Consider the following 72,089-nt stretch of genomic DNA (forward strand, 5'->3'; position numbering starts at 1 on the left):
GATGAAACATTTGCTCTTGTGGCTAGACTTGAAGCCATACGCATACTGCTGGCCTATGCAAATCATCATAACATTCTTCTATATCAAATGGATGTGAAGAGCGCTTTTCTCAATGGCAAGATTGAAGAAGAAGTGTATGTTGCACAACCGCCTGGCTTTGAAGATCCAAAACATCCTGACATGGTGTACAAGCTCAACAAGGCACTGTATGGCCTCAAACAAGCCCCTCGGGCTTGGTATTACACACTCAAAGACTTCCTGAAGAGCAAAGGCTTCAAACCTGGTTCCCTCGACCCCACTCTCTTCACGAAGACATATGATGGTGAACTGTTTGTGTGCCAAATATATGTGGATGACATTATCTTCGGCTGCACCAATCAGAAATACAGTGAAGAGTTTGGATATATGATGCAAGAGCAATATCAGATGTCCATGATGGGTGAGCTGAAGTTCTTCCTTGGTCTTCAAATACGTCAGCAACGCAACGGCATCTTCATATCTCAAGAGAAGTACCTCAAAGATTGCCTGAAGAAATTTGGGATGCAAGACTGCAAAGGCTTCACGACGCCAATGCCAGCCAAACATCATCTGGGTCCCGACGACAATGGTAAAGAGTTCGATCAAAAGGTATACCGCTCCATGATTGGTTCTTTACTTTATCTATGTGCATCTAGGCCAGATATTATGCTTAGTGTTTGCATGTGTGCTCGATTCCAAGCGGCACCAAAGGAATCGCATCACTTAGCTGTGAAGCGAATTCTTCGATATTTGGCTTACACCCCAACATTAGGATTATGGTATCCAAAGGGCTCAGAGTTTGATCTGGTTGGATTCTCGGATGCTGATTATGCTGGTGACAAGGTGGATCGCAAGTCTACATCAGGCACATGTCATTTTCTGGGACGATCACTTGTATGTTGGTCTTCAAAGAAGCAGAACTGTGTATCTCTCTCCACTGCTAAATCTGAATACATTGCTGCTGGATCTTGCTGTGCTCAGCTTCTATGGATGAAGCAAACACTCAAAGACTATGGCATTCATCTGAAGCAAGTGCCACTCTACTACGACAACGAAAGCACCATCAAGATTGCCAACAACCCAGTTCAGCACTTGAAGACAAAGCACATTGAAATTCGTCATCACTTTCTCAGAGATCATGTTGTGAAGGAAGATATTGATATCATACACGTCAACACTGAAGAGCAATTGACAGATATCCTCACCAAGCCCTTGGATGAGAAGATGTTTTGCAAGTTACGGTGTGAGCTAAATATCTTGGAGTCCTCAAATGTCCTGTGATCAGGCACACATCCTAACACTTATGCATATTGATGACTTAGATGTGCAACACACGAAGTAAAGTATATCTTTAATCAATGAAGACTTACATTCTAAGTGTGAATATATTAATGTGGAATTTGACTTCGGAGCGCCACGATAATTGTGCGCCGTGTCTGGGTCTAATACTTCCTATACGGTGGGTAACGCCACCACCAAAATTTTCTGTTTGAAGTGTTTCACTCATGGCGTTACATTTGGTATGTCTTCACATTTGGTTTGGCTTCAAACTCAACTTGTCTTCATGATTATCTTCACTATGTTGATTTGATTGTCTTTCTCATATATATATATACTAGTGTTCTGTCATCTACATCATTCACTTATAGCTATATCTTCTTGTTGAATCTTTTGAACTAAGTGAATGTGATCGGACCCTAATCTCTCTATGCTTTCTATCTCAAACTCTATCTGTCCAAATCATATGCATTCTATTGATACTGTCGAAGTCTTCTCTGCGTCCTTGTCAGCAGAAGATACAGAGACAAACATTAAGTCCGTTTTCAATGCTAATTCCTTCACCTGAAACCCGGAGAAGTGGGAACGACCACCCGACAATCCAGGCGTGCGTGGGAACGTGGAACAACCACCGATATGTTGCATGATGGCCACGTGCCCTTCAGATGTGAATTGCCAGGGGCATCTGTGTAATAACACTGTGTCGTCCCTGTCCCTATAAATATACGCCTCACCACAGTCATTATCCTTTCTTCCACTCTCGCACAAACCCTAGCGCCATCGCTAGCCCTCGACGACGCCGGCAACGAAGCGCTTAGCTGCCGCGACCTCACCGACGCCGTCTTCACGCTGGCCGCGGACATCGTCTTCTCCGCTGTCGCCGTAGGTGTCCTCCGTCGGCAAGTTAGGGCACGGACGATCAAACTGCTCGGCCTCCTCTCCCACTCCGTCTAGCAGTTCTTCGTGTGGTAAATAGAACTTCCTTTTTATGGCCCCTTTGATCCTATAGATTCATCACTTTCTACCACAAGAAGTTTCTATTCACACAAGTTGGATCTATTTCATACTGCATCTCATAATATGCCTAGTATGTTCACTTATGCTTCACAAAGTAGTTAGATTCCTCACTTGTACTGATCCATGGATTCGTACAAATCTGGAACCAACTCTCTATCTATGAGTGAATGTCTTCGCACTATGAGGTCAATGTCTTCCAAACTGATTTATCTTCAAAATCTTCTGAGAATGCGTATGACCTTTTCCCCTTCCCTCGCACCTTAATGCTGTCACAGGTACATGTCTGTGGGAGAATCCCTTGGTTCTCATAGTCTGCATTCATTTGCAGAATTCTTACAGCATCATATAAATTCTCCCGAAGCCAGTTCCTGTTTGACCCGCAGGCGGAAGCCTTTGAAACCTTTGAACGTGTTGAAGCCATTCAGTTTGAAGTTCATGGCTACAGAGAAATCTACAAGGAAGGGAGGCAGACAGCACCGTGGAAACACTGCTAAGGACCTGCCACCAGATCTCTATGAGCTATACAAGTCAGATCCAGAAGAAACCTATGGAGAACGCAAGAACCGAATCCAATGGATTCGAAGACATTGGGCAGAGGAATGGTTCAAGTACAGATTCGTCACCGACGAATATGCTGAGAAGAGTGCCATCAAGGGCCCATGGGGAGATATCATATACAAAGGTCTTCAGCCCAAATCACAGTCCGAAGCTATTGCTCAAGGCTTTTACCCCTGCATGCTTCGTGGACCTCAGCCTGCTAATGCCGACCCATCCTCTCTGTTATGGTGTCGCGAAGACAATCTCTTCAAGCGCAACTATCAGTTTGCACAGAACTCTGCCAAGGAAAACAAGAAGTCATTGGGATTAGACTTCAACCCAGGCCCCTCTGCGCCATGTGCTGATGGCACACGAGAAGCTGAACCCAATCTTGTTGGGCCCTTCTACAACCTAGAAGGTCTCATCACTCATATTATGGTTCAAGGGGCAGTCATGGATCAACCTGTAGATGATGTTGAATCTGACAAAGCACCTGCACCACCGAAGCCAACAAAGCTGAAGAAGCCGAAAGCTTCAAAGTCTGCCTCAGCACCAAAAATCTTACGGGCGAAGCCACTGGCTACTGCACCTCCTGAAGACAGTGTGCAGTCTGAAGATCTATCACGTATCTCCAAGAAGACTGAGATGAGAAAGAATACTGATCAGGCACTGACTGCTGCTGCTATTCTGCGCAATGACGCCATTGATCTGTCCAGCGATGAAGATCTTGCAGATGACGCTCTTGAGCAACTGATCAAGAGCAAGGAAGAAGCAAAGATCTTCAATGATTTGCCTCTCTTTGATGTGGCAATCATCCATAACTTCATTGATGAGTGGTTTGACACGCCCAACCTCAGCTTTGAAGATCTGCAACTTCCAATTGGCCTCAGTGTCGCCTTCACTGGCGCCATTGCTTCTGAGCTAGCTCTAGCTCAGCGCATCATTGAACTGAAGCAAAAGATCGACTATGAGAAAGCTCAGTTCAAGAAGCACATGGCCAAGCTCAGCGTGCAAGATGTGAAAAACTTCAAGATTATGCTGCACAAGCTCAAGGAAGCCTTTCTCAAGAAGCGTGAAGAAGCTAAAGGTTCTCGTGAGCGCATGAAGAGCCTGGCTGACAAGTGTGTGCAAGCCTACAATGAGGCTGAGAAGCGCAAGGCTCTTGGGCGTCCTGGCATTGACCCCAGAATGGCTGCAAAGAAGAAGAAGCCATCGACTGACACATCTGCACCTTCAAGGCAGGAAGAACCCCGCATTGTCTTCCCAAGCAGCATGTCGGGCTCAAAGCCAAAAGTCATTTCCACCGCTTCAGACCTGAAGAAGACAAGGGCTGCCGAGGCTGAAGCCAGAAAGAGGAAAAATCCTGACGCTTCTGATGTCGCTCCCTCCAAGAAGAAGCGCAAAACCAAGAAAGATTGGGCTGCTCCCACAGAGCCCCTTGTTGTAGAACCCATCTCTGTTGCTCGCCATGATTCCTCGCATCAAGAACAACGGATAGTAGTTCATGAGCCTGCTTCCACAGAGGCTCCTGAAGCTGAAGACATTCCAGCAGTTGACCTCACCGCTGCTGAAGACATTGGTCACCATGACAATGTTGAAGATGATGAAGTCCTTCCTCAGATCGAGCACCAACTGGTATCATCGCCTGTGCTCACGCACAGCAAACTCATCAGCATTGGTCGTCCTCTGACGCCAACTGCTCAAGATGCATCGTGGGTTGATCACCCATAGAGATAAGACACTCCAAGCTCTCCCCAACCGCAAGCTACCCCAACAGTGCAAGATGATGATGACTATGAGGCCCAGCGCACTCCATCTCCACAAGCGTCACCCGTATTACGCAGGCTTCACAAAGGATCAAGGCCCCAAGTCACTCCCACAATGCACGTGTCTGAATCCGAAGCCAAAATGGCTGAAGATGTTCTGGCTGCATCAGCCGATGAAGAAGAAGCCCCTAGAGTTGCTACACCCTCGTCTCACCAAGATGTTCTTCTCGAGGAGAACGTGACCGACCCTCCAGCTTCTGAAGTGGAGGTTGAGAATCGTGAGGCTGCCACCACTAACACCACTGAAGCCAATGATGTGGTCATGGCTGAAGACACTGTGGAGCCTGCACCTAACACTGTGCCAGAGGCAAATGAAGCCAATGATGCACCTGCAACAGATGTGCAGCCTGATGCCTCTGTTGATGCCACTACTCCTGTTCCGCCACCAAGGCCACACACTATCGAGCAAGCATTCAACTATGGCCAACCTATCACTGTCAAATGGCCTTTTCTGACTCCTCCGCCTGCTGTTGGTCCTCAGTTTGACTATCACGTTGAGCACAGGCCTTAGGTTCATAAGCCAATGCCAAGGTTGCCCAGGTTTCTAGGTACTGCATCTGCACCTGGATCTTTTAACATCAATGGCTTCAAGGCACACAACACCTTCTTCAATAGCACCAAGAACCCCTACACCAAGGCAAAAATATCTTCTGATCGGTTCTGGAGCTATCAGCAGCGTAGTTATCACTCATGCATTCTGTACAATCAAGGTCGCATTTTCCCACATATGCGTCTTGACACTGAAGCCATAACTGGTCTGCCTTGTTTGGAAGAAGCTCTGGATTGCTTCAGAGAGTCTGGATTGTTGCCGTTCGTCACAGACAAGAAGCACTAGAACGAAGAATTGTTGCTCCAATTCTATGCCACTCTTCATATTCGTGGCTACAACAGAGATCCGAAGACTTGGGTCCTTGAGTGGATGACAGGAAATGTTCATCATGAAGCTAAAGCCTTTGATATCATTGAGCTCACTAGTCTGCCCACTCCAGGAGATCTTTATGAACCTGGTTGTCAGCTTCACAGTGCAGCTATGGAGAGCATTTCTCACAAGCCTGAACCAAACATGAGTCAGATGCTTAGCATGATGAAGCCTTTGCCTCCAGATGCTGCATATCCTAAGGAGTTCTTTGTTGAAGACCTTGAGTATCTGCCACGCACTATCTATCACATTATAAGGCGAACTCTGTGGCCCATCAAAGGACATTACCCACATGCAAAGCTGGAAGGTGCAATGAAGACTTTGGTCTTTCATATTCTTCACGGCAAATGCTTCAATGCACAAGACTTCTTCATCCGCCAACTTGCTGCATCAGGATCTGATCTCTTTGGCTTGAAGTTTTACGCTCCATGGATTATGCCGGTGATCAAACTACACTCAGCTGTCACCTATCAGCCCTTTGCTCGCAATCATCGGATCTTTCTGCCTGACGTCGATATGTCAGTTGAAGCCATCTATCCAAAGCCTGCCAAGGAGCCCCTTAGTCTTCAGAATGCTGATAAGCAAATTTTGTCTCAACACATTGAAGGCGACCCAGTAGTCACTCGTGTTTATCCTCTGGCTGGTACTACCCGTGCACCTCATCATGCCCTCACTGAAGCCACTGAAAGCACCATTGCACAATGGCCCAAGAGGCGATCCCGTGTTCTCAATGACCGAGAGCTTCTAGTTGCCCTTCATCAGAAACAGGATAAGCATCATGACTGGTTGAAGCGCCAAATGCAAAGCCTCTTGGTGGACGTAAACAGGATTCACAACCTTGCCACCAAGAATGCCTTTGTTGCCCATGAAACCTGTCGGCGTACATGGAAAGGGCTGACGCTTATGTGTTCTGAAGATGATCTTCAAGAGGATGGCTTCTCTGAACGCTTCAAGTTTGACTCAACACCTCCAAGAAGGACTGTGTTGCGGTGTACTCCCTCTCTTGAAGACTCTGAGTTCTCCTCCTCTGCTACAACAGTGAATGCACATGTCATCGATGATGAAGACGATGCTACTTCACCACCTTCAGCGTGAATCAACACTGCACCGAGTTCGTCTGCACCGCCAATCAACACCGAAGATCCTGCTACTTCACCAACTCCTCACGGGGACGAGTAGGTGCTCTATGTCTTCAAACCTTTTTGGTCCTTACTGACAAAAGGGGGAGAAGCATATGAGTTTGATAGTCTTCAAGCGGGTTCATATGGGCGGTAGTTTTATATTTTGCCTAGTGTTTACAACTCCCGCGTCTTCATACATTTGGTTCTTTGAGTTGTAACACTCAAACTCGATGGTCATCTGCTACTTATTTGCTATTCTGTGGTGCGACAATAAATTCCACACTTAGATCATTTTGCAGACGTTCATTTTTCATTATGCATGTCATTATCTTCACATACTTTTCATGCATGATGAATTGTCATCATAAGTTGAAGAGGTTCTCCACAAGTACAACCTGCCATGTGCATTTGCATTCCAAAAGAAAATTACTTATATGCACATCTTCAGGGGGAGCCCTTGCAACTTATGAAGACAATCCCCTATCCTTTACAATTTCACATATTATATTTCCCGTTGAAAACTTCAACTAGTTTGTCATCAATCACCAAAAAGGGGGAGATTGTAAGTGCATCTAGTGCCACCCCTAGTTGGTTTGGGAGTATTGACGACAAACCTAGTTGAGGGACTAATGTGTTTGTGAGAATTGCAGGATAACACAGGTAGAAGTCCCTCATTGATTCGGTTTTCCTACCAGAGATGACCCCTAAAATGAATGAAGACATTGAAGTCAAAGGTGGTATGTGAAGACCTTCACATTGAAGACTATGACAAGAGAAGACATCGCATGAAGACTATGGAGCGTGAAGACTTAGTTCTTCCGTCGTTCTTTTTCTTATTTGTTGAGTCATAGGAACCACCATACTGTTAAGTGGGGTCCAAGAGAACCAGTCAGAATGACTGAAGTGATGCTTAACCCAAAATCCTATGTCTTCGAGTGAAGACTATGAGAGCAAATCTTGTCCAGAGTTGGATAAGTCAGCTTTGCTTGTAGTCCAAGTAAAGTTGTCGTGTGTGTTTGAAATCTGACCGTTGGAACACGTGTCAATTCCTTAGTGACCAAGGGTCATTTCGGACAAATCAGGTCGGGTCGCCAAGGGGCTATAAATAGCCCACCCCCTACAACCATAAACGGTTGGCTGCTCAGAGTTAGAATACGGCTTTTGTCGTTTGAGAGCAACCCACCTTGAAGCCTTTGAGAGAGAATTCCTTGCGAGAATAAAGTCCTAAACACCCAGAGCCAAAGAGTGTTAGGCATCACTTAAGTCTTCTTGTCCGTGTGATCTGAAGACTTATTACACTTGAGGATTGTGAATCCTCCAGCCGGTTAGGCGTCGCGTTCTAAGCATCCAAGAGTCATTGTGGATCGCCGGTGAACGAAGTCTGTGAAGGTTTGAAAGTCTACCTTGAAGACTTACCAGAGTGATTGGGTGAGGACTGGGTGTCCTTAGCTCAAGGGGAATAAGGTGAAGACGAGGTCTTTTGAGTTGAATCTCAGCCTCCCTAACCAGACGTACAGTTGTCACAGCAACTGGAACTGGTCCAACAAATCATTGTCTTCAACGAGTCACTGGTTTCATCCTTCCCTTCCCTTTACTTACTGTTGATCCTTGTGAAGTCATTGTATGATTGCATTATCTTGTCTTCATTGAGTAACTACTTGTTCTGATTGGCTTCACAATATCTTCCTACCTGATCTTTACTGCCTAGCTGCTATTAGTCATTGTGCTTTCACTTCATTGAATACTTGACTATGGTTTGCCTAGTGTAGTCTACCTTCCGCTGCATGGTAATAGGTTTATTTCTATCGTTTGTCTTCGAAACTTCCATGTTTTGAAGACTTTCATAAAAATCGCCTATTCACCCCCCCTCTAGTCGATCACTAGCACTTTCACATAGTCTCCATCATCCTTTCCTTACTAGGACAATGCTCTAATAATGATGATCATCACACTTTTATTTTCTTACTACTCAACAATTACAACTCGATACTTAGAAAAAAATATGACTCTATATGAATGCCTCCGGCGGTGTACCGGGATATGCAATGAATCAAGAGTGACATGTATGAAATAATTATGAATGGTGGCTTTGCCACAAATACGATGTCAACTACATGATCATGCTAAGCAATATGACAATGATGGAGTGTGTCGAAATAAACGGAACGGTGGAAAGTTGCATGGCAATATATCTCGGAATGACTATGGAAATGCCATAATAGGTAGGTATGGTGGCTGTTTTGAGGAAGGTATATGGTGGGTGTATGATACGGCGAAAGGTGCGCGGTATTAGAGAGGCTAGTAATGGTGTAAGGAAGAAAAGTGTGTATAATCCATGGACTCAACATTAGTCATAAAGAACTCATATACTTATTGCAAAAATCTACAAGTTATCAAAGCAAAGTATTACGCGCATGCTTCTAGGGGATATATTGGTAGGAAAAGACCATCGCTCATCCCCGACCGCCACTCATAAGGAAGACAATCAAAAAATAAATCATGCTCCGAATTCATCACATAACGGTTCACCATACGTGCATGCTACGGGAATCACAAACCTTAACACAATTATTGCTCAAATTCACAACTACTCAACTAGCATAACTTTAATATCACCATCTTCATATCTCAAAACGATTACCAAGCATCAAACTTTTCATAGAATTCAACACACTCATAAGAAAGTTTTTACTATTCTTGAATACCAAGCATATTAGGATTATTTAAGAAAATTACTATGCTATTTAAGACTCTCACAATAATCTAAGTGAAGCATGAGAGATCAATAGTTTCTATAAAGCAAATCCACCACGGTGCTCTAAAAGATATAAGTGAAGTACTAGAGCAAAACTATATAACTCAAATGATATAAGCGAAGCACATAGAGTATTCTAACAAATTCCAAATCATGTATGGCTCTCTCAAAAGGTGTGTACAGCAAGGATGCTTGTGGTAAACTAAAAAGCAAAGACTTAAATCATACAAGAGGCTCCAAGCAAAACACATATCATGTGGTGAATAAAAATATAGCTCCAAGTAAAGTTACCGATAGAAGTAGACGAAAAGATGGGATGCTTTCCGGGGCATCCCCAAGCTTTGGCTTTTAGGTGTCCTTAGATTATCTTGGGGGTTCCATGGGCATCCCCAAGCTTAGTCTCTTGCCACTCCTTGTTCCATAATCCATCAAATCTTTACCCAAAACTTGAAAACTTCACAACACAAAACTTAAAGTAGAAAATCTCGTGAGCTCCGTTAGCGAAAGAAAACAAAAGACCACTTCAAGGTACTGTAATGAACTCATTATTTATTTATATTGGTGTTAAAACTACTGTATTCCAACTTCTCTATGGTTTATAAACTATTTTACTAGCCATAGATTCATCAAAATAAGCAAACAACACACGAAAAACAGAATCTGTCAAAAACAGAACAGTCTGTAGTAATCTGTAGCTAGCGCAAGATCTGGAACCCCAAAAATTCTAAAATAAATTGCTGGACCTGAGGAATTTATCTATTAATCATCTTAAAAAAGAATTAACTAAATATCTCTTTCAAAATAAAAATGGAAGCAGTTCTCCTGAGCGCTAAAGTTTCTGTTTTTTACAGCAAGATTAACAAGACTTTCCCCCAGTCTTCCCAACGGTTCTACTTGGCACAAACACTAATTAAACACAAAAAACACAAACTAAACATAGGGTAGATAAACTATTTATTACTAAACAGGAGCAAAAAGCAAGGAATAAAAATAAAATTGGGTTGCCTCCCAACAAGCGCTATCGTTTAACGCCCCTAGCTAGGCATAAGAAGCAAGGATAGATCTAGGTATTGCCATCTTTGGTAGGTAATTATTCAATGAGGCATCTACCATCCTTAGGAATTTCTTTCTTTTTATTGATTATAAAACATTTAGGCACAAGATCAAAAAATTCATTTGTAACAAATGGTTCCTTAATGATAGCAAAAAGATCGGGATGAATACTTATGGATTTGAGATCCGCAGTTTCCTTACTAGAAGATTCACCCTTATTTTTAGGAACATACATAAGCTTGGAAATTTTAGTGGGTGGACTTGGAGTATTCTTTACGGAAGAAAAAGCGGTTCCCAAGTTGGTAATAATACCCTCAAGTTTATCGATTCTAGTGGAATCCTGATTTATTTTCTCATTAACTATGGGTTCTTTCTCTTTAATATTTTTCAAAGTGACTCCTACTTTAGATCCATATTGAGAGATTCAGTTGGGGATCTTTTTATCCAAATTTTCAATTAACTCAACGGTAGCAACCTTATTTTCAATAATTTCGAGCCTTTGCATTACATGCTCCAAAGTTAATACAGTTCCATTAACCAAAAGAGGGGGTGAGCCAAACAAATCTATCATAGCATTATAAGAATCAAAAGTATGGCTACCCAAGAAGTTCCCTCCGATAATAGTATCAAGGACATATATGTGCCAAGGAGTAGCACCTACATAAAAATTGCGAAGAAGAACGGAAGTAGATTGCTTCATGGTAGATCTATTTTGAGCATTGCAAATTCTATACCAAGCATCTTTTAGATTTTCTCCCTCCCTTTGCTTAAAATTTAGAATTTCATTCTCGGGAGACAACAGAGAAGGTAAGGGGACTAGCCATAATGACAAGCAAACGGAAAAGGGGCGAAAGGAAAAAGAGAGGGAGGATAGAAAGAGAGAGGGCGAATAAAACAACAAGGGTGAAGTGGGGGAGAGGAAAACGAGAGGCAAATGGCAAATAATGTAATGCGGGAGATAAGGATTGTGATGGGTACTTGGTATATTAACTTTTGCGTAGACTCCCTGGCAACGGCGCTAGAAATCCTTCTTGCTACCTCTTGAGCACTGCGTTGGTTTTCCCCGAAGAGGAAGGGATGATGCAGCAGAGTAGCATAAGTATTTCCCTCAGTTTTTGAGAAACAAGGTATCAATCCAGTAGGAGGCTACGCACGAGTCCCTCGTACCTGCACAAAACAAATAAATCCATGCAACCAACGCGATAAGGGGTTGTCAATCCCTATATGGCCACTTACGAGAGTGAGATCTGATAGATATGGTAAGATAATATTTTTGGTATTTTTGTGATAAAGATGAAAAGTAAAATAAAAGCAAAGTAAAAAGCAAAGGAAATTACTAAGTATTGGAAGATTAGTATGATAAAGATAGACCCGGGGGCCGTAGGTTTCACTAGTGGCTTCTCTCCAGAGCATAGGTATTCTACGGTGGGTGAACAAATTACTATTGAGCAATTGACAGAATTGAGCATAGTTATGAGAATATCTAGGTATGATCATGTATATAGGCATCATGTTCGAGACAAGTAGACCGACTCCTACCTGCATCTACTACTATTACTCCACTCATCGACCGCTATTCAGCATGCATCTAGAGTATTAAGTTCATGAAAACAGAGTAATGCCTTAAGCAAGATGACATGATGTAGAGGGATAAACTCATGCAATATGATGAAAACCCCATCTTGCTATCCTCGATGGCAACAATACAATACGTGCCTTGCTGCCCTACTGTCACTGGGAAAGGACACCGCAAGATTGAACCCAAAGCTAAGAACTTCTCCCATTGCAAGAAAGATCAATCTAGTAGGCCAAACCAAACTGATAATTTGAAAAGACTTGCAAAGATAACCAATCATACATAAAAGATTTCAGAGAAGGTTCAAATATTGTTCATAGATAGACTTGATCATAAACCCACAATTCATCGGTCTCAACAAACACACCGAAAAAAGAAGATTACATCGAATAGATCTCCACGAGAGAGGGGGAGAACATTGTATTGAGATCCAAAAAGAGAGAAGAAGCCATCTAGCTAATAACTATGGACCCGTAGGTCTAAGGTAAACTACTCACACTTCATCGGAGGGGCTATGGTGATGATGTAGAAGCCCTCCGTGATCGATGCCCCCTCCGGCGGAGCTCCGGAACAGGCCCCAAGATGGGATCTCGTGGATACAGAAAGTTGCGGCAGTGGAATTAGGGTTTTGGCTCCGTATCTGATCGTTTGGGGGTACGTAGGTATATATAGGAGGAAGGAGCACGTCGGTGGAGCAACCGGGGGCCCACGAGGGTGGAGGGCGCGCCAGGGGGGTAGGCGCGCCCCCCTACCTCGTGGCCTCCTTCTTTAACTTGACGTAGGGTCCAAGTCTCTTGGGTCTTGTTCGTTGAGAAAATCACGTTCCCGAAGGTTTCATTCCGTCTGGACTCCGTTTGATATTCCTTTTCTTCGAAACCCTAAAATAGGCAAAAAAGCAACAATTCTGGGCTGGGTCTCCGGTTAATAGGTTAGTCCCAAAAATAATATAAAAGTGGATAATAAAGCCCAATAATGTCCAAAACAGTAGATAATATAGCATGGAGCAATCAAAAATTATAGATACGTTGGAGACGTATCAGCTACCATAGGGAGCATTCATTTTCCTTCTATACATTACTTCACTCTCTCCATAGGTAGTGCATAAATGGTAAGGATGAAGCATGTCACATGTGTGTCCCTGATCTTAGTGTTCTCAAGAGTGCCGTATTAGGAGATAGACAATACAACTTGGGGGCCATTGTTGCACGTAGGTTGCATAATAATCGTATTCATGGAGATTTCTTTGGTGGAATTTATGCAACTTGCGTAGCTAACTTTCTTGAGATACCCATACATGGATATGTTTCGTCATCAGTTTGTTGAGAGGAACGACCAGTCCCTCCAGTACCGACTAATCTTTGACAAACGACACACCTATCATGTCGCTCTCCCTGCTCCCGCTTTCTTCGATTTTCAGGCAAAGGGGAGATATTTTATAACCAGGGAGGAGGCGACCGAGTACGAAAGAAGGGCGGAGACAGCTCGCCTCCAAGCTGCAGCTCATCAGGCAATTGCCGCTGCATCTCAGTATGACCCCAGCTATAACTTTGGATATCCGCCAGGCCACCCGTGGCCATAGACCAACTCCGGCCAAAAGCCTAAGCTTGGGGGAGTACGTATCTCTCACCGACATTACATTCCTGTTCACGCACTCATGGTAGTTGTCGGTGCTCATACTTTTTCATTGTAATATCCATGCTAGTTTATTTCCCTTTTTATGCTTTCTTCTTGTGTGTTTGATAAACCTTAAGAAAAACAAAAAAATTAGTTGTAGCTTTTAGTTAGTTTACTTTCCATGCCTGTAGTAGTAGTAACTAAAAAGAAAATCCAAAAGATTTCTCGTTCTTCTTTTGCTTGTTGGGAGCTTTTCCATGTAAATAGTTTTGTTTCTTTTCTTTCCTTTGGGGGTCGAGAGGAGAAGACCATAATGAAAATGTTGAGTGGCTCTTATATGCATTATTGTTGATCTAACAAAGAGCCCATATTACCTTGTCTTCTCTCTTGAATTGAATGCTTGCAGATTCCAGCTTAGTCCAATGCACGTGCACTATTATTATTATCCACACTATTCGGTCATGCAAGTGAAAGGCAATAATGATGATTATATGATGAACTTATTGAGATGAGAAAAGCCGGTATGAACTTGACCTCTCTTGTTTTTGTAAATATGATTAGTCCATCGTTCCTGATTCAGCCTATTATGAAAGAAACATATTTGCAATGACAATTAGAGATTGTAGTTGCTTATGCCATGCTTAATTAGCTAGGAGCTTATAATGGTTTACCTTGCGTGCCAACATGCTATTAAAATGGTTGTGATGTGGTATGATAGGGTGGTATCCTGTTTTGAATGATTCGAGTGGCTTGACTTGGCACATGTTCATGCATGTAGTTGAAACAAAATCAATATAGCCTCTACGATATTTATGTTCATGGTGCATTATATCCTACTCATGCTTGTATTCGGTGTTGATTAATTTTAATGCATGTCCATGACTGTTGTCGCTCTCTAGTTGGTCGCTTTCCAGTCTTTTCTAGCCTTCACTTGTACTAAGCGGGAATACTGCTTGTGCATCCAATTCCATAAACCCCAAAGTTATTCCATATGAGTCCACCATACCTACCTATATATGGTATCTACCTGCCGTTCCAAGTAAATTTGTATGTGCCAAACTCTAAACCTTCAAATAAACATTATGTTTTGTATGATCGAATAGCTCATGTATCAACTAGGGCTATCTGTATCTTCCATGCTAGACGGGTTATTCTCAAGAGGAGTGGACTCCGCTCCCCACTCACGAGAAAATGGCTGGTCATCGGGATGCCCGGTCCCATGCTTTATGCAAATCAAATCAAAATAACTGCAAAAAAACTCCCCTGGGACTCTTGTTAGTTGGAGGCACTCGTTGTTTCGAGCAAGCCATGGATTGATGCTTGTTGGTGGAGGGGGAGTATAAACTTTACCATTCTGTTTGGGAACTGTCTATAATGTGTGTAGCATGGAAGATATCAAGATCTCTCGGTTGTTATGTTGACAATGAAAGTATACCGCTCAAAATATTATTCATATCTATTTCAAAACCGAGCTCTAGCACCTCTACAAATCCCTGCTTCCTTCTGCGAAGGGCCTATCCATTTAATTTTATGTTGAGTCATCATCCTCTTATTAAAAAGCACCAGTTGGAGAGCACCATTGTCATTTGCATCCATTACTGTTAGTTTACATTGAGTATGACTTGACTGGATCTCTTTTACCATGAATTACAATGTCTAGTCAGTCCTTGATCTTTAAAGGTGCTCTGCATTTATGTTTTGCGGTCTCAGAAAGGACTAGCGAGATACCATCTTGTCATATCATATTATGATTGTTTTGAGAAAGTGTTGTCATCCGAGATTTATTATTATTGCTCGCTAGTTGATTATGCCATTGATATGAGTAAACATGAGACCTAAATGTTATTGTGAATATGGTTAGTTCATAATCTTTGCTGAAAACTTGAATGCTGGCTTTACATATTTACAACAACAAGAGCAAACGGAGTTTGTAAAAGTATTTCTTTATCACGTTCCGTTTATCAACTGAATTGCTTGAGGACAAGCAAAGGTTTAAGCTTGGGGGAGTTGATACGTCTCCGTCGTATCTACTTTTCCAAACACTTTTACCCTTGTTTTGGACTCTAACTTGCATGATTGGAATGGAACTAACCCGAAATGAACCTGTTTTCAGCAGAATTGCCATGGTGCTATTTTTGTGCAGAAATAAAAGTTCTCGGAATGTCCTGAAAATGAACGGAGATTATTTTTGGAATATATAAAAAATACCGGAAGAAAGATCCACGTCAGGGGCCCACACCCTGTCCACGAGGGTGGGGGCGCACCCTACCCCCTGGGCGCGCCCCCTGCCTCGTGGGCCCCCTGATGCTCCATTGATCCCTAGTATCCACTATGTTCTGAGATTGATGTTGCTATGACTTTGCTATGCTTAATGCTTGTCACTAGGGCCCGAGTGCCATGATTTCAGATTTGAACCTAATATGTTTTCATGAATATATGTGAGTTCTTGATCCTATCTTGCAAGTCTATAGTCACCTACTATGTGTTATGATCCGGCAAGCCCGAAGTGACAATAACCAGGACCACTCCCGGTGATGACCGTTGTTTGAGGAGTTCATGTATTCACTATGTGTTAATGTTTTGGTTCGGTACTCTATTAAAAGGAGACCTTAATATCCCTTAGTTTCCAATAGGAGCCCACTGCCACGGGAGGGTAGGACAAAAGATGTCATGCAAGTTCTTTTCCATAAGCATGTATGAATATATTCAGAATACATGCCTACATTACATTGATGAACTGGAGCTAGTTCTGTGTCACCCTAGGTTATGACTGTTACATGATTGATCGCATCCGGCATAATTCTCCATCACCGATCCAATGCCTACGAGCTTTTCCTATATTGTTCCTCGCTTATTTACTTTTCTGTTGCTGCTGTTACAATCACTATAAAACCAAAAAAAATACTTTTGCTACCGTTACCACTACTACCATATTACTTTGCTACTAAACACTTTGCAGCAGACATTAAGTCTCCAGGTGTGGTTGAATTGACAACTCAGCTGCTAATACTTGAGAATATTCATTGGCTCCCCTTGTGTTGAATCAATAAATTTGGGTTGAATATTCTACCCTCGAAAACTGTTGCGATCCCCTATACTTGTGGGTTATCACATAACAACATACATTGTTCCCTTTGTCATCGGTATGTTACTTTCCCGAAATTCGATCGTCGGTATCATCATACCTAGTTCAGTCTCGTTACCGGCAAGTCTATTTACTCGTTTCGTAATGCATCATCCCGCAACTAAATCATTAGTCACTTTGCTTGCAAGGCTTATAGTGATGAGCATTACCGAGAGGGCCCAGAGATACCTCTCCGATACACAGAGTGATAAATCCTAATCTCGATCTATGCCAACTCAACAAACACCATTGGAGACACCTGTAGGGTATCTTTATAATCACCCCATTACGTTTGTGATGTTTGATAGCACACTAAGTGTTCCTCCAGTATTCGGGAGTTGCATAATCTCATAGTCATAGGAACATGTATAAGTCATGAAGAAAGCAATAACAATAAACTAAACGATCATAGTGCTAAGCTAACGGATGGGTCTTGTCCATCACATCATTCTCTAATGATGTGATCCCGTTCATCAAATGAAAGAACATGTCCATGGCTAGGAAACTTAACCATCTTTGATTAACGAGCTAGTCAAGTAGAGGCATACTAGGGACACTCTGTTTGTTTATGTATTCACACATGTACTAAGTTTCCGGTTAATACAATTCTAGCATGAATAATAAACATTTATCATGATATAAGGAAATATAAATAACAACTTTATTATTGCCTCTAGGGCATATTTCCTTCAGAAACTACTCCGATCACATGACAGTTTGTTAGACACTCTAGTCTTATGATAAGGGAACAAGCTGATTTCAAATACCTCGACTCTGTTGATATCATGGAAAGGCTAAACACCCACAAGGAACAAGAAGAAGAGAAGAGAGATCTCTATGGTTCAAGTCATCGTAAAAGCCATGCTCTCAAGGTTGTGGCTGATTCTTCCTTCGAAGAAAATGTCGAAGAAGATTTTGATGACCCAGAAAGGATCAGCAAAGATCTTGCATTACTTATGAAAAGATTCCAGCGCCTCCACAGAAAGAATCAGTTTCAAAAAAAGGGATCCAACAACTCTGGCGGTTCAAAATCTTCATCAAAACCCACTGGAGATTACACCTGCTTCAAGTGCAAAAAGGCAGGACATTTCATTTCGGATTGCCCTCTCCAAGAAGCTGAAATCTGCGCCAGTGGAAGATATGATTCAGGAAACCACCACAGCAAAAGCAAGAGCGAGAACCACGACTCCGACAATGAGAAGAAAACGAAGAAGTTCTTCAAAAAGAAGGACAACTCCTCCTCAAAGTCCTCATCAAGATCTTCCTCGAGGAATCCTTCAAAGACGTCCTCCAACCGCAAGAATACCTCTCGCCAGGTCAAGGCATACATCGGCAAAGAGATGGACTCCGATGAAGAAGAATCATCTGACTCCGAAGAAGCTGGTGAATCTGATGAAGATTTTGATTCTGGCATGGCTAGCATAGTGATGCGGCTTGAAACTGCGTCGATATTTCCCCAAAGAGGAAGGGATGGTGCAATACAACTACGGTAGGTATTTCCCTCAGTTATGAAACCAAGGTATCAATCAAGTAGGAGAACCAAGCAACACTATATAAACGATACCTACACACAAAGAACAAGTCCTCGCAACCCAACGTGTAAGAGGGGTTGGCAATCCCTCCTTGGTAAAAAGATAGATTAATTTGTATGAGTTTGGGCAAATAGATCTGAATAAAACATGAAATAAAATATATAAAGAAAAAGTGCAGGAAAGTATTTCTTGGGTTTTTGGAATAATAGATCTGAAAACAAATGCGAATAAAAATATATCTCAAAGCAATATGATAAAAGATAGACCCGGGGGCCGTAGATTTCACTAGTGGCTTCTCTCAAGAAAATAGCACACGATGGACAAACAATTTACTGTTGGGATAATGATAGAATATCGAATAATTATGATGATATCCAAGGCGGTGATCAATATATAGGCATCACGTCCAAGATTAGTAGACCGAAACGATTCTGCATGCATCTACTACTATTACTCCACACATCGACCACTATCCAACATGCATCTAGTGTATTAAGTTCATGGAGAAACGGAGTAATGCAATAAGAACGATGGCATGATTTAGACAAGATCTATTCATGTATGAATAGACCCCATCTTGTTATCCTTATAGCAACGATACATGCGTGCCTTGCTGCCCCTTCTGTCACTGGGAGAGGACACCGCAAGATCGAACCCATCACAAAGCACCTCTTCCCATGGCAAGAAAAATCTATCTAGTTGGCCTCACTAAACCAAAGATTCGAAGAAGAAACATGAGGCCATAAATAATCATGCATATAAGAGATTAAAGAAGACTCAAATAATATTCATGGATACAGATCTGATCATAAACTCAAAGTTCATCAGATCCCAACAAACACACCGCAAAAAGGTTTACATCCAATAAATCTCCAAGAGAGCATTGTATTGAGAATCAAAAGAGAGAAGAAGCCATCTAGCTACTCCCTATGGACCCATAGGTCTATGGTGGACTACTCACGCATCATCAGACATGCACCAATGAGGATGATGAAGCCCTCCGTGATGGTGTTAGATTGGATCTCCTGGTTCTGGAACTTGCGGTGGCTGAAATTGTGTTTCGTTGACTCCCCTAGGGTTTCTGGAATATTTAGGAATTTATAAGGCGAAGAGGCAGTGTAGGAGACCCCTATGGGCCCCACAGCCCATCAGAGCCGCGCCTGGGCCTCCTGGCGCGCCCTGGTGTCTTGTGGGCCCCACAGGGCTCCCCTCTGGTCCTTCCTTGGTCCCCAAGTTTTCTTCTGGTCCAAAAAAATCTCCAAAAAGTTTCGCTACATTTGGACTCCGTTTGATAGGGATATTCTGCGAAGTAAAAAAACAAGCAAAAAACAAACAACTGGCACCGGGCACTATGTCAATAGGTTAGTTCCAAAAAATGATATAAAGTTGCTATAAAATGATTGTAGAACATCCAAGAATGATAATATGACAGCATGGAACAATCAAAAATTGTAGATACGTTGGAGACGTATCAGGACCCCAAGCTTAATTCCTGCTCGTCCTCGAGTAGGTAAATGATAAAAATAGATTTTTTGATGTGGAATGTGATACATCTCCAACGTATCTATAATTTATGAAGTATTCATGCTATTATATTATCATTCTTGGATGTTTTACAATCATTTTATAGCGACTTTATATCGTTTTTTTGGGACTAACCTATTGACATAGTGCCCAGTGTCAGTTGCTATTTTTTGCTTGTTTTTTACTTTGCAGAAAATCAATATCAACGGAGTCCAAACACAGCCAAACTTTTTGGAGATTTTTTTGGAGCAGAAGGCATCCAGTGGGCCAAAGAAGTGCCATAGGGGAGCCCCGAGGGGGACACAACCCACTAGGGTGTGCCTAGGGGCCCAGGCGCACCCAGGTGTGTTGTCCCCACCTCGGTGGCCTCCCGCACCGCCTCTTCGCCCTATAAATTCCCAAATAATCCAGAAACCCTAGGTGAGTCGATAGATCAGAAGTTCCGCCACCGCAAGCCTGTGTAGCCACGAAAAAACAATCTAGACCCCGTTCCGGCACCCTGCCAGAGGAGGAAATCATCACCGGTAGCCATCTTCATCATCCCGACGACCACCATGATGAGGAGGGAGTAGTCCACCCTCGGGGCTGAGGGTTTGTACCAGTAGCTATGATTTAATCTCTCTCTCTCTCTCTTTCTCGTGTAGGCATGTATTCCATAAATAGTCATACTTGCTGATGGAAAAGAACTTGCATGACTTCTTTTGTCCTACCCTCCCGTGGCAGCGGGGTCCATAAGGAAACTAATGGATATTAAGGCCTCCTTTTAATAGAGAACCTGAACAAGGCATTAACGCATACTGAATACATGAACTTCTCACACTACGGTCATCACCGGAAAGTATCCCAATTGTTGTCACCTTGGGGATTACGGATCATAACACATAATAGGTGCATATAACTTGCAAGATCGAATCAAGAACATAGATATAATGGTGAAAACATAAACGGTTCAGATATGAAATCATGTCACTCAGGCCCTAGTGACAAGCATTAAGCATAGCAAAGTCATATCAACATCAATCTCAGAACATAGTGGATACTAGGGATCAAGCCCTAACAAAACTAACTCGATTACATGATGAATCTCATCCAACCCATCACCGTCCAGCAAGTCTATGAGGAATTACTCACTCCTGGCGGTGAGCATCATGAAATTGGTGATGGATGATGGTTGATGATGACGAAGACGGAAGATCCCCCTCTCTAGAGCCCCGAACGGACTTCAGATTTGGCCTCCCGATGAAGAACAGAAGGTGGCGGTGGCTCCATATTGTAAAACGCGATGAAACTTCCTCTCTTATTTTTTTCTCAAAAAATAGGACTTTATAGAGTTGGAATTAGGGTCAGCAGAGCCTCATGGGCCCCACTACCCACCAGGGCGCGCCAGAGGGGGGTGGCGCGCCCTGGTACCTAGTGGGCAGCTGCCCCCCCCATCAAGTGGTATTGGTTCCAGTAATTCTTATTTTATTCCAAAATAATTCTCCAAAAAAATTCGTTCAATTCCGAGAATTTTTATTTCTGCACAAAAAACAACACCATGATAGTTTTGCTGAAAACATCGTCAGTTCGTGTTAGTTTCATTCAAATCATGCAAATTAGAGTCGAAAACAAGAGCAAAAACTTTAGAAAAAGTAGATAGATGGAGACATATCATGAACCATGATACCAAGTTCTTCATTAGAAACATCCTTTAACTTCTCACTTGAAGTGTTTGGAGTGTCACTAGTGGCCTTGTAAGCACTATTACTCGATTGACAATCAAGTTCCTCTTTGCCCTTCAGTGTCATCTCATGTACCACGATCCTTTCAATCACTTTAGTAGCTTTAAGATCTTTGTAAATCAGGCATTATTTGGATCAATGTGCACATGGTCTACTGGCTTCCTCCGACGGTACCAGGATGGCAACAATGGTTTTTTTTTGAGGGAAACAGCAGGACTCTGCTGCGTATTTTTATTATTTTTAAAATATATATAGTACAAAGAATAAGGTCTGAAAAAATAAAAAAAATAGTATACATCGAAGATACAAACAAAACTAAGGAAAGAAAGAAGAGACAGTAAACAACAAATACAACAACAGCATAGCAAGTTATCTAAAGGATTTGATCCAAGCCTCAAATCCACTGTATTCCTTCCTCTTGACTCTGTAGATGATCCATTTGAGTTCTTCTTTTAGCTTCTTTCTGCATTTGTATATGCTTGGCTGAATGTGTTGGAATATGTGATCATTCCTAGTTGTCCAGATTGCCCAGCAGGTTAGGATGATGATCTCCATCGCATATGGTACACTCAGCAGTTGCTTTAGGTTGCTAATTTCCTCCTGAATGCCTGTATGTGCTGGCTGCCAGTTGGTGCAAATGTAGCTCCAGCATAATTGTGCAAATTGACAATGAAAGAAAAGGTGATCCCTTGTCTCCAGGGCTTGCAGGTTGCACATGACACAAGTGTAATCCTGCAAAAAGAAACCTTTTCTCTGCAAAAGGGCCCCGGTGTTAATCCTGTCATTGAGCAATAACCAAAAGAAAATCTTGTGCTTAAGTTGGCAACAGGTTTTCCATAGCCACTTGATTGCTGGTATGATTTCTGGGGCAATGGTCAAAGTGGCATAGGTTGTGGATACCTTGTATGTTACCTGTCCAGGTGTGAATTGCCAAATGTCGTGATCTGCACGCCCAGCTACCCCTGAGAGGGCGTCCCCTTGTTCAACGACTCAATGCTTATGTGAACATATATACAGTGATACAATTCTACAGAAATGGCAAAAATTTATCATCCAACAAATCGAAATACCAGAATCCACGCAGCACAGAATCAAACCATTAGTTTTATCGCAAAAAAGAAAAAAGGTTTGTTTAGGACACATCTAGATGTTCTCTAGTTATTGCACATCTAAGTGACACAATCAAAGATTAAAAAAATAAAAAATCAATGGCATAGACTTACTACCTCTGTTTCTTAATATATGACGTTTTGGCAGCTTAATTGAACTACTAAAACATCTTATATTTAGGAACGGCGGGAGTAGATGATACTTATGGCTATGGTTTAGCAAAACTGAAGAAAATAATAATCAACGAACGAATGAGTAGACCGGTGCGTCACACTCACTAAATTGGTACTCCCTCCGTAAAGAAATATAAAATGTTTAGATCATTATGATCTAAACTCTCTTATATTTCTTTAGGGCATGTACAATGCGTAGCCTCATGGTGATGCCCCATGTTCCATGTAGTTTTGGATGTCAGGGAATGTAGGTTTGGATAGGGAAGCAAGAGCCTTTGCAAGAGGCGGGTGCTTGGGGAGAAAAAATATGGTCCGGTATAAAAAGCTGAAAAAGTTAAAATGAAGAGTATGGATGCATGTGTAGTAAGGGTCTACTTTCTATTCTATGATGAGGTCCACTAGCAGTAGCTTGTGTTGAAGAGAAAAAAATCAATATAGATGCCTCAAGTTACTTTTTTTCATGAGACATCTGTATCCATATGCCACCATTGTATATGCCCTTAGAGCATCTACAACCGGACTTGGCAAATCCGGGCCCTCGAACGCCCGCGGACGCATCCGCGGATAGTGACCGAGCACTCCTCAAATCGCGTCATCCACATCCGTGTCTCTCATATCTCAACCCCTATATCCATACTATATCATGCAACGTCGATGAAAGTACGTACATCAGCTCCGGACATAGAAATAGCACAATAGTTCACCAAAAGATCCACCAAAGTTCAAATAAACGAAGAAGAATGTTATACTACATCTAAAACTTGAAATTAAAATCAACTTCACCACTTCCGAGCCGGCCCATTCCCCTTATGGTCGCCGACGTAGTTGTACCCGTCGGCGGCTGGTGGAGAATCGTCCGATTCGTCGGAGGAGGAGCCATGGTCGTCATCAGACGAGCAATCGACGATGACAAGGCCCTTGATGTGTTGGACGACCCGGTCTTGCTGGCGCCTGAGGTTGGCCAGCCGAGCCGCCTCCTTTGCCTTCTCCAATGCCTCTTGCTCGGACTGCTCAATGGCAAGTCGAAGAGCCTTGGCGTTCTTTCGGCGGAGCCGCCTAGCGTCCGTCTCCCCCGTCGTAAGCAACCGGCAGTAGACCCACGCGAGGAGTCGTTGGTCCTCGTCGAGCTCCGCCGGTAACCCACGCCGGCGGAGGACAGGGTTATCCACAGCCTCCCTCTCCCTTGCCCGATGCCTCTCGCGGTGGGCGACGCGCACCTCCGACTCCAGCGTGCGCGTTCGGGCCGGCGGGGCGGGCACAAGCACCTACCGCTGCCCACGAGGGGGAGCAGCTGCCGGCGGGGCGAGGGGACGGCGTGGGGAAGCAGCAGCCGGCAGGGCGAGGGGGCGGCGTGGGGAAGCAGCAGCCGGCGGGGCGAGGGGACGACATAGGGGAGGTGCCGATTGCGCTGACCGTTTGTCGGAGCTGCCCATGGGCCGGGAGGGGCCAGCAACGACATCCGAGATGCGCCGACGGGGAAGCTGCGGCTACGGCGAGGCTGCAGATTCGGAGCTGCTCCCGTGTCCACCTTGGACCGCTCCAAGGCGATGCGGAGGCCAAGCTCATACTCCAAATCCACCTCGTCATGGGAGCGGCTGCCGAAGCTCGACATTGCGCCGGATTCGGTTGGAATCACAAAGGGAATAGGAGAGGACGGAGCGAGAGAGGAGAGTGAGTGAGCTACGGTTTCAGACCGACGAGGCCGATGGGTTTTTTTATGGGACATCCGTGAGGCCAGTGGTAGGCTGGGCTTGTCAGGCGAACGCTCCCGACATGCCAGGGCCACCTCATATTCGCCCCATATTTGAACTGAATATGGGGGATGCCGGTCAGTTTGGGTGTTTGAGGTTCGTCTGAGGCGTTCGTCTAGATCGAAAAAAACATGACCGAACATTGACCGGACAGCTCGCCCAGACGTATGAGACGGTTTTAAGAAGTCCGGCCGTGGATGCTCTTACAAAGGAAATACTACGTATAGGAGACAACACCGAATTTCTGAGGCTCGCATCGGCATCGCAGCCTTTGACCCCCGTGACAGGTGGAAATCATTCGAGTCCGGCCTGGCTCGGCCGTTGTTGATCTCGCCGGCCGGCTGCGGTCGTGCTCGTGCCGCCCCCGCTTCGGCAGAGTAAAAATCAGCTGAGCGAGTGTAGACCGCGGTCGGTGGTGCTCGTGCCCACTTCGCCCTCCACTCTCCTCTCCCCCCTCTACAACCGCCCCACCACACCACACGGCCGCCTTTTCCTCCGCGTAGCCTTCCCACCATATTCCAGTTCGGCAAGCTCGCCAGTCACCAAGCTCCTCCTCCTCCACAGGAAAGCAACAGCGCAGCGCGGCTTCACTGGTTTCGCCCTCAATTCGAGAGCTAGTCTTGGAAGGCCTTCCATGGCTCAGCCGTCGCTGCTCCTCGGCTCTCCGGCATCGATTGTCCTCCTTATCACCTTCTTCCAAGGTATCGATCCACCCGACAGTTCATCCACTAGTGCTTGTGGAAGTGGTATTCTCGTTGGATTGGTCCTGATTTGGAGGCACGCGGTAGAGCTGCGAGCTTGGTTTTCGATTTGGTGAGCTGAGTGTTCGGATTTGTGTATTTTTTTCTGCGGCGCACAGGACCGGTAGTGAGCGCCATCACGTTCACCTTCGCCAACCGGTGCACGGACACGGTGTGGCCCGGGTTGCTCTCGGGCTCCACCTCGCCGCCGCTGGAGACCACCGGCTTCGCGCTCTCGCCGGGCCAGTCGCGCTCAATCTACGGGCCGACCGGGTGGTCGGGCCGCTTCTGGGCGCGCTCTGGCTGTAATTTCAACGGCGGCAAGGGCACCTGCGTCACGGGGGACTGCGGCTCCGGCGAGATAGAGTGCCGCGGCGCCGGGGCCACCCCGCCCGCCACGCTCGCGGAGTTCACCCTCGACGGCGACGGCGGGAAGGACTTCTATGACGTCAGCCTCGTCGACGGCTACAACTTGCCCATGCTCGTGCAGCCGTCCGTGCCTGGGTGCCCCGACACCGGGTGCCTCGTCGACCTCAACGAGCGCTGCCCCTCCGAGCTCCGCTCCGGCGGCGGCCTCGCCTGCCGCAGCGCCTGCGAGGCCTTCGGCAAGCCCGAGTTCTGCTGCAACGGCGCCTACGGGAACCCTGACACGTGCCACCCCTCCCAGTACTCGCAGCTCTTCAAGTCGGCGTGCCCCAAGTCCTACAGCTACGCCTACGACGACGCCACCTCCACCTTCACCTGCAACCACACCGATTACACCATTACCTTCTGCCCGCAGTCCAATCCTTACAGGTACTACCTTCCTCTGAATAGTTTCCGATGCTATGACAGTACGATCTAGTTGAAATCACAGTGTTGCAGATCTGAATGACTGAATCTGATTCAACTCAACAATGATATTTTCTCTGGGCTAGAAAATATAATGAGATTTTGATTCGGAATGGGGAATGGGGAAAGAAGAGAAAGTGACAAAGTTAGGCTTTGAGCAAGGAAAAGAAGCTTTGATTGATTGAGTTGTTCTTTCTTTCGCCTTTGTTCCATCCCCATCCCCACCTTGCATGTGGGGTCTTGGCGAGAAAGTTGCAATGACCTTTGAGTCTCTAATTAGATCAATCACCTTTGACGCTTCGCAGTGGCAAACCGAACAAGCACGCATTGCGGAGGCCGAGCCATGAGCAGCTTGAGGACGACGTGTGGCTGGCATCTTTGAAGAAAACCAGCGGCGCCGGTGGAAGCACCATGGCATCATGGTCGGCGTCCGGAGGTTTCCAAGCCGCCCTGGCAATTGCTGTGGCCGTCGTGCTTGCCGCGGCACAGGGGGGTCATCCCCGTTTCAGCTTGTTATGACCGGGCAAGGCAGGCGATTCTTCATCCCTAGGAGTGATCTGCAGAGGGTTTTTTTAGGATAAAAAAAGAGGATCAGAGCACTAGAGGAAGAGACGTGGATATCATGTTCTTTAGGCCTTTTTGCTTGTTGATAAAGAACATGACGCGTCCTCATGTTGGCAATTGTAGTTGTTCTAGTAGTGGCATTTCATATTGCTTTATTGCCTTTTTGAAAACATTGTTCTTCTGGTTATATTCATCTTTCTGCGCAATTTTTTTGTGGGGATCCTGATCAGTGCATCGTCACTAGGAGATCGCAAGCTTTGAAGTGGGAAGACTGTAAGATCTGAATATACTATTGCTCTGCCTTCTGAGCTCCTTTTTTTTGTAAAAATCTGAAATGCCTTCTTACAAGTGAAGCATGAAGTTGACCTGTGAGTAGCAATTATGTTCGCATAGGAAAACATAAAAAAAAGAAGCAACATTATGTGCAGATCCTGTTTGAGCTGTAAATCAATTTTCTGTTGTCACTGAAGTCTGAAGATATGATGTTCGGTGCTGAAAGAGAAAGAAAGCGAAAAGAGGAGGCAGTCAGGCGAAGATGTTGACTGCTGGCTGTTACTACAACTGATCATCTACTCGGAATACCAATTGGCGTTGCAGTATAATAAGCAGGGTTCCTTTTTTTTTTTTTTGAGGATACGCAGGGTTCCCATTTGGCATAATACTAACAAGAGTACGTGAAGAATGACATACGTAGTAGACATATTTGATAAGGTTCCTGCATTTTCGTCCATTCGATGTTATCTATGAGCAGATCAGGCATAGGAATAGTTCTAGCCATGTCACACTTTGCCTTTGGTCTCCTCACTTCAGACGTCCATTGTTCATGTACCATCAACTGACCTTCTACGTTGATGCTACCTCTGCACTAACAAGCTGAAGGCGACGTCTCATCTTGCATCTTTTTTGTTTCATCGGCTAATGCTGGCAAATCATACTTTTGGAAGATGCAGCGGTTTATCTTAAAGTTTTTTTGTCCTGTTTCGACATCTGGTGGCCAGATTGCTTCTTTGTTTGGTTGTGATCATATTTATGCTTTTGCTTAATTAAATACACAGATGGCCGATGCTAAGGCATCTGCCGGGTGAAACTTCCATCTTTTGGATTGCAACATCAAACTCCCACATATAACTATTTTGTGTGCGCAAAATTTCTGTCAAGATCTCAAAAAATCATTCTAAGGTGTTGCAGTTCAAACATGCCCATACAGTAAAACAATTTGGGCACACACTAAATCTCTATTTTGTTGCAACAAAAACAAAAGTTGAAATGGGGGTGCAACATACTATGTGACATGAAAAAACGACGCAACTAACTAGAATACCATAGGCAACAACGAAAAAAACATATTGCAACATACTTCATCGTTCCAAATTAACTAAAATTCTAGATTTATCCGAAGGCAAACTTCCTAAGTTTAACCAAGTCTAAAAAAAGGTGTTAGCATCTGTAGAATCAAACACAAGGTGTTTATCTCTCTATAATTAAATTGTTGCAATAGCTAATTCACCAGAATTTGCATTTGAATTCGAATGTAGGAACAACTCAACATATTTTTATTCTATCATACATATCAACATATGTTCAAGAATCACAACCACCAAATTAATAGTACAGTGCAACAGTGTAGGTCACAAGTTTGACATAAACACTTAGCGCGAGCAACATTGGAGACGGTTAAAAGAACGGCAAAAGATAGTCAGTTTGTTGTCGAAGGTGAAGAAAAGGAAGACCCATATTGTACCCTCCTCCATGTGCAAGGCTTTAACAACACTAGATGACCCGTTGCGCCATTGGCGCAAAGACCAACTTGAAAGCATAAGTGCTCCCTGGGTGATTTTGGTAATTAATGTCAGCATTTCCCTTGTTGGACTAATAGTTTTATCTAGTATATTTTAGATAAGTTCAACAGTGGAGTGGCAAGGACAAGAGGATGTGAAACCCCCTCAAAATGCTAAGGACAAGGATTAGCAAAAGCTTAAGAATCTACATTTTTGTTTAAGTGATCCAAGATTGCATTGAGTTCCTAGGAAAGCCAATACTATTAAAAGGCGATGAGGTGTTGCTTAACAATCTATTTGCTCAAGTGCTTAGTGATATTGCTCCAAAACCCTCAACCACTTTCTCTACCCAAATATGTCCAAACCCTAAATTCCCAACTTGGCCACACCGATATTTCCTACTCGGAGCCACCGAGTTCATCTGGACTTAGCCACTGCCAAAACCCTAACAATTCAGTTCCACCGATATGGATATCGGTCCCACCGAGATGGCCTTGCCAACTCTCTGTGACTTGTTGCAATCAATTCAGTCCCACCGAGATGTTGCAATCGGTCTCACCGAGATGGCTTGATTGATTCTCTGTTGTCCTATTGTTTCACTTCGGTCCCATCGAGATGGCCTTGCCAGCTCTCTATGACTTGTTGCAATCAATTTGGTCCCACCGAGATGTTGTAATCGGTCTTGCCGAGATGGCTTGACTGATTCTTTGTTGCCTTATTGTTTCACTTCGGTCCCACCGGGATGATGCAATCGGCACCACCGAGATGAGGTTTGCCCCAAGCCCCAGCACATCGGTCCCACCGAGTTGTTTCCTGCGGTCCCACCGAGATTCCTAACGTTCATATTTTTACACAGATTGGTGCCACCGAGTTTTCTAAGCGGTGCCACCGAGATGGGTCAAAAGTGTGTAGCGGTTGGATTTTGTGTGGAGGCTATATATACCCCTCCACCCCTCTTCCTCATGGAGAGAGCCATCAGAACATGCCTACACTTCCACCATTCATTTTCTGAGAGAGAACCACCTACTCATGTGTTGAGATCAAGAGTTTCCATTTCTACCATTTGAACCTTGATTTCTAGCCTTCCCCAAGTTGCTTTCCACTCAAATCCTTCTTCCACCATAGCCAAATCTGTGAGAGAGAGTTGAGTATTGGGGGACTATCATTTCAAGCACAAGAGCAAGGAGTTCATCATCAACACACCATCTTTTTCCTTTTGGAGAGTGATGTCTCATAGATTGGTTAGGTGTCCCTTTGGAGCCTCCGACATGATGTGGAGTTGAACCAAGAAGTCTGTAAGGGCAAGAAGATCGCCTACTTCGTGAAGATCTAACCGAGTGAGGCAGGTCCTTCGTGGACGATGGCCATGGTGGGATAGACAAGGTTGCTTCTTCATGGGCCCTTTGTGGGTGGAGCCCTCGGTCGACTCGCGCAGCCGTTACCCTTTGTGGGTTGAAGTCTCCATCAACGTGGACGTGCGATAGCACCACCTATCGAAACCACGCCAAAAATTCTCCGCGTCTCCATTGCGTTTGCACACTCCAATCCGATCCCTTTACATTCTTGCACTTGCATGCTTTACTATTTCTGCTGCTCATACTCTTGTTATGTTTGTGTAAAATGTATTGTGTGCCCTTTAACATGTGCTAAACTCAACCTTAACTTGAAGAAACTAAAAACTGCCACTTTTACTTGTTAAGGGTCTAATCTCCCCCTCTAGACCCCTCTTCTCGATCCTTTCAATTGATATCAGAGCATTGGTCTTCGTTCCTTTGGTTTAATCACCATTGGAGGGAGATGGACGAGTCTACGGTCGGATGTATTAGACATAGAGTGCCTATTCTTGATGGGGAGTTTTATGGTTCTTGGAAAAATAAGATGCTTGAGATTTTCAATTAATACAATTTGAACAAGTATATTCTTAGCCCTTATGTGTCTCCCATTGATCCTTTGCATCCTACCCCCGATGAGTATCTTGACATGGTTCACAATCTTAGGACTGTTAATCTTATCATTAGAGGATTGCCTAGAAATGTGCTTGTTTGCTTGCCAACCTTTGAATGCGCATATACTATATTGAATTATCTTGAGGAATGCTTTCAAATTACTCTTTGAAAAATCTGAATGAAATTCTTCAAAAGTCCATTGCTTTCCATAAGATGAATGATCCCAAGTTCGATGAATGTCTATTTGAGCTCCATGATCTTATGCGTGCCAAGGGTGATGATGGAGCCATTAGTAGCATCATCACGGAAACCATTAGAATTCACAAGCTTGCACATTGTCATGGTCATATGTCTAATGAATCACTTGAACTAGGTGATGACTACACACATGACGATGATGATGACATTGAGCATGGCTATTATGACGATGACGAAGAATTTGACATAGAATGTGAGAAGACTATGAGGAATCTTAGTCTCATGGCGAATCTTCGAAATTACATATATGGAGGAAAAGAGTGGATTCTTGATAGTGGATGTACTGATCACATGACCGGAGATAAAGACATGTTCTATGAGCTTGCCAAAAATGATGGTCCACGCAAGTATGTGACTTTTGGAGACAACTCCAAGGGAAAACAAGTTGGAGGAAGTCATCCCGTGAAGAACATCATGACCACGAGAAGGCCACTTGAGCTACTTCACATGGACCTCTTCGGTCCCAATGCTTACAAAAGTCTTAGTGGTAACTCTTTTGGTTTGGTCATTGTTGATGCTTTTTTCCAGATTTACGTGGGTGTTCTTTCTTGATGAAAAATCCCAGGTCCAAAATATCTTCAAGAACTTCACTAAGAAGGCCCAAAATCAATTTGAAGTGAAGATCAAGAAGGTTCGAAGTGACAATGGAACGGAGTTCAAGAACGCTAATGTGGGTACCTTTTTTGACGAAGAAGGGATTTCACATGAGTTCTCGGTTACGTACACACCTCAACAAAATGGAGTTGTTGAGAGGAAGTACCAGACTCTTATTGATATTGCGAGAACGATGCTTGATGAATAAAAGACACCAAGACACTTTTGGGCGGAAACAATTGAGACAGCTTGTCATGCTACAAATCGACTATATCTTCACAAGCTTCTTAGCAAAATGGCATACGAGCTACTCACCGGTAACAAACCCCAAGTTGGATACTTTTGATTATTTGGATCAAATTGCTACATTCTTGATAAAGCATTGTCATTCGAAATTTGCTCCTAAATCTCATGAAGGTTTTCTACTCAGTTATAGCTAAAACTCTCACACTTACCGTGTCTAAAACAATTTCACTCGAAAGGTTGAAGAGACAGTAGATGTGAAGTTTTATGAATCTAATGGTTCGCAAGTAGAGCAATAGCCAATTGATGTAGGAGATAAAGACCCCTCAAAATAAATTCAGGATTTGTCTATTGGCAAGATCTGTCCAACGGAGGTGAAGGAGAATACTTCGTCCATTCAAGTGGAAGCCTCAACTTCACATCAAGGTGAACCACAAGTTGACATGGAGGCATCCACAAGTGGAACACGACAAGACAAAGGGAATGAGGAAGTACAACAAGATGACCAACCCCGACCTCCTTCTCCACCTCCACAAGAAAACAATGACACCACCAATAATGGAGAAGATGATGAGGAGGAGGATGTTCCACCACAACCCAAGAAAAAGCTCTCACAAGTTAGAGCAAGAGTCTCAAAGAATCACCCCGTTGAACAAATCCTCGACGACATCAACACCGGGAGAACCACTCGCTGTAAAACTCATTTGGCTAACTTTTGTGAACATTACTCATTCATTTCTAGCATTGAACCTATGATGGTATAGGAAGCCCTTGAAGACCCGGATTGGATAAATTCTTTGCACGAAGAGCTACACAACTTTGAACTAAACCAAGTGTGGACATTGGTTGAGAAGTCCAACGGTGATCAAAACGTCATTGGAACAAAATGGGTGTCTCAGAATAAGCAAGATGAGGATGGACAAGTTGTACGCTGTAACATCCCAAATTTTCAATTTGGAATGTTATACATTAGATCATCAATGCATATCATATTTTTATTTGCTTCTGGCTTGATCCTAGAAATTCTACGCAACTCAAGGACCCTCGGAGAGAGTTGGGGATTTCATGATTTTCATTTTTGAGTTTTCTCAAATTTTGAAAATAGGATCATTTGATTTTATTTATTTTATCTTCAATTATTTCTATTTCAAAAATATGAGAGAGGGAATAAAATGACTTTCCCAAAATAAAGAAATATTGATGATTTAATAATAAAATCAAATAAGATTTTATTTTGGAGTTCTTTGCTATTTTATTTGAATTTAGGAAAAATGCGCGTTTTTCAAAATTTCATTTAGGCCCCAAATAAATGTTCATCCTGTTCGGCTTGATTTTAGAAGCCGGGGAAAATTTATTTCGAGATTTTTGGAGTCTGTTTAGTATTTCTTTTATTTGTTTTTCTGCGCGTAAATATAAGAAAAACAAAACCGACTTTGGGCCGTGTTCGGCCAGGACTCCTCCGGCCGGGCCTTTATATAGCGCCGACCCCGAGCCTATTAGCCCAAGCCGCGGCCCACACCGGAACCCTAACCCTAGGCCGCTGCCGCCGCCGCTGCCGCGCGCCACCACCCCGCGTCGCGCCGCGCCGCCGCCTTGCCGCACCACCGCCCCACGCCCCGCGCCGCCGCTGCCGGAGCCGCGGCCGCCGCCGCCGCCGCCGCCCGCTGCCGCCGCCATCGAGGTTGACCCCGCCGCTGCCTCCGGGTTTTCCTAGAAAACCGTTCGATTTTCGCCGGTTTTCAATCGGTTTTTTAGATCCTTTTTTAGATAGATCGGTTTTTTTTCCGGTTTAGTTTATTTAGCGAGCGTTCGCTTGTTCGTTCGTTTTAACGAACGTGTTCATCGTTTAGTTCCAGATAACGAACGTTCGTTCGTTAATCTGTTCGTCGTTTTTTTCTCGGATTTTCCGTGATTATTTCTAATCGCGATTCCTAATCCGATTTTCGTTCTAGTATAGCTTTTCGTTCGTTTATCGGAATCAGGCGATTCAAGCGCCTGGAGTTTCGTCTCGAAACCCTCTTTTTGTTTAGCCAACTCAAACAAGTTTTTGCCTCTGATAAATTTGACTTAGATCCATATTAGTAAACGAAGTTTGTTTCTTTTGTCGTTTGACTTTCGTTGCTTCGTTCGATTTTATTCTTTTTGCAAACCGGAGTTCTTAAGTTGAACTTTCTGGTTAGATCTCTTATTTGAGTTTTATCCGTGCATTAGATGAGTACTTATTGTATGCTTTTTTGTTTGCAATAGAGTACCCGGAGTGCGCCGCTTGCTACTTCGAATCGCTAGGTTTCGCGGATCATCAGCAAGGCAAGTAACATTTTGATCATACCTCCTACTACCCAGTTTTATTGCATTAGATCAATCCTCAAACATTGCATGATTAGGATCTAATTAAATTGTGGGTTGGGAAGTAGATGAGGTAGTACCTATTACCTGTTTTATTATCAAACCCTTGGGAGTTACTGCTACGTTGCTTATATTGCCATGCTATGCTAGTAGACGTGGATTGGGTGAGTGTATCCATGAAAGATGTGAGATTGTTAAATTAATGGTTTATTTAAGGTGGCAACTTAAACACACATCTGGGTGGATTGAGGCACATGGGTATTCCAACGATTTCCTATTTTTTTATGGACCGCCACCCAGGCTCAAAGGGATCATGAGATCATTCATACTAGAAACTTCCGTGTGCAGCCACAAGCTACTATGGGCTCTAGTATAGTTGATTAAGTCATGCGAACTCTTATAGTGGTAGACTAGCAGATGTAGGGGAAAGTAGGTGTAACGGTCTACCCATTCGTAAGGTGCTAGCACTTCTGAAAGACTATGTCTTGGTCATCCGTTTCTCAAACACCATGTAGTGCAAGAATCCCAATGGAGGAGATCGAGTCTTGTGGGGAAAAGTGCGCAAACCTCTACAGAGTGTATAAACTAATCATGGTTAGCCGTGTCCCCGGTTATGGACAGCTTGAGTATCTAGTACTTGGATTATCATGTGAATCTCATCATGTTACTCTAATTAATTTTGTTGGGTTTTAATGATGATGCTTAATTGGGATTGAGAGGGTGTCTACACTCTCAATGTTTAACAACTACCATGATAGTTAAATAAAGTTTATTCCTTTGCAGTAGGGAAAAATTGGCTTTATGCAAAACTGTAACCATAGAGCTTTCCACCAGCCAAATATGCATGTAGTATAGTCTTATTCTTTCATTACTCTTTATGTGTTACATTGCCAGCATATACCATGTTCTGACCCGTTTCGGGCTGCAACGTTCATGTTGCAGACTTTTCAGACGACGAGTAAAGTGCCTTTAGGTCGTGGTTCTATACTCAGTGATGCCGTTGGAGTTGATGGACTCACTTATCTTCCAAGCCTTCCGCTGTTATCGTCATTAGATGGCCTTAAGCCATATTATTTGTAATAAGTTCTCTTTTGAGACATTCGATGTAATAAGTGTGTGATTGCTACTCTGTTATAAATCCTTCAAGTACTGTGCCTGTCAGCATTACTGATCCAGGGATGATACTGAAGCACAGAGATCAGACCGTTTGAGGTCTGGTCGCTACATACGCAACAAGGCCCGTCTCGTTGCTCATGGCTACACTCAAGTCGAAGGTATGTACTATGGTGAGACATATGCCCCCGTTGCTAGACTTGAGTCCATTCGCATTTTACTTGCTTATACCAATCACCGTGATATCACCTTGTACCAAATGGATATTAAAAGTGCTTTTCGAAATGGTGAAATTGAGGAGGAAGTTTATGTTAAGCAACCTCTTGGCTTTGTTAATCCCAAGAAACCTAATCATATCTACAAACTTCACAAATCTCTTTATAGTCTTAAACAAGCCCCTAGAGCTTGGTATAAATGCTTGACTAAGTTTCTTATTGAAAAATGTTTTGAAATTGGGAAAATTGATTCTACTATTTTTACTAAAAGGGTTACTGAAGAATTATCTGTGTGCCAAATCTATGTTGACGATACCATATTTAGTTCTACTAACCCTCATTTTAGTGAAAAGTTTGGAAGGTTAATGTCAGAAAAGTTCAAGATGTCTATGATGAGTGAACTTAAATTTTTCCTCGGTTTCAAATCAAGCAAACAAAAGGACGGTATCATTGTTACACAAACAAAGTATCTTTCGAGAAGTTCAACATGCAAGAAAGCACAGGTATGAAAACTCCCATGCCTACTAGTGGACATCTTGACTCGACGAAGGATGGCAACCCGGTTGACCAAACGGTTTATCAATCTATGATTGGTTCATTATTATATCTTTATGCCTCCAGTCCCAATATTATGCTAAGTGTGCGCATGTGTGCACGATATCAAGATGCTCCTAAAGAATGTCATCTTAAGGCTGTGAAAAGGATAGTGAGATATTTGATTCATACACCAAACTTTGGCATTTGGTACCCTAAGAGGTCATCTTCTGATGTTGTTGGCTATTCCAAGTCGGACTATGCCGATGACAAGGTTGATGGAAAATCCACTTTGGGTACATGTCAATTTTTTGGTAGATCCCTTGTCTCTTGGTCTTCCAAGAAACAAAATTCGGTATCTCTATCCACCGCCGAAGCGGAATACATTGTCGTGGGATCATGTTGTGCTCAATTACTTTGGATGACCCAAACTCTTAAAGATTATGGGATACATGTGAGACATGTTCCATTGCTTTGTGACAATGAGAATGCTATTAAGATTGCACACAATCCCGTGCAACATTCCCAAACTAAGCATATTGAAGTTTGTCACCATTTCATTCGTGATCATGTTGCCAAAGGAGATATCAATCTTAAGCATGTTCGTACTGACAAGCAATTGGTGGATATCTTCACTAAATCGCTTGATAAAAGATATTTTGTCGCTTGAGGAGTGAGTTTAACATCATTGGCGCCTCAAATCTGGAATAGAGATTCCATTTGGCACTACAAAAAAAATACACTTCCATGATGATACGTGTTTGTCACAGAAGGTCACGTTTTCTGTCATGCATGTACATCCATGACAAATTTATGACAGAATCAAGATAGTCATACCTGTGCTGTCGTAGAAGTGTTCCATGACATTACCAAAATTATCATCACGGAAGTGTCCACTTCCATGACGATAAATCACGCATCACAGAAGTTCTTTCGTCAAGGGTGACCGACACGTGGCATCTACCGTAACGGAACGCCGTTAAGCTATCGGGTCCGGTTTTGGATCCGATAACCCGTTAACAACCCGGACCAATGGGGATTTTCCACGTGTAAAATCATCATTGGCCGGAGGAAACACGTGTTGCCTCACCGTTGGGACAGATGTCATCCACCCATTGGACAGGAGGCGCCTATGATAGGTCGACACGTGGCACGGCCCAACAGTGGCCCATTCCGGTGAAAAAGGCCGACCCAGTAAAAAATAGCAGGCCGGCCCATATAAGGCCTACTTGTGTCAGATCCATTTAAGCCCACGACCCACAGAAGATGTGCCAATTCGGCCCGTCAACGGCCCGTTAAAGATTTGACACCATTGTATCCCATCGTTGTTCAAGCCCGTTAACTGTCCGCTATATATTTGGGCTCAATATCGGCTCGATGAGATTTTGGCCTGTTAACGGCCCATTCAGTGGATGGGCCAATTTTCACAATGTACATCTTTCGGCCTTTTAGCGACCCATTTAAATATTGAGCTAATTTCAGGCCCGGTGTGTCTTTCAGCCTGTTGACGGCCCATAAATCAGTTGGGCCATTTGTAGTTGGACCTGAGTTTTGGCCTTTTAATGACCCATTTAAGTGCTGGGCCAATTTCCGGCCTGATGTGTCTTTCAGCCTGGTGACGGCCCATATATCTGTTGGGCCATTTGTAGTTGGACCTGAGTTTTGGCCTTTTAGCGACCCATTTAATTCTTGGGCTAATTCCCGGCCCTGTGTGCCTTTCAGCTTGTTAACGGACCATAAATGAGTTGGGCCATTTGTAGTCGGACTCGAGTTTTGGCCTTTTAACGGCCCATGCCCTTCATGGTCCAATACCAGCCCGGTTTCTCTTTCGGCCTGCTAAAGGCCCACAACACAGTTGGGCTATTTACAATACGACCTGACTTTCAGCCTATTAGCGGCCCATGCTCATCATGGTCCAGTACAAGCCCGCCGTCTCTTTCGGCCTGCTAAAGGCCCAGAGTATAGTTGGGCCATATGTAGCCCGAACTTAGTAACGGCCTGTTGACGGCCTGTGAAATCAATTTGGCCCACCTGTTGCCTGCTTTGATGTCAGCCTGTTAACGACCCGGGAGTTAAGAGGGCCGGACATTAACTTTCGGCCTGGTAACGACCCATTAACTTAATGGGCCCACTAAAGTTCGTACATGTCTTTAGGCCAAATTAGATAATTTGAGCCCATTACGACGAGCAATTATGCACAGGACCAAAACTGATCAAGCAAAGGTACGGCATACAGGGAAAAACATTGCACATCCAGCATATATTACAGGAAATTACATCCACTGGGCAATCAAAGATTGATGCCAGTGCAAATAAATGAACAGAACCTAGCGATCTACAACGTCATAATCTGCAACCTCAGCACAGATGACGCCCATAAGCATGTGGGCAAGTTCTTGTTGCTTTGCTACACTGTCTCTGAAAACATTGATCAGTTGTTGTGTCGCACGACTCTGCACCTCTGATTCCTCCACCATTTCCATCATTCCTTCAACCATTAATTGGTTCACAAACATACATTTTTTCTGTTGCATTTGAGACAGAGGATACTGAACAGATTCAGATGGCGATTTTGTTAGGCTTGTATTATTGATAGTGGAGAGTGTCTCGACCACTGCATCATAACATAAATTAGGAGGGGGACCAAACAGATTAATCACGAGTTATTGGCATATTACCTGGCCTATATTTATTGGAAAGAAACAATGGGGTTGCGTTGCTGTTTTCAGAGTTTGTCTTCTTATCTTCAGCAGCCTGCACCAAATTAAGACACTAGCATTGCTATCATTGGCCAAGTCAGATAATAGGAAAGCAACATTGGCACAACGAACGTTTGGGCAACTAGCCAACACCAAATTAATACAATATGGCACATCTATCATTAGCCAGGTAAGGTAATACAAAAGCAACATTGACACAATGAATGAATGGGCAACCAGAGCAGCAGTACAATTCAGTAATGTGCATGATATGAGATAGTACACTCATGCAGCTCGGTATGCAAAACTACCAGGCAGTTTTCGTTACAAAAATCAGCACTGGCGCCTTTAACATTTTGCTACAACTAATTTTAGATCAGACAAAGGTTGGATTCACGCCGATTAACAAAATACATGCTGATGTAAAAATATAGTGATATACAACAGGTACTTACAACATCATTGGAGCACAGAGAATTCCCGCAAGATGTTTTCCTCGAATACAATCCCAATGACGGAACTCTTCTATCATTTAACCTTATTTTCTAAAAGAGAGATGGGTAAGAAACATGTAGAAAATATGATCAGAATGCTATAAAATTTCATGATGCGAGGATATGCACACGCTTCTTAGAATGGAGTTGATATTCTTTTGCTGGACTGGAGCGGACTAGTTCTTTGGCCACTGGAATCTGCTTATTATCAATGGGAGTTGGGTTTCTCTGTGCTGGAGTAGTATCTATGAAAAATGGAGTTGGTTTATTATCTCCTGGCGTTTGGATCTTTTGCAAAGACCTAGTTTGTAACCCTTCAGATTCTAACATAGCCGTCTTCCCCTTGCATGCCTTATATAGAAGAATGGTGCTTCAATTATAAAACATGCTACATCAGATATGGAATAGGTACTGAAGAATAGAAAGGCATGACATATTGACATGTATTCCCTCCATCCGAAGATAAATGGATGGGTCTATGCATATTTCAGTTCTAGATACATCCAGTTTTATCCATTTCTACGACATGTAATCCGGACGGAGGGAGTATGATGTAAGAGCTAGGGATACGATAGGACAACACAGTAAAAAAACACTGAAAACCCACTGCAGAACCAAAGTAATCAAACCACTGATATGAGATAGTACACTCATGCAGCTCAGGATGGAAAACTACCAGGCAGTCTTCCTTACAAAAATCAACATTGTGGCCTTTAATCATACATTTTGCTACAACTAAATTTAGATCAGATAAAGGTTGGATTCACGCCAATTAACAAAATACATGCTGATGTTAAAATATATTGATATACAACAGGTACTTACATCTGCATCGGAGTACAGAGAATTCCTGCAAGAATCTTTCCTCATAGACGATACCAGTGCAAAAATTCTTCTACCTGTTAAGCTTATTTTCTAAAAGAGAGATGGGTAAGAAACATGTAGAAAATATGATCAGCATGCTATAAAATTTCATGATGCAAGGATACACACACGCTTCTTAGAATGGAGTTGACATATTTTTGCTGGACTGGAGCAGACTAGTTCTTTGGCCACTGGAATCTGCTTATTATCATTAGGAGTTGGGTTTCTGTGTGCTAGAGCAGTATCTATAAAAACTAGAGTTGGTTTATTATGTCATAGCGTTTGGATCTTTTGCAAAGATTTGGTTTGTAACCCTTCAGATTCTAACATAGTCGTCTTCCCCTTGCATGCCTTGTATAGAAGAATGGTGCTTCAGTTATAAAACATGCTACAGCAGAGAAATGGAATAGGTACTGAATAATAGAAAGGCATGACATATTGACATGTATTCCCTCCATCCGGAAAAAATGGATGGGTCTAGGCGTATTTCAGTTCTAGATACATCCTTTTTATCCATTTCGGCAACATGTAATCCGGACGGAGGGAGTATGGTGTAAGAGCTAGGGATACGACAGGACAACACAGTAAAAAAATACTAGTTGAATGTAAAACTGTATGCTAGCGAAATATGTACAGAAAAAACTAAGGCAACATGCACGTGTATGATTGGGAAACTAAGATGGCATTGCAACAGAGCACTAGAACAACACTTCAATGTAAAAAAACATGGTATGGTAGACAGATGAAGTACGTACTGATGAATAACAATGCATAAGATATTCATAAGCATGATGTCCAAATTAAGCAGATGGCATTGCGATAGAGTAGAATGACAGTACTTGAATTTGAAAACATGTTATCATGAATGGAATAGGTACTGAAAAATAGGAAGGCATGACATATTTACATGCATGATCAGCATGCTAAGCACATGGCATTGCAACAGAGTAGATACACTCCAGGACATTATATGCATGTTGTACCCATATCACGGGCCAAGTTAGAGAAAGGACCTTGTGGGGTGAATAGGATTCAACATCTTTCTGCAAGTCTTCTGAAGAACTGCCTTTACATGTTCCATCATATTGGGTATCATTGACATCAAGTTTATTGGCCTTTACATTGCTCCGTGAGGTTCTTATGGATATATTAGTGTGTGCAATTATATCTGACATGCATGGAAGACAACTAGTAGTTAGATTTATGTAATGAGTGCTTGTAGGAGACGACATAAATAGTAGGACTGGGGTTAACTAGCAGCAACAAGTCTCAAAAACTAAAGGGAGAACACAGATGAAAGCTACATAATATGTATCGTTTGTACTCAAGATTAACTAGATGGCACACAAAAGTATTAAAGAACAACATAGGTAATACTAGAAGTGGTATAATACTATAATCACCAGCCTGTGGGATAGCATTGGCTGATGGATGATAACTATGGAACAACGTTGCCTAAAGAACAAGTATCTTAGCTGAAATATGGAACATCATTAACTCCTGAACAAGACCCGTAAGAGATCAGCATGAATATACAGTGAAATGTGATAATCTATTTTCCATGCTTAGATGAATAACAAAGCCATAAATGTTGCACACAAGTAAGATGAGGGTACAACCTATCTGTCCGCCATCCATAGGAGTGAGCATCGTGTGCTAACTTGTCAATGGCCCCGCAGTTGTTGTGGCTGTCCATGTCGGGCATGTGCATTCCATGCAGGGAACTGTTGAGTGGGGACTATAGCTCCCTTCTGGTGTATGCTTCCCTTGTTGGAGCAGCTGCGGTGAGTCGGAAGACGGTGTGGCTGAAGATGCAGATAACGCATAATGTTAAGAACGACACATCTCTTTGATCTGAAGAAATACACTAAGAGATCAACAACAAGGTACGAGAGTGGTCACACGTCTGTTGACTGAGACTAAATTGGGGTCACACGATTTTATTTTATTTTGGTACTGTCCGATCTACGCCGGATGGCTTGATGGCCGTCTTGTGCCTCCCGGCTGACACTGTTAGGAATCTTCCCCGAAGAGCCAGCGGCCAACGGCAGAGCAGCTTGCCTCCTCCGCCCGGGGCCCCAGCCAAAACCCCGCTCCCCTCCCCACCGCACTGCCGTGGTTGCGCCGCCCCCGGGCCAATCCACAAAGACTCCCCGTCATCCAGATCCAGCGGCGGCAGTACCTTGAACCCACGCAACTCTAAGATAGCCATCTAAGCGCTGCTACCGCGGCAAACTTGCAGCCCCGCACTCTTACGTTAGACACCAGCCAACCGGCAGCCTAGGAGCTCCGCCGCCTCGAGGGGTGCTGCTTCCCATTGGGAATCGATTGGCCCATAATAAAAATTCATACAACTGACACCTAAATAAAGTGATTTGAGATGAGGGTGCGACCTATCTGGCGGCATGGTGAAGTAGGCAGGTCCAGCTGCCGAGTCGGTGAGGCTGGCGCGGTTGCGGTGGCCATCGGCGGCAGGGAAACAACGATGTCACGACGGTCGACGGCTACGGGGAAGCAGCGCCGGGACTCTGGACAGATCCGAAGTTGGAGCCGCTCTGGTGCCATGAACAACGACGGGGGTGAATCGGCTCCGGTACGGTTCCCACGGCCGTCGTCGGGGCAGCTCCAGCAGCACGGAGTAAGAGGCACACGGCCCAGTGCACGATGGCAAATGGACAACGTCTCCGGCATTAGGGAGGAGGGCGGCTGTGAAATTGGTGCGGTGGGGGCGCCATGGAGGAGGGGCTGAGGTCTCGCGGCTCGAGAGAAGGGAGCTTCCGGGGAGAAGGTGATTTGGCGCCCACGAGGTATGAATGGGGGGGGGGGAATTGGGAGGGGAGTGGAACCATGTTTTACGGACGCATTTGTCTGAAATGTGAGGGGGAGTTATAGTTCTACCCCTGCTTTTAGGCTTCTCGGCTTGGGTCTATGTACTGAGGGTCGGGGATAGTAGAGTAACTCTGCTTCTCCCCAAATAGTGGGCAGGAGCGATTTTGGGCGAGGAGGGCGTGTTTTGAAATATAGTGGGCGCGAGCAATTTCGGGCGAGGAGAGCGTGTTTTGAAAAAGTGGGCGCGAGCTATTTAGGGCGAGGAGAGCGTGTTTTGCCGATCATGGTTTATGAATTATTCGGCACATGTCATTTTGGCCGAGGAGAAGGCGCGCTTGGATGAAGTTACGGACCTACCCTCAATGCACAACGGGCCAATTAATGCGTCTCCCACAGGACGGTAATTTCGCGTCTCCCATTTATTTGCTTGGGCGAATTCCACCAAGCAGAGGATGTTTAACAGTTCGTTCAAAATTTGGGAGAACGAGCATCCACATCTACCTTACCATGTCGATTCGAATCAAATTTAGAAATATTAGCTTGCCACTTCTTTTTTAGATGGAGAGATGATGCTCGGGAGTAATGTGTTTTTACATGCTCGTTACTAGCGATTTACTATATGACAAATAGTTGACCCACACAAAAACGGTAATCAAACCCAAAATGAAACATCTTGATTCAATGAAATAGCTCGTTCACCCGGTCAAAATAGTGAACTAAATCCAAAATTGAACACCTCAATCGAATAGCATGTTGTACAGTATTATAGTACTCCATGAACATGTTGAAAGTCAAATTAATGAACTTGTTTGATATATGCATATATCCTTTTATGTGTGGATTGCAGACAACATGTTCTCCAATTTAAATATTTGAATGCAAGTTTATATTGAAACATGGTTTATATCAGTCTTTGATGCATAAAACGCGGCCTCCCCCTCTCTCAGACTCCTGCTCTCTCTCTTTCTCGCCGACAATCTTCAATTCTGTCGCACGCATCCAACACACAAACCTTGTTGGTCCTCTCTCTTTCTCTCCATCTATCTCTCTCTTTGTGTGTGTGCGTGGGGGGGGGGGTCTTTCTAGTTCGCATGCATATATACTCCATCTATAGGTCTCTCTCGCACACTATGTATGATTCTCTAGTCCAAGCTAGATATATTGGGTGCACTCATCGTACGCACACAAATTCCTTGGCTCGTTGCCCGTAACTCTCTCATGCACCACTCTGTCGTCTTGGTGCTCTTCCCCCTCTCTCTCAAACTCTCCATGTACCTGGGTCACACATACACATGCATATCTCACTCGCACTCGATAGACCCATCTAAAACTCTATCTCTCTCCCTCGTTCTCTCTCCATCTCACATGCACACACACACAATCTCTTGCCTAGCTAGCCAAGTATGATGGTCTCTCACTCAATTGTAGGCACACGCAGTCCCCCCTATATGTATATGACTAGCTAATCTTAGTCTCCATCACAAACATGTGCATGGTCTATCTCAATTTCTCTCGGGGCATCTTTCTATCGCGCACGCACCTCCCTCGATCTCCCATCCATATAGTCCCCTCACAATCTCGAGGGGGTCTCTCTATCACAAACACACCCTCTCGCCCTCCCCATGTGTCCTTGTTCTCCATGTGTCCCTCTCGACCTTTGTTCCTTGTTGGCCAGACCTCTACTGGATATGTGGTATAGGGGTGTCTCTCTCCGTTGCAAACAATCACACACTAGCTATCTTCGTGTATCTCCTCGCCTCACTTTTCTATCTCGGAGATGCATGCGTGATATGTTCGCCTAAGAAACGAAAAACACACACTCTCTCTAATTTATCGTTCTCTTTCACACACATACTCTTTTTGCACACTTACTCATTCTCCTTCACACGCACTTGATCTCTCTCGACTTAGGCACTCTCCTCGGTCCATAGCATATTGATTTATTGAAAAGTCAAACATCACAAAGTTTGACCATGTACGTGGAGAAAAACAATTACATCTGGAACAACAAACATATACCATTAGATTCACCATGAGATGTAGTTTTGTATGATGTATCTTTGGTATTAAAGATATAAATAACATTTGTGTAAACCTGATCAAAGTTTCCAAAGTTTGACTTCTAAAAAAATTACATGCACTGCATTATCGAGCGGATGGAATATCTCTTTCCCCCTCTCAGCTATCTGACTCACCACTCAGCCTTATCGGGGCTCCTCAATCTCTCTCAAACTTTATATCTCCTAGGTTCACACATACACATGTATCGCTCGCGCTATACATATAGACCCATCCAACACTCTCCGCCCTTGTTCTCTCTCTATGTGACACGCACCCCCTAATAAGTACCATAATCCCTCACTCCATCATAGGCGCAAGCACTCCACCCCCTAAGTATGATTATCTCTCACTAGCCATCAGGAACACATGTATTGTCTCCTTCCATCTATACGTCTATCTCGATATCTCTCGTGGTATCTTCTATCGCGCACACACCTTGTCACTCGATCTCCCACCCATGTAGTCCCATCACGATCTCCAGGGGATCTCTCTATGACAAACATACACTCTCTCCTCTCCATGTCTGCATTTTCTCCGTACGTCTCTCTCGACCTCTCTCCCTTGTTTGTCAGACCCCTCTTGGCCACGTGCTAGGGGTCTTGCTCTCTCGGTTGCAAACAACCACACACTATCTCCTCACCTTGCTTCCGTTGTCGAAGATGCCTGTGTGATATGTTTGCATAAGACACACACGTTTTTTCTCAACTTTTATCGAGTGTTTTCCATGTCTCGTTCACACACGCACACACACTTTTTTCACTCACTCTTCCTATTTCACTCTCTCACTCTCTCTCTATCTCTCTCTCTCTCTCTAGTTAGGGACTCTCTCACGTCCATAAGCATATGGATGTTTTGAAAAGTCAAACCTCAGAAAAGTTTGACCAGGTATATGTGGAGAAAAACATTTACATCTGGAAAGATCATTAGATTCATCACAACACGTACTTACTTCATACTATCATTTATCTTTGGTATTGTAGATATAAGTAATTTCTTTATAAACTTGGTCAAAGTTTCAAAAGTTTGACTTTAAAAAAATGTTGGAACTACATTATCGAACGGAGGGAGTAGCTCTCTCTCTCTCTGCTATCTCTCAAGGGCCTCCCCTCTCACATGAACACTCTATACCGACGGATTATACGCTCACTATGTCAGCGTATAGCTCCGTATATTGTTTAGTTGACCGGTCAAAAGTCCACATGCTGCTTTGTCAGCTCGTGTTCTGTATCTTCATGTGCTGGCCCATGTGGCAGTGGGTGAAAATAAGTAAACTAGAGGCCCATCTGACACGTGGCGAAGTAAACAAAGTTGAAGCCACTCGGGGTAGCACCCCACACGCTAGTAAATTGAGGGAGCATTGAGGACACACTTCTTATGCGTGGAGGACGCACTCACGCACAATTCACCACTGTGCGGCGGCATGCACAGAAGGACGCACTCGCGCACACCCAGCACACAACACACACCAGCCAACAAGCGGAGGCGGCTCGAGCCAAAACCGCATCCGGCGAGCTTGGACTTCATCAGCAGCCTCCTCGACGACATGCTGCTCGTTATCATCGGCCTCCTCCCCACCAAATATGCTGTGCAGACCGCCCTTCTCTCCCGGCGGTGGCGCCGCGTCCCCCTCAACCTCACCGTCGACAGCTGCCTCTGCGACGGGGATTGCAAACGCATGGCCGCAGTCTCCAAGATCCTTTCATCGCACCCTGGGCCAGCCAGACGCCTTGACATCCTCATGTTCAGTACCAACTGCAAGGTTCAACCCAAGTTCGACGAGTGGTTCTTATCCCTGCCCTAGATCAGCTCGAGGAGCTCAGCTTTGAAGCTGGACGATGTCGCTCTCTGCCGCCGTCCGCGGTTCGCCTCGCGCCAACGCTGCACCGCGCCAGCTTCAACTCCTGCTATCTTCCCCAGATTAATGCTGCACCCGCCCTTCTTCTCCCTCAACTCAAGCAGCTCGACCTCTTCGACGTTTTCATCTCGAAGAAGGCTATGAAGCACCTGCTCCGCAGCTGTACTGCGCTCGAGTACCTTCGTCTTGAGTAGATCCACGGGTTCATTAGCATCCACATCGCCTCGATGAATCTCCGATGGATTTATGTGTCTTGCTGGCCCCGCAACAAGACATCAATTGGGAAGAGATCACTCCAGCTTATGGTCATTGAGAATGCGTCTTTCCTTGAAAGATTGCTTGTATCGGATCTAGAAAGTCCAACAAAAATCAGGGTCATTGACGCGCCGAAATTGACAGCGTTGGTGCACTCGTCTACCAAATTCTCCGAACTCTTTATTGGATCCGTAATCGTTCAGGTACATCACTCATATTCTTCTCAGTCTTCTTGAAATTCACATTTTTAAATTTCTTCTTGATGTATTTACGACCGTCTTCTAGAAAATGACTCCCACAAGCTTGACCCAGTCTATGCGCACAGTGAAGATCTTGGCAATAAAATCTATCGGCCCCAATCTGGATCAAGTTGTTGGATTCCTTACATGCTTTTCGTGCATGGAGAAGCTACTCATCAAGGTGAAACTTCTTTCCTATTAGTAAACGGTAATCACAACGTAGCTCAAATTTTTCGTAATTTTCCCAAATTACGACGACAAGTGTAGTGTTCAAAACTACATCTACGCACTGCACCGAAAGAAATGTTTTTAGTATTTTTTCTCACGTGATCACCTGCATCGTTGTTTTGTTGTACTACTATAGTAGCCTAGGATAGTCATAGTGGAAAGTAACTTATACTACTCCAGTAACTTTATTGTTACCCTAAGAGCAAGAACTACCTCCATCCTGGTTTACTCTTCCTATTTTGTAGTATCAAAATTTGACCATAGATTTAACTGACAAAATGTTAATGCATGTCACTAAGAACTATATCGTTGGATTCGTATTTGAACATAATTTCAAATGGTGTAATTTTTGGTGACATGCATTGGCATTTTCTTACATAAATATATGGTCAAAATTTTATACTAAATAAGAGGTAGTACAAAAGTGGGCTATAATGGCCCTCCACTATATAGGCCAAAACACGTGCCAAATTCACTTCTGATGCATTTGGCATCGATGCCCCTCCATTGCTCACCTGGTGCCCCAATCTGGATCACCTACTTTGCTCCGGTGCTAAATTAACTCACGCAATGAAAAAACACTTGCGTGGGAGAGAGAGAGAGGACTGAGGCAATAAAAAACACTTGTTTGGGAGAGTGAGAGGCTGGTGTAGTTGGTTTGATTGATTTGTTTATACATGTGGGTCTGTGTGCACATCGGTGCCAACTCTCTCACATCGCGAGAGCGGTGCCAAAATCTTTTGATTTGACATCGATGTGTATTATGGCATCGGCCACATAGTGGAAGGAAACAAATGCCCAAGCTCCTCACATACTCCTAGGTAAATGAGAGGAAAGAGAAAGAGAGAGAGAGAGAGAGTGAAAAAATATCACTAGCCACCCAACCCTATCATATGAGCGAATGATATTGGTACCTCTTGATGACACGGCAATCTTATACAGCCAGCTGCTCTAATATGTTCTCTTCTTTTGCAGATAAAAAAGACCCGAAAGTGGAAAATGTGCTGCACTATAACAATCTCATCGAATGCCTCGATCTCCATCTTACAGAAATTGATTTGATCGACTACCGAGGCGGCACATCTGAGATTAAATTGGCCAGGTTCTTTGTTCTGGAGGCAAGTGTGCTCAAGGTAATGAGGTTTGGCGTTCTCTGGCACAACAATGAATGGCGTGCTGATCACCGCAAGCGTCTAAGCCTAAATGACAAAGTCTCCGCAGAAGCTGAATTTGTTTTTGAAACATCAAGTGGCTAGAGACGCGAAAACTTATTTGCGCATTAGTGACTTGTGAGGGTGGTGGATTTTAGTTTGTACAATAATGCTGCATCCACCTAAAGTAACAAAACTTCTTACGTAAACTTCCTAGTAATTCCCTCTTCGTAGGTGCAACATTGCTCCTAACATTTGTAATATCGGTTTGAAACTTGTAATATTGCCATGTACAATTCCTGCATTTTCAAAATCATGCGAATCAAACAGGTCCTGAGTTGGTGATGATGTTGTGCCTGCCATCTTTCACCAATAGCCGTCGGATCTAGATCTGACGCATACAAACCAAACTTCTCCAGTTTTGCAAAAATATGCCCACACTTGTTCCCTATTTACAAACAACTCCTTGTCTCTCACAATCAGCCTTATCTCCTCCCCACCACATCTAGAAGGCCATGGAAAAAATCTGGCGCGATGGCCGCTACCGGCGCCATCCACCCCCCAATCTTGGTGTTCCGTGCAATGCACGGGCATCTACGCATGGGAAATTATGCCGAACACGGCTAGTTGTAAGCAGGCTAGGTCTAAAGCCATGATGATAGTGACTGCAGACAGTGAGGCTGACTATGGTATGCCGAACACGGCGCCTATACTCAGGTGTCATCTCCGGCGTAGGGTCTTGTCACTTAACTGTGAGGAGCAACACGTAATAATTTGACCAACGGGTAGTACAGTGCTACTACATTGGTCGTACTACTACTACTAATACTAGCACCACTATCTGGATTTAGTAGTACTACCACGTCCATCTGGATTTAGTATTTGACTAGCAATATCTAGTAATGCATGTCACAAAAAATATACTACTCCCTCTGTAAATAAATACATGGTGTATTGTTTTATTCCTATCGGCAAGGTAACTTAATGTCTTTTTGCTACTTAATAGGATTACATGCAATGAACTAACCACTGCATGTGATGTTTGGTAGTCTCAAGTCATTGAAAGCATGCACGGGCACAGAGGGGGACGCAACTTCATTGACTTACTGCACCTGCCTTTGGGTGTATGACATGTGGGCCCAACGGGTGGCTGGCGAACCTGTTATACAGGCAAAGGCAGGTGTAGTAGAGAGGCGAGGAGTAGATGGCCAACACGCACGTGAATTCAACACAGTCTGCACTTCTCATATAAAGGCTCCCGCCAGTCCAATCTATGAAATCCTACGCACCTACGCACCCAAGGGCAAGAATGATCACTCCAATCGCAAGATCAGTTGACTAGAAGCTAGACCCATGGAGGCGATGAGCCCGAGCATCAGCCGGCTGTGCCAGATGGTCCACGACACCGACCTGCAGCCCGGCACCGAGGAACGTCTCCAGGTAGTGCTTGAGGCCGCCAGGGCGAGGGGCCGCTTGGATGATAGCTTCGTCTCCTTATTCGATGAGGTCCTTGTCGGCTTCCTCGACAAGTTCACCGTCGTCAAGAAGCTCGTGGACGACCTTGACGTATGCCTCCAGCCCACGCGCCTAGGCTCTGTGATGCCTGCCACCCTCAATGGCCTCTATGGTGACAACCTCTTCGACGCACTGGTGGCCCTGCGACTGCCCGCCGTCGCGCCGGAGAATGTCCACCTCGAGGTCACGCTTGCCGCGCAGCGCCTGGTGCAGCAAGACACCATCGACGTAATCACCCACGTCTATGCGCAAATCGTCCACAAGGACTACTACATGCAAGAGGAGGACGATAGGACGTTGGCCTTCTTGGACCGCAGGGCAACCTTGGACGACATTGTTTAGAAGCACGTTGAGCTTGCCACCAATGCCGCTGCTCCTCACACGTTGGTTGGTGACCCGGTGCACTAGGGCCTGAAGATGTCGTTGATGGATCCGTATCTATCTTTATCTTTCCGTCAAATCCATGTAGTAGTATATGGTACTACTAGTAATTATCTTACCTTTCTCATCAACTTCATAATTTTCCTACGTACTCCATGTATGAACCGTGCCAGAACCAAACTTCTCATTACTCTAGGGAAAATCGTTGTTTCTATCTATCGGTCGCCCCATGGAGCAGAACCAAATTTTACAAGTTACAAGTTCAAAAGGAAAAGCCTGCCGTGTTTGTGTCGCACCCCACACGGTTTGTCCGGCATGCCGCGCAAGGGGGAATGCGTGTTGTGTTGCATTTTAACTTACAAGTGGGACCGCAGTTGAGCAAATCAACTATCGGCAAACCCCCACCCGCCGACCGCGCGATGGCTAAGAAAACATGAGGGAGAAGAGATGGCTGTAGCTAGCACGGACTCAAAGAAAATTGGTGTCAGATGGGACTCGTGTGGGTGGCGTGTGCCATACTGCTAGACATGAATGCTAGTTATGGCCCATGCCACCCCACTATATCGAGGTGCTGGTTACGTAGAACAAATTTCCTGGAGTCCGTGCTCAGCCCTCCTCTATCTCTCTTCTCAACCAGCCAGCAGACGCGCGGAGCCCATCGTCTGTTTGCTCATATGCAGTCCCACATGTCAGTGAAAACGCAAGAGGACCCACTGAACCTGCACATCTTTCACCTCGACGTGCTGGTGATGAAAAACAAATCCAATAAAGATCTTCAATGGCTGCTTTTGGAGTTACTCAAGAGTAGTAAGATTCTATTTACAGTTTAACCCAAGATGCACATCTTGTGGCTTCACCTACCACTCTATTTTCTTGTATGACACGACCTGGATGCTGGATGTCCCACGTGTCGGCAAAAGGAGAAAGAACTCGACCAAATCTTCGGTTGTGCTCTCAGATTAGACTAGTTGTGCTAACTTAAAATTTTATTGTGTAGAATGGATGCAAGTTTTGGTATTGGGAAGAAGAGTACAACGATATATTGATAGAGCGCAATTTAGTAGGTGTTCTAGCACTTTTAGCTAGCATAGAGGCTTAGAGATGAGACTAGTGCACTTGTTGATAGAATAGAGGCTAGACACGTCTACTTCTTTACAATCAAAGAAGAAAGAAGCACCGAGAAGGCACTAATCCAACTTACAGGAGCAGTTATGGAAGTTGGATATCTTCTAAAATGTATTCTTGTGGTTCTTGTTTTTCTAGTCAAAATTTTGGTGATGTATTTCCATGTACCAAAAAATCAATGATGAAAAAACATATGTGTTTGCAAAGAAAAATGTACACGGCCAGGATGCGTCCACACATTTGGCGCACGGCCATCGCATCCGAGAAATGGCCCGGACATGACCCCATTACCCTACCCAAACGGACAGAATCCGGGAAAAATGGAGGTCCGTTTGGGGTCGTGCGTTGGAGTTGGCCTTACAAGTGGGACCGCAGTTGAGGTAACCGACTATCAGCAAACCCCCACCTCGCCCGCCGCGCGATGTCTGAGTTAGAGAAACGACGAGGTTGAAGAGATTGCTGTAGCACGAACTCCAACAAATATGGTGTCAGATGGAAGTCGTGCTGGTGGCGTGTGCCGTACTCCTGGATGTGAATGCTTGTTCTAGCCCATGCCACCCTAGTATCGAGGATTCAAGGTGCTGGTTACATACAGCAAACACATTAACATATGGCCCACCTCACACTATGGCCAAATTTCCTGGAGTCTGTGCTAGGTTAAAAAGTGTTCTTTGTGAGGATGGGTGGCTGGTCTCAAGTTTAAAACTTGTTGTATTACGTACGTAGGCGTAGAGATAGTGCAGCATGTGAATCTAGTACAAATAGTGTACTCTTGTTGATTGGCCTCATCCAATAACCTGTTGCAATGCACATACAATTATGTATTCGAAAAATATTTTTTTGCCTCGTCGCAACACCCACTCAGAGAAGCGACTCGAAAGCCATTCATAAATTTAGTAAATTTATCACAGGCATATCATTTTATTACATATAACAGGTCATCAACCCACAACGACAACGAGGATACATTATAAATACTAAAGTTTTCATCACACAACAAATAACAAGCAATGAAATGAACTTCAACTCAACCAATCCTCGGCGTTGGAAACGCTAGCTTTGAACCACAAGTGATTCTGTGGGAATGGCCAGCTACTTTCAATCTCGAGACCAACGCAAGACTGATCATCCAGGCTGAAGCGACCTACTATATCAGGACCAGGGTAGGGAACCACCGCAATGTCCGACGTATAGATACAGTTGCTTCTCATAAATGGTAGTAACATTGTGTGCTACCTCTTGAGCACTGCGTTGGTTTTCCCCGAAGAGGAAGGGATGATGCAACAAAGTAGCGTAAGTATTTCCCTCAATTTTTGAGAACCAAGGTATCAATCCAGTAGGAGGTTACACACGAGTCCCTCTTACCTGCACAAAACAAATAAATCCTCGCAACCAACGTGAATAGGGGTTGTCAATCCCTGAACGGTCACTTACGAGAGTGAGATCTGATAGATATGATAAGATAATATTTTTGGTATTTTTGTGATAAAGATGCAAAGAAAAATAAAGGTAAAGTAAAAAAGCAAAGGAAATAACTAAGTAGTAGGAGATTAATATGATAAAGATAGACCCGGGGGCTATAGGTTTCACTAGTGGCTTCTTTCGAGAGCATAAGTATTCTACGGTGGGTGAACAAATTACTGTTGAGCAATTGACAGAATTGAGCAGAGTTATGAGAATATCTAGGTATGATCATGTATATAGGCATCACGACCAAGACAAGTAGACCGACTCCTGCCCGCATCTACTACTATTACTCCACTCATCGACCGCTATCTAGCATGCATCTAGAGTATTAAGTTAAAAACAGAGTAACGCCTTAAGCAAGATGACATGATGTAGAGGGATAGCCTCATGCAATATGACGAAAACCCCATCTTGTTATCCTCGATGGCAACAATACAATACATGCATTGCTGCCCCTACTATCACTGGGCAAGGACACCGCAAGATTGAACCCAAAGCTAAGCACTTCTCCCATTGCAAGAAAGATCAATCTAGTAGGCCAAACCAAACTGAAAATTCATAGTGACTTGCAAAGATAACCAATCATACATAAAAGAATTCAGAGAAGATTCAAATATTGTTCATAGATAGACTTGATCATAAACCCACAATTCATCAGTCTCAACAAACACACTGCAAAAAGAAGATTATATCGAATAGTTCTCCAGAAGAGAGGGGGAGAACATTGTATTGAGATCCAAAAAGAGAGAAGAAGCCATCTAGCTACTAACTATGGACCCGTAGGTCTGAGGTAAACTACTCACACTTCATCGGAGAGGCTATGTTGTTGATGTAGAAGCCCTCCGTGATCGATGCCCCCTCCGGCGGAGCTTCGGAACAGCCCCCAAGATGGGATCTCATGGATACAGAAAGTTGCGGCGGTGGAATTAGGTTTTGGCTCTGTATCTGATCATTTTGGGGTACGTAGGTATATATAGGAGGAAGGAGTACGTCGGTGGAGCAACAGGGGGCCCACAAGGGTGGAGGGCACGCTTGGTGGGGGTGGGCGCGCCCCCTACCTCGTGGCCTCCTCTTTTGTGTCTTGACATAGGGTCGAAGTCTCCCGGGTCTTGTTTGTTGAGAAAATCACGTTCCCGAAGGTTTCATTCCGTTTGGACTCTGTTTGATATTCCTTTTCTTCGAAACCCTAAAACAGGCAAAAAATAGCAATTCTGGGCTGGGCCTCCGGTTAATAGGTTAGTCCCAAAAATAATATAAAAGTGGATAATAAAGCCCAATAATGTCCAAAGCAGTAGATAATATAGCATGGAACAATCAAAAATTATAGATACGTTGAAGACGTATCAAGCATCCCCAAGCTTAATTCCTGCTCGTCCTCGAGTAGGTAAATGATAAAAACAGAATTTTTGATGCGGAGTGCTACTTGGCATAATTTTAATGTAATTCTTCTTAATTGTGGTATGAATATTTAGATCTGAAAGATTCAAGACAAAAGTTTAATATGGACATAAAAATAATAATACTTCAAGCATACTAACAAAGCAATTATGTCTTCTCAAAATAACATGGCCAAATAAAGTTATCCCTACAAAATCATATAGTCTAGCTATGCTCCATCTTCACCACACAAAATATTTAAATCATGCACAACCCCGATGACAAGCCAAGCAATTGTTTCATACTTTTGACATTCTCAAAACTTTTTCAATTTTCACGCAATACATGAGCATGAGCCATGGATATAGCACTATAGATGAAATAGAATGGTGGTTGTGGAGAAGATAAAAAAGGGAGAAGATAGTCTCACATCAACTAGGCATATCAACGGGCTATGGAGATGCCCATCAATAGATATCAATGTGAGTGAGTAGGGATTGCCATGCAATGAATGCACCAGAGCTATAAGTATATGAAAGCTCGAAAGGAAACTAAGTGGGTGTGCATCCAACTTGCCTGCTCATGAAGACCTAGGGCATTTTGAGGAAGCCCATCATTGGAATATACAAGACAAGTTCTATAATGAAAAATTCCCACTAGTATATGAAAGTGATAACATGAGAGACTCCCTACTATGAATATCATGGTGCTACTTTGAAGCACAAGTGTGATAAAAGGATAGTAACATTGTCCCTTCTCTCTTTTTCTCTCATTTTTTTATTTTTTATTTGGGCCTTGTCTCTTTTTTATGGCCTCTTTTATTTCTCTTTTTTTTCGTTCGGAGTCTCATCCCGACTTGTGGGGGAATCATAGTCTCCATCATCCTTTCCTCACTGGGATAATGCTCTAATAATGATGATCAACACACTTTTATTTTTCTTACAACTCAACAATTACAACTCGATACTTAGAACAAGATATGACTCTATATGAATGCCTTCGGCGGTGTACCGGGATATGCAATGATGCATGAGTGACACGTATGAAAGAATTATGAATGGTGGCTTTGCCACAAGTACGATGTCAACTACATGGTCATGCTAAGCAATATGACAATGATGGAGTGTGTCATGATAAACAGAACGGTGGAAAGTTGCATGGCAATATATCTCAGAATGGCTATGGAAATGCCATAATAGGTAGGTATGGTGGCTGTTTTGAGGAAGGTATATGGTGGGTGTAAGGTGCGCGGTATTAGAGAGGCTAGCAAAGGTGGAAAGGTGAGAGTGCGTATAATCCATGGACTCAACATTAGTCATAAAGAACTCATATACTTATTGCAAAAATCTACAAGTTATCAAAGCAAAGTATTACACGCATGCTCCTAGGGGGATAGATTGGTAGGAAAGGACCATCGCTCGTCCCCGACCGCCACTCATAAGGAAGACAATCAAAAAATAAATCATGCTCCGACTTCATCACCTAATGGTTCACCATACGTGCATGCTACGGGAATCACAAACTTTAACACAAGTATTTCTCAAATTCACAACTACACAACTAGCACAACTTTAATATCACCATCTTCATATCTCAAAACAATTATCAAGCATCAAACTTCTCATAGTATTCAACACACTCATAAGAAAGTTTTATTATTAATCTTGTATACCAAGCATATTAGGATTTTAAGCAAATTACCATGATATTTAAGACTCTCAAAATAATCTAAGTGAAGCATGAGAGATCAATAGTTTCTATAAAACAAATCCACCACTGTGCTCTAAAATATATAAGTGAAGTACTAGAGCAAAACTACATAGCTCAAAAGATATAAGCGAAGCACATAGAGTATTCTAACAAATTCCAAATCGTGTATGGCTCTCTCAAAAGGTGTGTACAGAAAGGATGATTGTGTTAAACTAACAAATAAATACTCAAATCATACAAGATGCTCCAAGCAAAACACATATCATGTGGTGAATAAAAATATAGCTCCAAGTAAAGTTACCGATAGAAGTAGACGAAAGAGGGGATGCCTTCTGGGGCATCCCCAAGATTTGGCTTTTAGGTGTCCTTAGATTATCTTGGGGGTGCAATGGGCATCCCCAAGCTTAGTATCTTGCCACTCCTTGTTCCATGATCCATCAAATCTTTACCCAAAACTTGAAAACTTCACAACACAAAACTTAAAGTAGAAAATCTCATGAGCTCCGTTAGCGAAAGAAAACAAAAGACCACTTCAAGGTACTGTAATTAACTTATTCTTTATTTATATTGGTGTTATAACTACTGTATTCCAACTTCTCCATGGTTTATAAACTATTTTACTAGCCATAGATTCATCAAAATAAGCAAACAACACACGAAAAACAGAATCTGTCAAAAACAGAACAGTGTGTAGTAATCTGTAACTAGCGCAAGATCTGGAACCCCAAAAATTCTAAAATAAATTTCTGTAAGTGAGTAATTTATCTATTAATCATCTGCAAAAATAATTAACTAAATATCACTTTCCAAATAAAAATGACAGCAGTTCTCGTGAGCGCTAAAGTTTCTGTTTTTTACAGCAAGTGTAACAAGACTTTCCCCAAGTCTTCCCAACGGTTCTACTTGGCACAAACACTAATTAAACACAAAAAACACAACCAAAACAGAGGCTAGATAATTATTTATTATTAAACAGTAGAAAAAAGCAAGGAATAAAAATAAAATTGGGTTGCCTCCCAACAAGCGCTATCGTTTAACGCCCCTAGCTAGGCATAACAAGCAAGGATAGATCTAGGTATTGCCATCTTTGGTAGGCAATCCATAAGTGGCTCTCATAATAGATTAATAAGGTAATTTAATTTTATTTATAGGAAAGTGTTCCATGCCTTTCCTTAATGGAAATTGGAATCTAATATTTCCTTCCTTCATATTAATAATTGCACCAATCGTTCTAAGAAAAGGTCTACCAAGAATAATAGGACATGAAGGATTGCAATCTATGTCAAGAACAATAAAATCTATGGGCACATAATTCCTATTTGCAACAATAAGAACATCATTAATTCTTCCCATAGGTTTCTTAATAGTGGAATCCGCAAGGTGCAAGTTTAGAGAGCAATCATCAAAATCACGGAAACCTAACAAATCACACCAAGTCTTTGGAATCATGGAAACACTAGCACCCAAATCACATAAAGCATAGCATTAATGATCTTTAATTTTAATTTTAGTAGTTGGTTCCCACTCATCATAAAGTTTTCTAGGGATAGAACTTCCAATTCAAGTTTTTCTTCATAAGATTGCATCAAGGCACCCATGATATGTTTAGTAAACGCTTTATTTTGACTATAAGCATGAGGAGAATTTAGCACAGACTGTAACAAGGAAATACAATCAATCAAAGAGCAATTTTCATCATTAAATTCCTTGAAATCCATAATAGTGGGTTTAGCAACATCTAGGGTTTAATTTCTTCAATCCCACTTTTATCAATTTTAGCATCAACATCAACAAATCCCGAATTCTTGGAACGCCTTCTAGGTAAAGGTGGATCGTATTCAGTCCCATCATTATCAAGATCCATATTGCAAAACAAAGATTTAATAGGGGACACATCAATAACTTTTAGATCTTCATCTTTATTTTCATAGGAACTAGAAGAACACGCTCTTATAAAGGCATCTTTCTTAGCACGCATCCTAGCGGGTCTTTCTTTGCACTCATCAATGGAAATTCTCATGGCTTTGAGAGACTCATTGATATCATGCTTAGGTGGAATAGATCTAAGTTTCAAAGAATCAACATCAAGAGAAATTCTATCAACGTTCCTAGCCAACTCATCAATCTTAAGCAATTTTTCTTCAATCAAAGCATTAAAATTCTTTTGCAAAGTAATAAATTCTTTAATATTAGATTCAAAATCAGAGGGCATATTATTATAATTTCCATAAGAATTGTTGTAGGAATTACCATAATTATTAGAGGGATTACTAGGATAAGGCCTAGGGTTGAAATTTCCTCTATACGCATTGTTACCAAAATTGTTCCTACCAACAAAATTCACATCCATAGATTAATTATTATTCTCAATAAAAGTAGACAAGGGCATATCATTAGGATCAGAAGAAACACTCTTATTAGCAAATAATTTCATAAGTTCATCCATCTTTCCACTCAAAACATTAATTTCTTCTATCGCATGCACCTTTTTATTAGTCGATCTTTCAGTATGCCATTGAGAATAATTAACCATAATATTAACTAGGAGTTTAGTAGCTTCTCCTAAAGTGATTTCCATAAAAGTTCCTCACGCAACCGAATCTAAAAGATTTCTAGAAGAAAAATTCAATCCGACATAAAAAATTTGTATAATCATCCACAAATTTAAACCATGAGTAGGGCAATTACGTATAATTAGTTTCATTCTCTCCCAAGCTTGTGCAACATGTTCATGATCAAGTTGCTTAAAATTCATAATATCATTTCTAAGAGAGATGATCTTAGCGGGAGGAAAATACTTAGAGATAAAAGCATCTTTGCACTTATTCCATGAATCAATACTATTTTTAGGCAAAGACGAAAACCAAGCTTTAGCACAATCTCTAAGCAAAAAAGGAAATAGCTTCAATTTAACAATATCATTATCCACATCTTTATTCTTTTGCATATCACACAAATCAACGAAGCTATTTAGATGGGTAGCGACATCTTCACTAGGAAGGCCGGAAAACGGTTTTTCATGACAAGATTCAGCAAAGCAGTATTAATTTCACAAGATTCAACATCGGTAAGAGGAGCAATCGGAGTGCTAATAAAATCATTGTTGTTGGTATTGGTAAAGTCACACAATTTAGTGTTATCTTGAGCCATCGCGAAAAGCAAGCAAACTAACACACAAGCAAACAAAAAGCAAGTGGGCAAAAAGAGGCAAATAGAGAAAGAGAGGGAGGATAGAGAGAGAGGGCGAATAAAATGGCAAGGGTGAAGTGGGGAGAGGAAAACGAGAGGCAAATGGAAAATAATGTAATGCCAGAGATAAGGGTATGTGATGGGTACTTGGTATGTTGACTTTTGCGTAGACCTCCCCGGCAACGGCGCCAGAAATCCTTCTTGCTACCTCTTGAGCACTTCGTTGGTTTTCCCCGAAGAGGAAGGGATGATGCAGCAAAGTAGCGTAAGTATTTCCCTCCGTTTTTGAGAACCAAGGTATCAATCCAGTAGGAGGCTACGCGCAAGTCCCTCGTACCTGCACAAAACAAATAAATCCTCGCAACCAACGCGAATAAGGGTTGTCAATCCCTAAACGGCCACTTACGATAGTGAGATCTGATAGATATGATAAGATAATATTTTTGGTATTTTTTTTGATAAAGATGCAAATTAAAATAAAGGTAAAGTAAAAAGCAAATGAAATAACTAAGTAGTAGGAGATTAATATGATAAAGATAGACCCGGGGGCCATAGGTTTCACTAGTGGCTTCTCTCGAGAGCATAAGTATTTTATGGTGGGTGAACAAATTACCGTTGAGCAATTGACAGAATTGAGCATAGTTATGAGAATATCTAGGTATGATCATGTATATAGGCATCACGTCTGAGACAAGTAGACCGACACCTGCCTGCATCTACTACTATTACTCCACTCATCGACCACTATCCAGCATGCATCTAGAGTATTAAGTTAAAAACAAAGTAACGCCTTAAGCAAGATGACATGATGTAGAGGGATAGACTCATGCAATATGATGAAAACCCCATCTTGTTATTGTTGATGGCAACAATACAATACGTGCCTTGCTGCCCCTACCGTCACTGGGAAAGGACACCGCAAGATTGAACCCAAAGCTAAGCACTTCTCCCATTGCAAGAAAGATCAACCTAGTAGGCCAAACCAAACTGAAAATTCGAAGAGACTTGCAAAGATAACCAATCATACATAAAAGAATTCGGAGAAGATTTATATATTGTTCATAGATAGACTTGATCATAAACCCCCAATTCATCGGTCTCAGCAAACACACCGAAAAATAAGATTACATCGAATAGTTCTCCACAAGAGAGGGGGAGAACATTGTATTGCGATCCAAAAAGAGAGAATAAGCCATCTAGCTACTAACTATGGACCCGTAGGTCTAAGGTAAACTACTCACACTTCATCGGAGAGGCTATGGTGTTGATGTAGAAGCCCTCTGTGATCGATGCCCCCTCCGGCGGACCTCCGAAACAGGCCCCAAGATGGGATCTCGTGGATACAGAAAGTTGCGGCGGTGGAATTAGGTTTTTGGCTCCGTATCTGATCGTTTGGGGGTACGTAGGTATATATAGGAGGAAGGAGTACATCGGTGGAGCAACAGGGGGGCCACAAGGGTGGAGGGCGCGCCTGGTGGGGGTGGGCGCGCCCCCTACCTCGTGGCCTCCTCTTTTGTGTCTTGTCGTAGGGTCCAAGTCTCCCGGGTCTTGTTTGTTGAGAAAATCACGTTCCCGAAGGTTTCATTCCGTTTGGACTTCATTTGATATTCCTTTTCTTCGAAACCCTAAAATAGGCAAAAAACAACAATTCTGGGCTGGGCCTCCGGTTAATAGGTTAGTCCCAAAAATAATATAAAAGTGGATAATAAAGCCCAATAATGTCCAAAACAGTAGATAATATAGCATGGAGCAATCAAAAATTATAGACACGTTGAAGACGTATCATTGTGTCAACAACAGTTGGATCGCCTTTCACCATCATTGGATAGTTTTGTCCAAGGAAGAGCGAGTTTGCTCCAAGACTATCAATATGGCACCAGGGAGAAGGTGTTGGCACTAGCACAGTAGTATCCATCTCGAATACCATACACCAGGTGTTGGAGTAGGTCCGGAGAGTGCGACCATGGGAGACAACACCTGCTTCCTTAGTAGTAACATCAGCAGTGGGCTATATACAGACAAGAAGGGGTGATCCATCGGAAGTTGTCAGGAGCCACTAAGTATATCGGCCCTCCTCGTCCTCATCTCCCCCTTGGTTATAAAATTTTTCAAGTATAGGTGGTGGAATGTCCACAGGGCCTTGGAAACACAAGAAGAAGGTTAATTAGTAGAGAAGGGAAACTTGCTAACTCGCATGCATGTGGATGAAACAATTATAATTACGGTGGAAGACAAATGTACCGAAACTACGAGGATCCCATGCAAAAACAGTGCCACGAGTGGTGGCAGCAAACACAAGACCCTCGTATTCAATTGCATCACAATACACATCCGTGTATAAAAACTTATTTTTGAGCAATATCTATCCAGTCGAACCACGATGGACGGCAACAAACTTGTCGAAGATAGCAACAACTTGATAGTTCTTGTAATCCCAAGAGCGGTTGGGAACTCGAGAAATTGTTATCTTCTGTAGACGAAAGTCACCATGATCATATTTGAACGTACGTAGACCATCTGTGTGCTCAACCTCAGGGCACTCGGATATTTTTGGAAGTGGAATCCGCTGACGAGTGTACACATTCACAAGTTCCCACTCGCAATTGTACCCAATATAAACAACCCAATCTCCATTTGCGCCTGCCCAAGCCTTGCACTCAAGCGATGGCATCTTAACATCATACGTATCATTATCAAGCGGCATCAACTTGCACAAGGCGAGGCTTCCCTCGTCCCCGCGCCAGTCAGCAGGGTCACGACGAAGAAGATAGGGGAGATCAAACCGCTCCTGGACCCTTGGGTTCCTTGTAATGATGTTATTAGTTGAGTCGAGAATGTTCTTGAACGAACCTGCCATGCTAGCCGAGGTGATGACGCCGCACCGATCAATGAGTTCAACCCACCACGTCATCTTTCAGATCGGGGCAAGTATAACGGGGTCGTTTCTAGCTTGTTCTCTCCATGGAGAAGACGATCGAACAATGGCAGAAGGAAGGGTGAAGGCAAATGGAGGCGGGAGGAAGAGCATGCGACAGCAGTTCCAAATCGAGAGGGAAAGGCGAAGAGTCGGTGGGCGGTTGCCAGTTTGCCACGGTACACGAAGAGGCGGCCCGGCCTACACGTCTTTTCGGAAATTGTACAAAAGGACTCGCCGTCGTCTCACTGACATGTTGGAACGGGACCACATGTCAACGAAACATGGTGTGTAATTTCTCGTGCAAAAGGCAATCTGGCCGCGTTGGCCCGAGGTGCCGCATTAGTTATTGACCTTTATTTTTTTAACATACAATCTGAGTGGATAGCTCCTGTGGTCATCACACGTGAGCGGATATATAGGTGGGCTAGGTGGGCAGGCGGCAACAATCTAAGTGCTAAAAGAGTTGATCTCGAAAAAAGAGTTGATCCAATGCTTGGTTTTGTTTGGATTTTCCAACTATGACCATTGGATAGAGTGAATCAATGGCTTACGTTCAAAGTTATTCTCATAATACTATGGAATGGTATAGGAATGTGGAGAGATTTGGTTGATTTTATATTGCTGACTAATATAAAATATTATGAGTGCAGACGCTCCACCCCGAGGTTTGTAGCTCCTTCTTGGTTGTCGGGAATCTATGTTCTTCCACTCTTTCATTTAAGACATGAGCTTTGTTCACCCTGTTGGCGGCACGCGGGACATCTATATGCCTCCATTTTACAAAATCATACTATATGCCTCCATGACACGCGGGACATCTAGCATCAAGGTGGCGTGTCATGCAAGAAAATGGAGATATGCAGTGCGTAAGTGAGTCGTGCACTTCGATGGCACCTAGTACTACGCAATATTTTTTCTCCTCGATGGCACGTGAATAGTGCACGTACTCAATGACAGAGCATGGGATGGTAGCCATGGACATGGTCGGCCCTTTTTGAAGTGAGTACTAATAAATACATAACTTTGATGTGTCCTGTCAACTCGCAGAACGACGAGAAGCTTGCTTACTACGCCTTGTCCCTCGCCAACGCGTGCGCGGTGGCTCGCAGCACGAGGAGAAACTTTTGCTTACAAGCGGTGGACATGCAGCAGTTCATTTGGTGTCAGATTGCCAGAAGTAGTACCATCATTATTGTTCGACTTTCGGAAGAGGAGAAGAGCCAAGCGCATGGTCACCTACTAACCTAGTACAGTACTACTATAGCCAAAGTTGGTCCACCTTTTTAGAGCATGGTTAATTAATATAGGTGGCTCTTGCAGCCGCACATCATTTAGAGCAAGTACTCAGTTCGTAGGATCAAAGGAAGTGAAACAAAATTTGGAGTGGATGCTAGATTCCCAATTAAAACATGATTACATAGGAAAAAAAATCATATAACATTCTATCCTATGAATCAAACGACCAATGTAGGACAATTATGAGGGGGGTCTCTCCAACAGTGTTCCTCGGCTCGCACCTAGCATCACGGTGGTTGATCTTAGAGTCATTCATCTGGTACACGTGGCATCTCAGATTTTGTGCTCCAATATTAGGTTGGCTCTATGCGATGTTGCAACTTCATATACTAATTGGATGTTGGCTATACTACTACGGTACTCACACTCCAAGAAGTGACTCGAAAACCATTCATAAATTGAGTCTACGACACGCATTTGCAAATGTACCATCATTACATACAACAAGTCATCAACACACAATGACAATGATGATACATGTTGGATTATAGATTATTTCCAACAAAACATTCTAGTAAATACTGAAGTTTTCATCACACAACAAATAACAAGCAATGAAATGAACTTCAACTCAACCAATCCTTGGTGTTGGAAATGCTTGCTTTGAACCATAGGTGCTCTGGGAAGGGCCAGCTATTGTCAATATCGAGAGCAACGTAGGACTGATCATCCAGGATGAAGCAGCATATATCAGGAGCAGGGTAGGGAACCACCACAATGTCCAAGGTATAGATACAGTTGCTTCTCATAAATGGTAGTAACGTTGTGTCAACAGCAGCTGGATCGCCTTTAACCATCATTGGATAGTTTGGTCCAAGGAAGAGCGAGTTTGCTCCAAGACTATCAATACTATACCAGGGAGAAGGTGTTGGCGCTAGCACACCAGTAACCATCCCGAATACCCTGCCGCAGGTGTTGGAATAGGTCCGGAGAGGGCGACCATGGGAGACAACATGTGCTCCCTTAGTAGTAACAATCTCAGTGCACTGTATACAGACAAGAAGAGGTGATCCATCGAAATTAGTTGCCAGCCGCCACTGAGTATATAAGTTCTGCTCGTCCTCATGCTCGTGATTATCACCATCGTCATCTCCCCCTTGGTTATAAAAATTTTCAAGTATAGGTGGTGGAATGTTCACAGGACCTTGGAAACACAAGAAGGTTAATTAGTAAAGGGAAACTTGCTAACCCGCATGCATGTGGCTGAAACAATTATAATTACGGCGGAAGACAAACGTACCGAAACTACGAGGATCCCATGCAAAAACAGTGCCACGAGTGGTGGCAACAAACACAAGATCTTCGTATTCAATTGCATCACAGTACTCATCCGTGTACAAAAACTGATTTTTGAGCAATATCCATGGACGAACTGTGGAATCAGTAAGGAAGGCAACAATCTTGTCGAAGATAGCAACAACTTGATAGTTCTTGTAATTCCAAGAGTGGTTGGGAACTCGACAAATTGCTATCTTCCGTAGACGACAGTCACCATGATCGTATTTGAACGTACGTAGATCATCTTTGTGCTCAACCTCAGGGCACTCTGAGATTTTTGGAAGTGGAATGCGCTGACAAGTGTACACATTCACAAGTTCCCACTCACAATTGTACCCAATATAAACAACCCAATCTCCATTTGCGCTAGCCCGGGCCTTACCCTAAAGCGATGGCATCTTGACATCACACGTATCGTTATCAAGCGGCATCAACTTGCACAAGGCGAGGCCTCCGTCGTCCGCGCCCATGCGAACAGGCTTATAGCAAAGAAGATAAGGGAGATCAAACCACTCCTGGACCCTTGGGTTCCTTGTAATGATGTTATTAGTTGAGTCAAGAATGTTCTTGAATGAACCTGCCATGCTAGCCGAGGTGATGACATCGCACCGATCAATGAGTTCCCCCACCACGTCATCTTTCAGATAGGGGCAAGAATAACGGGGTCATTTCCGGCTTGTTCCCTCCATGGAGAAGACAATCGAACAATGGCAGAAGGAAGGGTGAAGGAAAATGGAGGAGGGAGGAAGAGCGTGCGACATCAGTTCCAAATTGAGAGGGAAAGGCAAAGAGTCGGCGGACGGTTGCCAGTTTTCCACGGTACACGAAGAGGCGCCCTGGCCTACATGTCCTTTTCGAAATTGTACAAAAGGACTCGCCATCGTCTCACTGACATGTTGGAATGGGACCACATGTCAACGAAACATGCTGTATAATTTCTCGTGCAAAATGCAATCTGGCCGCTGATGTCTACTACACAACCTTCTTCTTGTAGACGTTGTTGGGCCTCCAAGTGCAGAGGTTTGTAGGACAGTAGCAAATTTCCCTCAAGTGGATGACCTAAGGTTTATCAATCCGTAGGAGGCGTAGGATGAATATGGTCTCTCTCAAGCAACCCTGCAACCAAATAACAAAGAGTCTCTTGTGTCCCCAACACACCCAATACAATGGTAAATTGTATAGGTGCACTAGTTCGGCGAAGAGATGGTGATACAAGTGGTATATGGATGGTAGATAAAGGTTTTTGTAGTCTAAAAATATAAAAACAGCAAGGTAACTAATGATAAAAGTGAGCACAAACGGTATTGCAATGCATTGAAACAAGGCCTAGGGTTCATACTTTCACTAGTGCAAGTTCTCTCAACAATAATAACATAATTAGATCATATAACTATCCCTCAACATGCAACAAAGAGTCACTCCAAAGTCACTAATAGCGGAGAACAAACGAAGAGATTATGGTAGGGTAGAAACCACCTCAAAGTTATCCTTTCTGATCGATCTATTCAAGAGTCCGTAGTAAAATAACACGAAGCTATTCTTCCCGTTCAATCTATCATAGAGTTCGTACTAGAATAACACCTTAAGACACAAATCAACCAAAACCCTAATGTCACCTAGATACTCCAATGTCACCTCAAATATCCGTGGGTATGATTATACGATATGCATCATACAATCTCAGATTCATCTATTCAACCCAACACAAAGAACTTCAAAGAGTGCCCCAAAGTTTCTACCGGAGAGACAAGACGAAAACGTGTGCCAACCCCTATGCATAGGTTCATGGGCGGAACCCGCAAGTTGATCACCAAAACATACATCAAGTGGATCAATAGAATACCCCATTGTCACCACGAGTGTCCCACGCAAGACATACATCAAGTGTTCTCAAATCCTTAAAGACTCAATCCGATAAGATAACTTGAAAGGGAAAACTCAATCCATTACAAGAGAGTAAAAGGGAGAAACATCATAAGATCCAACTATAATAGCAAAGCTTGCGATACATCAAGATCGTACCACCTCAAGAACACGAGAGAGAGAGATCAAACACATAGCTACTGGTACATACCCTCAGCCCCGAGGGAGAACTACTCCCTCCTCGTCATGGAGAGCACCGGGATGATGAAGATGGCCACCGGAGAGAGATTCCGCCTCCGACAGGGTGCCGGAACGGGTATAGATTGATTTTCGGTGGCTACGGAGGCTTCTGGCGGCGGAACTCCCGATCTATTCTGCTCCCCAAAGTTTTTAGGGTATATGGGTATATCTGGGAGGAAGAAGTACGTCGGTCGACCTTCGGGCTGTCCACGAGGCAGGGGGCGCACCCAGGGGGGTGGGTGCGCCCCCCACCCTCGCGGGCAGCCCAGGACTCTCCTGGTCCAACTCCGATACTCCGTGGGCTTCTTTTGGTCCAAAAATAAGTTTCGTGAAGTTTCAGGTCAATTGGACTCCGTTTGAATTTCCTTTTCTGCGATACTCTAAAATAAGGAAAAAACAGAAACTGGCACTGGGCTCTAGGTTAATAGGTTAGTCCCAAAAATCATATAAAATAGCATATAAATGCATATAAAATATCCAAGGTTGATAATATAATAGCATGGAACAATAAAAAATTATAGATACGTCGGAGACGTATCAGCATCCCCAAGCTTATTTCCTTCTCATCCTCGAGTAGGTAAATGATAAAAACAGAATTTTTGATGTGGAATTCTACCTAACAAATTTATCCATGTAATCTTCTTTATTGTGGCAAGAATATTCAGATCCATAAGATTCAAGACAAAAGTTTAATATTGACATAAAAATAATAATACTTCAAGCATACTAACAAAGTAATCATGTCTTCTCAAAATAACATGGCCAAAGAAAGCTATCCCTACAAAATCATATAATCTGGCTATGCTCTATCTTCACCACACAAAATATTTAAATCATGCACAACCCCGATGACAAGCCAAGCAATTGTTTCATACTTTTGGTGTTCTCAAACTTTTTCAATCTTCACGCAATACATGAGCGTGAGCCATGGACATAGCACTATAGGTGGAATAGAATGGTGGTTGTGGAGAAGACAAAAAGGAGAAGATAGTCTCACATCAACTAGGCATATCAATGAGCTATGGAGATGCCCATCAATAGATAACAATGTGAGTGAGTAGGGATTGCCATGCAACGGATGCACTAGAGCTATAAGTGTATGACAGCTCAAAAAGAAACTAAGTGGGGGTGCATCCAACTCGCTTGCTCACGAAGACCTAGGGCATTTTGAGGAAGCCCATCATTGGAATATACAAGCCAAGTTCTATAATGAAAGATTCCCACTAGTATATGAAAGTGACAACATAGGAGACTCTCTATCATGAAGATTATGGTGCTACTTTGAAGCACAAGGTGGTAAAAGGATAGTAGCATTGTCCCTTCTCTCTTTTTCTCTCATTTTTTTATTATTTTTATTTTTTTATTTGGGCCTTCTCTTTTTTTATGGCCTCTTTTTTTATTTGGGCTTCTTTGGCCTCTTTTTTTTCCGTCTAGAGTCTCATCCCGACTTGTGGGGGGAATCATGGTCTCCATCATCCTTTCCTCACTGGGACAATGCTCTAATAATAATGATCATCACACTTATTTTTACTTACAACTCAAGAATTACAACTCAATACTTAGAACAAAATATGACTCTATGTGAATGCCTCCAGCGGTGTACCGGGATGTGCAATGACTCATGAGTGACATGTATGAAATAATTATGAACGGTGGCTTTGCCACAAATACAATGTCAACTACATGATCATGCAAAGCAATATGACAATGATGAAACGTGTCATAATAAACGGAACGGTGGAAGGTTGCATGGCAATATATCTCAGAATGGCTATGGAAATGCTATAATAGGTAGGTAAGGTGGCTGTTTTGAGGAATATATATGGTGGGTTTATGGTACCGGTGAAAGTTGCGCGGTACTAGAGAGGCTAGCAATGGTGGAAGGGTGAGAGTGCGTATAATCCATGGACTCAACATTAGTCATAAAGAACTCACATACTTATTGCAAAAATCTATTAGTTATCGGAACAAAGTACTACGCGCATGCTCCTAGGGGGATAGATTGGTAGGAAAAGACCATCGCTCGTCCCCGACCGCCACTCATAAGGAAGACAATCAATAAATAAATCATGCTCCGACTTCATCACATAACGGTTCACCATATGTGCATGCTATGGGAATCACAAACTTTAGCACAAGTATCTCTCAAATTCACAACTACTCAACTAGCATGACTCTAATATCACCATCTTCATATCTCAAAACAATCATCAAGTATCAAACTTCTCATAGTATTCAATGCACTCTATATGAAAGTTTTTATTATATCCCACTTGGATGTCCATCATATTAGGACTAATTTCGTAACCAAAGCAAATTACCATGCTGTTCTAAAAGACTCTCAAAATAATATAAGTGAAGCATGAGAGTTCATCTATTTCTATAAAATAAAACCACCACCGTGCTTTAAAAAGATGTAAGTGAAGCACTAGAGCAACAACAAACTACTCCGAAAGATATAAGTGAAGATCAATGAGTAGTCGAATATTTATGCAACTATATGAAGACTCTCTAACATTTAATAATTTCATATCTTGGTATTTCATTCAAACAGCAAGCAAAATAAAATAAAAATTAAATGACGCTCCAAGCAAAACACATATCATGTGGCGAATAAAAATATAGCTCCAAGTAAAGTTACCGATGAACGAAGACGAAAGAGGGGATGCCTTCCGGGGCATCCCCAAGCTTAGGCTCTTGGTTTTCCTTGAATATTACCTTGGGGTGCCTTGGGAATCCCCAAGATTAGGCTCTTGCCACTCCTTATTCCATAGTCCATCGAATCTTTACCCAAAACTTGAAAACTTCACAACACAAAACTTAACAGAAAACTCGTAAGCTCTGTTAGCGAAAGAAAAGAAAACACCACTTCAAGGTACTGTAATGAACTCATTATTTATTTATATTGGTGTTAAACCTACTGTATTCCAACTTCTCTATGGTTTATAAACTCTTTTACTAGCCATAGATTCATCAAAATAAGCAAACAACACATGAAAAATAGAATCTGTCAAAAACAGAACAGTCTGAAGTAATCTGTAACTAACGCAAACTTCTGGAACCCCAAAAATTCTAAATTAAATTTATGGACGTGAGGAATTTATCTATTAATCATCTGCAAAAATAATTAACTAAATATCACTATGCAAATAAAAATGGCAGCAATTCTCGTGAGCACTAAAGTTTCTGTTTTTTATAGCAAGATCAACAAGACTTTCCCCAGGTCTTCCCAACGGTTCTACTTGGCACAAAAACTAACTAAAACATAAAAACTCAATCATAACAGAGGCTAGATAAATTATTTATTACTAAACAGGAGCAAAAAGTAAGGAACAAAAATAAAATTGGGTTGCCTCCCAACAAGCGCTATCGTTTAACGCCCCTAGCTAGGCATGATGATTTCAATGATGCTCACGTAAAGGATAAGAATTGAAACATAAAGAGAGCATCATGAAGAATATGACTATCACATTTAAGTCTAAACCACTTCCTATGCATAGGGATTTTGTGAGCAAACAATTTATGGGAAGAATAATCAACTAGCATAGGAAGGCAAAACAAGCATAACTTGAAGATTTTCAACACATAGAGAGGAAACTTGATATTATTGCAATTCCTACAAGCATATATTCCTCCTTCATAATAATTTTCAATGGCATCATGAATGAATTCAACAATATAACTATCACATAAAGAATTTTTTTTCATGGTCTACAAGCATAGAAATTTTATTACTCTCCACATAAGCAAAATTCTTCTCAATCGGAATAGTGGGAACAAAATCAACAAAATAATTATCATGTGAGGCATAATCCAATTGAAAACTAAAATCATGATGACAAGTTTCATGGATACCATTATTCTTTATAGCATACAAGTCATCACAATAATCATCATAGATAGCAACTTTGTTCTCATAATCAATTGGAACCTCTTTCGGAATAGTGGATTCATCACAAAATAAAGTCATGACCTCTCCAAATCCACTTTCATCAATATAATCATCATAAATAGGAGGCATGCTTTCATCATAATAAATTTGCTCATCAAAACTTGGGGGACCAAAAATATCATCTTCATCAAACATAGCTTCCCCAAGCTTGTGGCTTTGCATATCATTAGCATCATGGGTATTCAAGGAATTTGTCGGTGGGAAACGACACCTATGGGATCACAAGAATCCCTACTGCAGTTGCGGGGCACGGGGTTGAGAGAAGAGTGGGTCTAACAAAGAGCACGCAGTTTGTTTATCCAGGTTCGGGCCGCGAGGATGCGTAAAACCCTAGTCCTGCTTTGGTGGATGTATTCTGAGTTCTTGAACTAGCTACGGGGTGTAACGAGCTCCAAAAAGCCAAATCCCTATCGTTGTCACCTTGGGCCTCCTTTTATAGAAAAAGGGGTTGCCACAGTGCCACACAAGAGGTGGAAAGGCAACAATGTTGCGAGGTTATCCTGGTATTATAGGACAAAGCGCATTAAATGCGAGGCTGAGGTGTCCCTCCACTTTATCGGGGGCGGGGGCGAGGGCCGTCCCGTCCGTCGCCGCTCCTCTAAGCTTCGACACGCGCCCTGGCCAGCGATGCATGCGGCGCCATATAGGTAGGCAGGCAGCTGAGGTGGTGCGGTGGTGGAGTCTCCACGAAGGGCTGCATGTCGCCACGCAGGTGCCTGCCCAGCTGGTTGGGTCGGCAGCTGCATGCGAACGGCGGCTGAGACTTGGCTGGTGTGGGCCTGACGGTGGCCCTGCTGGTGCGCTTGGCGAGGGCCTTGCCGGGTGGCCCGGCAAGGGTCTTGCCGTGGTGTGCAGGCGTCCCCGGCAAGGATCTTGCCGGGTGTCTTGTGGGTTTCCTCGGTGAGGATGGCTGCCTTCCTATCCTCATTTGACCTTGACTATTCTTTGTCTTCACGAAGATCTGCATGCCACCATAGAGGTGCCTCCCGAGCCCTGTCCAATGCATTTGTCGAGTGTTGGTGGGCTCGAGGGCGGCTCGCTCGGCTGGCGTGGGCGAGCTACCCCGACAAGGGTCTTGCTGGGGCCGCTGAGGCTGCCCCGACAAGGTTCCTTGCCGGGGAAACCTGCTTTTCCCATTTGATCTTTGTGGCCTTGGTCCTTGTCGTTGCTTTGCTTCGTCTTGGGCTTCGATCTTACCATGGCTTACCTCCCTTGCTCTGCTTGGTGTGGTCAAGGGCGCGGCTCTGACTGCCCGTGCACAGGTAAAGGGGTACAAAAATGTGCCCCTAGTTT

At 43.3% G+C, this 72,089-nt stretch overlaps 1 protein-coding gene across 1 annotated transcript; it reads left to right on the forward strand.

Annotated features, from left to right (window-relative positions):
- The first annotated feature begins 24,919 nt into the window (after positions 1 to 24,919).
- Positions 24,920 to 27,112, forward strand: LOC123152488 (thaumatin-like protein 1). Its single transcript, XM_044572017.1, has 3 exons — positions 24,920 to 25,350; positions 25,509 to 26,184; positions 26,526 to 27,112. The coding sequence occupies exons 1-3, from the start codon at positions 25,284 to 25,286 to the stop codon at positions 26,737 to 26,739; spliced, it is 957 nt and encodes a 318-aa protein (XP_044427952.1). The 5' UTR covers positions 24,920 to 25,283; the 3' UTR covers positions 26,740 to 27,112.
- The last annotated feature ends 44,977 nt before the right edge of the window (positions 27,113 to 72,089 follow it).

The sequence above is a fragment of the Triticum aestivum genome, chromosome 7A (genome assembly GCF_018294505.1).
Source record: "Triticum aestivum cultivar Chinese Spring chromosome 7A, IWGSC CS RefSeq v2.1, whole genome shotgun sequence".
NCBI lineage: Eukaryota > Viridiplantae > Streptophyta > Magnoliopsida > Poales > Poaceae > Triticum > Triticum aestivum.

Coding starts and splice junctions, on each gene's coding strand:
- LOC123152488 (XM_044572017.1), top strand. CDS start 25,284: ATGGCTCAGCCGTCGCTGCTCCTCGGCTCTCCGGCATCGATTGTCCTC. Junction 25,351..25,508: donor CCTTATCACCTTCTTCCAAG/GTATCGATCCAC, acceptor TGCGGCGCACAG/GACCGGTAGTGAGCGCCATC. Junction 26,185..26,525: donor CCGCAGTCCAATCCTTACAG/GTACTACCTTCC, acceptor GACGCTTCGCAG/TGGCAAACCGAACAAGCACG.